At 38.0% G+C, this 72,089-nt stretch overlaps 3 protein-coding genes across 3 annotated transcripts; 2 read left to right on the forward strand and 1 right to left on the reverse strand.

Annotated features, from left to right (window-relative positions):
• The first annotated feature begins 20,000 nt into the window (after positions 1–20,000).
• On the forward strand, positions 20,001–21,647 carry LOC111913889 (thylakoid lumenal protein TL20.3, chloroplastic). Its single transcript, XM_023909602.3, has 6 exons — positions 20,001–20,215; positions 20,345–20,525; positions 20,616–20,645; positions 20,837–20,943; positions 21,026–21,189; positions 21,289–21,647. The coding sequence occupies exons 1-6, from the start codon at positions 20,071–20,073 to the stop codon at positions 21,478–21,480; spliced, it is 819 nt and encodes a 272-aa protein (XP_023765370.1). The 5' UTR covers positions 20,001–20,070; the 3' UTR covers positions 21,481–21,647.
• Positions 21,648–29,569: 7,922 nt separating this feature from the next.
• LOC111913879 (uncharacterized) lies at positions 29,570–30,061 on the forward strand. The gene has a single exon (XM_023909593.1). It carries the CDS (start codon positions 29,570–29,572, stop codon positions 30,059–30,061), a length of 492 nt encoding a protein of 163 aa, XP_023765361.1.
• Positions 30,062–54,654: 24,593 nt separating this feature from the next.
• On the reverse strand, positions 54,655–54,984 carry LOC111913878 (uncharacterized mitochondrial protein AtMg00810-like). Its single transcript, XM_023909591.1, has one exon. The coding sequence runs from the start codon at positions 54,982–54,984 to the stop codon at positions 54,655–54,657; it is 330 nt and encodes a 109-aa protein (XP_023765359.1).
• Between the last annotated feature and the right edge of the window lie 17,105 nt (positions 54,985–72,089).

The following is a 72,089-nucleotide window of genomic DNA, read 5'->3' on the forward strand; positions in this document are numbered from 1 at the left end:
ATGTTCCTAGTCCATTTCTAGCCAAAAAAAACTCGAAAATATGTTGTCTGGGGGTCCAACTCGTCGAGTGCATGAACCAACTCGGCGAGTTGGATCGATTTGATCACTTTTTAGGCATGGACTCGCCGAGTCTCCTGATGGACTCGCCGAGTCTGATGATCAGACAGCAACAAATTCGTTTTTTTAAGCTTCTATTGCAGGTATAACAAGAAAACAAGCCTAGGCTCTGATACCACTATTGGGTTTTGAGCATTCTAACACTTCCTAAGTGTACATGCAACCCTAAATACCTTGGATCTATGTTTTCTCTATTATACATGCAAATAATAACTTCCAAGGTATTATCCTAATCTAGCATACAAATCAATGAATGTAACAAGATAGAATACATACCTTTTGATGTAGCTTGATGTCTTCAAGCTTTAAGAGCTTAGCCCCAATAGTGTGGAAGCCTCAAGTGGAATCACAATCACCAAAACACTTAGAATAGCTTGAGAGAATTCTACAACTCATGAAATCGGCTAGCCCTTTCACTTCACACTCAAGTGGCCGATTTTGGTCAAGAATAAGATGCTTATATAGTTAGGGTTACACCATGTAAGCCCTAATTGACATGGCCTTTCATTTCCATGATCCATGGGTACAAATACACCATGGAGCATCCATGGACCATCCTATGGGTTTTAGCCCAACTTGATTATCCATGGAGCATTAGCCCACTATACAAGTATGGATGATTTACACAATCAACCCATATATTTAATTAGTCTTCTTTTGATCACTTAATTAATCCTAGATTAATTCTTGATCAATACTAATTAAATAATCTTATTATTCTTATTATTAATATACTAGAACTTATAATATATTAATAACCATAAGTATCTTATTTCTCTCATTATAGTCTATCCAAGTGCATGATGGTATGCAACCCAAATGGACCATGCCGGGTCGGGTCAAGTCTTACCAATTATAGTTATGGACTTAGACATTAATCCAACAGTTTTTCATACGATGGCTAACAGGTACAAACTTGCCACTAGCAACTTCGACTAATAGAGCATTATCTAGTCTATCAACAGGCAAAGCTAGTTTTCTACCAAACTCATGCGAAATAAAGGAGTAGTTGGCTCCAGAATCAAACAAAATTTGAGCAGGTAATTCGTTTACGAGAAAGGTACATGAAGCGACATCAGCTTCATCCTTCGCAGCCTCAAGTGTCATCTGAAAGGCTCTCGCCTTCGACTTTGGTGGAATGTTGGGCTTAGCTGCCTCCTTCTTTTTCGGACAGTCTTTCAAAATATGCCCCTCTTCATTACAAACAAAACACATCCTTTTGTTGGACGGACACTCATTGGCAAAATGCCCAATTTTTACACACTTGTAGCAAGTTACATCCTCACTACATTTCCCAAAGTGATTTTTCTTGCACGTCTCACACCATTTCGCTTCGCCTCCTTTTCCTTCAAACTTTTTTGAATCAGACTTCGAAAATTTGCTTTTCTTATTGGAACCTGAAGTTCCTTCAAACTTTCTCTTCTCGCTAACTTCAACCTTGCTGGCGGTTCTTCCCTTGATAATGTCCTCAATAGACTTGGCAGCCCAAATATCTGCCTCTAGAGTAGGTGCCTGACGAACTGGCACTGCATACTCCCATGAGAGTCCCTTTGTGTACCAGTCAACCTTTTTCAGCTCATCTGGAATGATGCGCAAAGCAAACTCCATCTTGTCTGTAAAGTTATTAGTGTATTCATCAACTAACATGCTGCCTTTCGTCAATGTCAAAAACTTATTCTCCAACTCCAACAGATTTTGAGCCGAGCAGAACTTGCGCTTGAACTGCGCCAAGAACTCTGCCCATGACAATTGCAGTGGCTCATTAGGGCTTAAAGTCTTCCATAAAGTGTTCCACCAACGAACAGCTCCACCCCTGAACTGACGTACAACGAACATAGTTTGCAACTTGCCTCTGCAACCACACGTCAAGAAGGCTAGCTCCATTTCTGAGATCCAATCCATAACTCCGATCGGATCCTCCTTTCCAGTGAAGGTCGATGGTTTGCAAGTCAGAAAATCTTTATACTTGCATCCCATTCCATCATTCCTTCCATCCTTATTGTTTTGCCTAACTATTGGTGGGTTGGCTTGACCAACGGTTCCACTAAAGTTCTCTCCTTCAGACTGCCCTCCATTAACTTCGGGCTCTTCCACATGAATTGACAGTTCTTCACGATTATGTTGAAGCAACCGCCTAGTCTCCTCCATTTGATGATCCAACATTGTTTGAATCATCATTTGTACACCAGCCATTGTTATCGGCTCAGGTGCTGCTGTTATGACAGGTATTTGCTCAATCACTGGTGGTTGATTCCTGTTTTCATCAGCATTTCCAACTCCACTCCTCGTTCTCACCATTTTTGATCTACACACCAAATAAGGTGAAATTAGATCCTCATTCACGATAGATATTCAAATCATCCTTATCACTCCGAAACGTTTACATGCTAGTTCTAATATCGTAGACGTACGCTTAGAATCCTACACACATAAGGTTTCCAGATCCGGTCGGCAACAGACCATAGATCCGAACAAAAATATCATATATGGCAACCATATAACATTTAGCACATAAAAGCATTTTAGGCAATTTTCCTAAAATAAACTAGTGCTCGTGTCTAACAGACACATCTCACAATTTCACTTAGCATTCTAAGTTTAAGTCTAGAAATCCTACAAATTCCTAGTTCGCTTAAACTAATGCTCTGATACAACCTGTGACATCCCCAAAATCACGGCCAGAAAAGACCGGTTTCATTTATGCTTTTAGAATAATTTCAGAGTAAATCCTTTTGATTTAAAAGAGTTGCGGAATTTTTTCCCAAAAACAAAACGTGATAAAATAATACATTTACCAAAGCATTCCATAAAGAAATGTATTTTCATTATATAATCAAAACTCGGGATGTCATGTTCCAATGCAGACCATAAAGCATAAACGATAACATTACAAGTCATTCAACAAATATATACGTATACAAACTTGTAAACAAAACAACTTGATGATTCATCCATCTTATGCCTTTGCACCACTTCCTGTAATACAAATAAACTGAGTGGGTCAGGCTTGGGAGCCTGGTGAGCATATAGGGTTTTCAACCCACAATAAATAATTATATTTAATTCCACCAACCAAAAATAACCCAATTACCCATTCCCGTTATTCTCACTTTACGTCCCTAAAACAACTAACACAAGGGACCTAGTCTTAGAATATTTTATCAGGGCGACAACACATGCATTCGGGGGTTTTCCGGAAATATATGTCAAATAAGGCAACCATGAGGGGGATGGAGTACAGCGAATGAACACCCAAGTTCATTAACACCTACAGGTGGCGAACCTGCTAGCGTTCTACAGGACTGTCTAGAAAAGTCTGTGGTCGTCATCTAAACTCTGCTAGATGACTGAATCAAAAAAACAACATCGAGGCCTCTCATCTGTTTATCACACAACTATCTACCCATGTTCTACCCGACATATTAGTAGATAAAAATATATATTTTTATACATAGTTTAAAACCTCTATAGCATTCTCATTCAATACATATTCCAAACAACAGATGAGACACATACACATAACACGTATTTCATAGAGAATAAATCATATCTATGAGATTGAAGAAAGTGAATATACATTCACACATATAACAACAAAATATACACATAACACGTATTTCGTATAAAATATTTCATAATTATGCGTTAGAAGAATGTAACTACACACTCACCTGATCAGAAGATGATCGGACAACACTACGACTTGCAGAAGTACTATTCCTCGGTAGATCTGGAAGATCTTCACAAAAACCGGGCTCCTCGCGGGCAGAGCTTCGGCTCAGGAGTTGCACTTCTCGAGATCTTCGGGGCTTCGGGACTTGCTTCGGGGCTCGGGAATGATACCGGGGCTTCGGGATATGATTGGCACGCAAAACGGGAGAGAGAGAAGAGAACATGAGCAAAAGAATCAGCTGCACTCGACTCCCTTTTATAAGGTCTGGATCCTCGATTTACGCTGGGCGTAAATCTAGGTACGTTGGGCGTAACCTGGATAGGATCGCTGACTCCGCCCCCCCCCCCCCCCCCCCCCCCCGCCCTTTGGATAATATCAGATATTTTTAATTTAAATTAAATACCGAAATTATTAAATAAATTTCGAAATATCATATCTTCCTCATACGAACTCCGTTTTCGACGTTCTTTATATCCCCGCGTAGGTGAGACTACGCTATACAACTTTCGTTTAGACTCCGTCGGCTAATTTTGACTTTATTTTTATTATTTATTTTTAGTAGGCCGGGACAGGAAAACTCCGTTATAAATACATAACTTCTTCATCCGACGTCCGTTTTCGCCTATCTTTTTATCGTTTCACTACTATTAATAAGATCTTCGATTCTCTTTTAGATTGTTTCGGCTAAAAACCGCTCGGTCTCAAATCGAGTATTCGGGCTGCATACTACTAAGTCGAAACTTCGACAAATCATAACTTTCTCATACGAAGTCAGATTTGGGCGTTTCTTTTTATGCACGCTCTCGGTTTAACGAACTCTACGAATTTCGTTTAGATCACTAAGGCTAAATATTACTCTAACATAAATTTCACTTTTTACGTCATTTAACGTTGCTGGTTCTGTCGCAAAACTTCGACAAGTCATAACTTCTTCGTTATAACTCAGATTTCGGCATTCTTTATATCTTCGGAATCCTTGTTTCAACCACTACATCTTTATGCAAAGATATCGGGCTTATCTCACACTTTAAATTTGACGCTTATTTTATTATTAATTCATTAAATCATAATAATTATGAAAATGAACACATAATTCACATAATACTCAAATATCTCATCATGAATACTTCAAAAAATAGTTACAAGGGATAACCTAGACTATTACATCAATGATAATGTCTAGCCTGGAAACGCGGGCATTACACCTTATGGGTTAAGCTAGCCTATAAATATTTGTTTAACATTCTTTGTAGGTTGAGAGAGCTCCTATTGTATAGATGAGTAGTTTAGGAGAGAGAGAGAGAGAGAGAGAGTATTGTAGTCAAGCAATCACATGCTTCTACAAATTTTGTACTACTCTATTATCTATACAACTTGTGCGTAAATGTTAATTCATGTCTTTCGATTATGCATTTCATAATTCCTTAATTTTCATTTCCATGGGATCCTATATGTGGTATCAGAGCTTAATCGTGAAGGTTTAAGCAACTATTTCAAGATCAACGATCCTGGATGACAACATTTTCACGTAATCGACAAAAGATTCGAAATATTTTGTGAGTTTCTCCATTGGATCTATTTTCTTTTCATGCCAAATTTGTTGATCCAATTTAATCCTTTCATTGATCGATCCCAAATATCTTTTAAAATATATATGATCTGATTTCATTCGTCAAAACCCCATTCCAAATGTGTATATGTTTACTGTTCAATCTATGATTAAAAATGAAGCATAAATTGTAATTCTTACTATTCATATTCAAAATTTTAGCCCAAATCCAATATTAGATCAAGTTTTATTTGGTCACTGGATCTTCATTTGACTTTATCGGTCATAATTCATAACTCATCCACTTCAGTTTCTTTCTTCACATCCTATTTCACTAATTAAGAAACTTATTCGAGATCGCAAAAGATCTATTATCATGGATCTGGATCATGTATTAATTCAAAATCAAAAATTGATTCATGATTTCGTAAATTTATTTCTTCATCGTCAATTCTTCTAACATGTGATTCAACTACATCTGATCTTGATTTTTTTATTTCTAAATCTTTTCGATCTTAATAAATTTTTGTTCTCATTTTCGATTGTGATTATATGGGACTTTGGATTTGTCAGTTGATCTCTATATTTGAATCGTTTTGGGGTATCTCATAAAAATTGAGTATGATTTTGGATCTCATATGATTATCGATGTTATGAGTTTGATGAACACAATGAAGAACAATTAAAGATGGTGATGAACTTAGTTTAATCATTGTTTTGATCAAAATGAAGATGATGATTTCGGTGTTTGTCGATGAAAATTGTTATGGTCAAACAAGAAAAGTCACAAATTGAAGTCGAAATTTGAACCGGTGATTGAAATGAAGGAAGTGGTTAAATTGGGCCAATATGAACTTCAAATGATAAAGTTCGATGGGCATTCAATGTTAAAGAAGTGAATCGAAAAAAGTCAAAGATGTTTTTTAAGTCAAAACTGAATTTCGATGATAAAGCTTCAAGAATAGTCGAATGGGATTGCATATCGAAAATTGACTTTCAGGATTGAAATCAACTTTAGAGTCGAATAATTTAAGAATTCTCGAGTTAAAAATTTGTATTGGTATCGAAAATCAGTTTAAAATCGAAGTAGGAAGTAACTTTTATGGCTTAATGGTGATTCGATGATAATTCAAATAATATTTTGATAAGAATTCAAGTCGAAATCAATTTTGAAAAGACTCGTACTTGTTGGGTTTTGTAATCGACTTGAATCTTGGTTCTCGCAACTCGCAAGTGTTCTCATTTTTATATACGTATCGCAATTACAGCTTCTAGCATCGCATACGCGTAACTAACTTGTAATCGGAACGAATAGCAAAGGGTTTAATTATGAATACTTGAATTGCGAGTGGTTGGGTATCGATTTTGGATATCGAATGGATGATAGCGATTTGTCACGGGATGCCTCTTACGACTAGTCTATCTCATGTGCCACTTAGTTTTTCTTCGACTAAGTCAGCCTACTTCGGCGATCTTAGATGTATTAACGAAATTGGAAAGCAAGAGACTAACAGTTCAAGAATACGAAGAGTGTTTGTATTATAAGAACTCAAGAGATCACAACCACTTCTTGATGGTCTCTACAAATGAGACATCCTTCCTATTTATAGGGACATTACACTTCCTCATGGGAAGTTTCTACGTCCTGTATATTCTCGACTATTTTAGAGTGTTCTATCAATATATACATAATCTCTACAAGACTCTATATTAGGCTACACTATTCTATGATGTTCTAGATATCTCTAGGGTGTTATGATATTATACAAGTTATTCTCACATGATCTAGCACGTTGTAGATCGTTCTCGAGTCTTCTGAGTCATTCTAGTTTTGTCTAGTGCCGTCTTGATTATTCTGTATCGTTCCATCTTGTTCCAACGATATCTATAATGTTCTAGCATCTTCCAGGGTTTCTTAGAGTATTCATGATCTATCTAGAGACTCCTCGAGTATTCTTTATCATTCCAACGTTCTGTAGATGGTCAATAATACTTCTAAAAACTTTTTCCGTGACACCATCCCCCACTTAAACCCTTAACGTCCTCATCAAGTCTTCTATACATATGTCTTGATCTTGTCACGAAGCTACTTCGTGTCTTTTCTTTTTCTCTAAAGTATCTCTTCGATTAAGGCATGCTTTTATTTCTCAACGTATCTTGAATCCTACTTCTTTCTCAGCCTCGTAAAATCTTGAGTAAATCTTCAAGTACGATATGGATCTCTATTCCTTTGAATGTGTCTTGTTTACTTGAACTTCCCTTTTTGGCTTCATATTCTTCTTGATCTTATTACTCTGGCCATAACACATGTGCATACTTACTTCTCTCTTGGGGTCTTTATGAAACTTCATAGTTAAAAGGGTTCGAGCTTTTGTCTTGCTTCTTTACAAGGGAATTATATGGATAATTGATCCCTTGGTTATACGTATGGTGTTGCCTCTTTCGAACAACCAAGGATATACCTTATCTAGGAAGTCCATTCCTAGTACCATGCGATAGTCGTCCATCGGAACTACTGTCAATTTGATGGTCCCTTCCCATTTTGCAATCTTCATAGGTATTCCACGATAAACTCCAAGGATCGGATTAGACGGAGAGTTGACAACCGTCAACCGACCTAACTCCTTTGTATAATGAATACCCAACTTCTTGGCTTCTTCCTTTGCGATGAAACTATGTGTTGCTCTGGAATCTACTAGAGCCTTAGTGTTCCTTGCATTCACTTTGGCTTCGACGAACATGAGACTCCCTCCTTTATTTTCTTCCCTTTTAGGCAATTTTATCTCATCCTTCGATATTGAGTTTAGAAAATGCATTGAGCTTATTTGTGCTTCGTCTTCTTCTTGCAACACCAGCGCATAAAAGGTCTTTTTCTTCGGCCAATCTCGGATCAAGTGATACCATCATATAGGTATCACTTGACCTCCTTTCGTTCTCCTTTTTTATTTCTTCCTTCTATTTCTTTTCCCTTCAAATTCAAGGGTTGGAGTGTGTCTTGCTTTGAGTGGGATTCCAGTGTTGATTGATCTCCCCCACTATTTTTCTTAACCGTGGGTTCTCTTCAAAATTCCATTAGATCTTCTACTACGGCGATAGCTTCGTCAATGTCTCTAAAATTTCTCCTCTTCAGCTCATTTTAAGCCCAAGATTGTAGTCCATCCATGAAATAGAAAATTTTGTCTTTCTTCTGCATGTCGGCTAACTCTAGCAACAAGCTCGTGAGCTCAACTATGTAGTCTCGGATGGATCCAGTATGCTTTAGCCCATGAAGTTTCTTCATCGCTATGTCTTCAACATTATGTGGGTAGAATTGTCTCTTAAGTTTCCACTTGAATTATTCCCATGTGTCTATGATGTATGCGCCTTTTTTAAAATCTCCATGCTTCCTTCGCCACCATAAAGCTACACTCTCGCATAGATAAAGGACAGTTCTATCTACCTTCGTCTTGTCATCCTTCACTTGACTAGCATTAAAGTAGCATTCTATCTAATAAAAGAATTAATCAAGTTCTTTCGGTTTGTGTTTACCTCCGTACTTCAATGGTTTGGGTGCTTCTGTGTGCGGTAACGTTTTTAAAATGGCTCCTGCGGCGATTGTTGCCTTGCACAAGTTACTTCAACTTCTAACGCGACTACCTTCTCACATAACTCATTCCGTAAGATGTTGATTAGTCCAAGGACTTCTTCCTTGATGAAATTGATGGACTCCTTCATTCCATCACTCATGTCATTTGTACCTCCCATAAATTGCTCAAGGGTATCCTTCCACTTAAGGATCTCACCGACGTTAATCTCCACCCTTGTAAGCTTGTTTTCTAAGCTCACCAAGGCATCTACCGATTGGTCCCTCTTCTTGGAATTCCTTCCTTTCTTCTTGATGACAGGGGGAATGTTGAATACTTCACTTGCTCTTTCCATTGTAATGGTATCTTTCTTGCTCGAACCTAACTCTGATACCACTTATCACTAGATGACTCTTCCGACTAGTTTATCTCATGTGCTACTTAGTTTTTCTTCGACTAAGTCAGGCTACTTCGACGCTCTTAGATGTATTAATGAAATTGGAAAGCAAGAGACTAACACTTCAAGAATACGAAGAGTGTTTGTATTATAAGAACTGAAGATATTACAACCACTACTCGATGGTCTTTACAAATGAGATCTCCTTCCTATTTATAGGTACATTACACCTCCTCATGGAAAGGTTCTAGGTTCTGTATATTCTCGACTATTCTAGAGTGTTCTATCAGTATCTACATTATCTTTACAAGACCCTTTTCTTGGAAGTGAAATCAAACGGCCTCTTTTGGGTCGGTATTTAACATTATCTCAGAGTTGGCTTTTCTCTTAAGACCTTGATTGGAGGATCCAACCTTGGCCTTACCATTATTGTGTTAAAACTTCTTCTTCTTGTTAGCACTGCCATGCCCAATGGACAAGACATGAGTAGTAGGGTTAGAGCTTTTGGTTTTAACCAAGCTTGCTTCGACAGTTTTCAACATGTCATAAAGCTTTATGAGGGTCTTGTAATTTCTTTTTTTCATATTATAGTTCCTGATGATCTGATGATACGAACAAGGAATTGAGTTCAAGACCATGTCAATGGCCAACTCCTTTGGAAACTCGACACCAAGGTGTTGGAATAGTGTCTAAGGTTGCAACTATATTAGGCAAGTATTTGACCCGGTTGTGCATGGTCCTTTTGGGTTGCCTTCACCATAGCAACTTGACAGGATGATTTATTATGAGAGAAGAAATATTATTAATATATTATGAAAATAATATAAGGAATAATAAAATTATTATTTGATTAATATAAGTCATAAATTAATTAAGAATTAATTTGGTGACTTAAAGAGATTAATTGAATAAAGGGGCATAAACTGTCAATTGTATGATAGTTGTACTTTGGGCTATAATCCCTTATGGATAAGGGGTGGATGGTTTCTAGGGCTTAGGATAGGCTTAGGATTCGTCCAAGAGCTTATCAATTAGGGTATTGGATTGCTTAGGGCCTAAGTTATCCAAAGTTATCCAATTAGGGTTTAAGGGTGAAACCTTAGGAGCCTTACAAGTATAAATAGACCCTAAGGGTTAAGGAAATCAGAGCTATGCTTTAGAAGAAACCCTGGCCGATTTTTATCCCCTCTTCTCTCACTCAAATCATCCTCTTGCTAGTTGGTGTTTGTAAGCCATTAGAGGAGTGACAATTGTGACTCTAAAGATCCAAGGACAAGAAGATCAAGCAAGTGATTCAAGGTAAACTTCTAATTCTGATTTCTTGTTGTTATTATACTCTATTAGCCAATAGAAGTCTTGGATTCAATGTATGTTCAATTACAGAAACCTAGATCCAAGCATTAGGGTTTGCATGTGCACATAGGAATGTTCATATGGCTAAAACCCATCAGTGGTATCAGAGCCTAGATTGGTTTCCATTGAATTGATGCATTGGTTGCTTGTTTGATGCTTGCTAAATTCGAATTTTATGTTTCTGTCTGATGGACTCGGGGAGTCCCATAGTGGACTCGGCGAGTAGGCTCGACTCGACGAGTCCATTGGGGTACTCGGCGAGTCCAAGCGTCAGAAAGAGCAAATATCGGGATTTCTTGTTGTTTATCTTTGAAATACTTGCCTTTATCATATTAGATAATTATAAATCCGATTTTATGATATATATATGAGTATATTCTTGATCTAATTGAAGATATTTATCAATTAATAAAATATTTACTTCCTTATGTGATAATTGATTAATTATTTTGATTAAATTGGTAAATTGTTTTGCAAGAAATTATTAAATAAATCAAATATGGATAATTATGTGATTAAATGTTAATTTGGATTATTTGTTATTTGATCCTCCATGTTTTGAAAAGTTTAAAACTTTCCCTCAAGTCTTGAAATTTATGTTTTGTGATTAAAAGTTTAATTTAGACAATTTAAATTTCAAACTCTAGAATTTTACAAGTTTAAAATTCAACCCTATACTAATATAATATTACAAGATCTATATATATATATATATATATATATATATATATATATATATATATATATAAAATGCTAGTCTTACCATTAGTAGGCCTCATTCACGAAGCCAGTCTATAAGGTGGGTATAAGGTTGCTGCCTATAAAATGGCGCTTAATGGGTGTACACTCACACCCACCGCTTGCTTGATCGGTGGAGGGTCGTTAGCCGAACGGGTAGGATAGGGCAACCTCATCTCTTCATTAAAAGTATAATATGAAATACAAAGTAACTACATGTTTTTCAAAATTCCCAATCCTAGTTACTTTAGGAAAAGTGAATTGATGCAATCCCATGAAATTACACTTTGCACCCTTGATAAGAAGTTAGTCGAGCATGTGTGGTTTACCGGCACACTAATTGGTTCTAAGCAAAGGTGGCAAAAGGTGATTCATTGTTTATCATAGTTTGATGGAGCGTGTGTGGTTTACCGGCACATCGAATAGGTGATTGTTACAATGAAGGCACCATGTGAATTTGCATGGTAATTCACACCCACTTTGTGATCCTCGGTATCCCAGTCACAAACGAGAGGGGCATATCGAGATTTAAACATGCCATTGAAAAGGTTCAATGAATCTCATCCAAACCTAGGAATTCTCAATACATTTAAAACTTAAAGTTATGTTTTCATGGTGGAGAATCAGTGAATCGTCATTCACTTACCTTCAAATTGTTTGCATGTTAGATTACGACATCCCTTTTCTAATATGTAAATATTGTTGTTGGATCCTAGCCCTAATTTTTCTTATTGGGTGATAATTAGGGATTCAAATTCTAATCTATCTTTGTCTTTTCTATTTGTAGATGTCGAACGCGAACAACGCTGCTGCTAGTTCGTTTACATTGATGAGCCTTTGCCAAAAGGTGACTTTCGATGGAACGAACTTTAGCGAATGGATAAGATATATTCGCACAATTGCTCTCTACGAGGACAAGGAGTATGTCCTCGATGAGAAGCTCGAGAAGATCAACCCATAAATCGCTACTCCGGCTGAAATGACTGCTTTTGAGACTCATGAACGTGATGCAACAAAGGTCCATTGCATCATGATAGCCACAATGAACGCCGAATTCCAAAATTCCTATGTGGACATGTATCCGTACGAAATGCACCAAGACTTGTTGGAGAGATACCACCAAAACGCGAGGCAGGAGCGTTACGAGATTTTCACTAACATGATCTCCGCTAAAATGGGTCATGGAGAATCTCTAACTGTGCACCTGCAAAAGATGCAAAGGTATGTCGATCGTCTTCGCAAGTTGAATGTTGACTTTGGGGAAGACTTGGCGATCGACATGGTGCTTCATTCTTTGCCTCCGTGTTACAATCAATTTAGGATGACTTACCACATTAACAAAGAAGAGGTCACCCTAAGTAAGCTCCAAGGTCTCCATAGGGTTGCTGAAAAGAACCTCAAGGACAAGTCTGTTGCACCCACTCCCAATCTACCCGCTGCTCCTGTTTTGGCCATTGGGCAAGGAAGAGGCAAGAAGAGGAAGGCTCCGTCTACGAGCCACCGCAAGGGAAAGTCCCGAGATGGTTCCTCTTATAGTGGGACCAAAGTTGATCCCGCTAAGCCTAACCCTAACCCAAAAGAGGCAGAGTGCCATCATTGCCATAAAATAGGGCATTGGAAGAGAAGCTGCCCAGACTACCCGCAAGCCATAAGGGAAGGAAAGATCAAGCCGTCTTTCGCAGGTATATACACAATTAAATCTAACGATTCATCTCATGCTATTTCTTAGGTCCTTGATACCGGTTGTGGTTACCACATTTGTTCTGAATTGCAGGGACTAAGAAGAAATAGGGATGTGGAGCATGGAAGAATAAGTCTAATCATGGGGAACAGAAGATCATCGCCCGTGACCAAGATTGGAGTGTATTCTTTAGTGCTTAGGAATGGTTTGTGTTTAGATTTGAACAATTGTTTCTATTCGCCATAAATGGCAAGAAACATCATTTCATTTAATGGTTTGTTTAGACAAGGATTTAGATTTTCTTTTAATAATGAGAATGGTTCTATTTGTGCTTATCTAAATGGTGTCTTATATTTTGAAGCAATACCGTGTAATGGAATTTATGAAACCGTTATGATTGTAGATAACTTAGGAAATGATGTTTTATGCATGGATTCTTCCAATAGTATGGATAGAGCATCCTTGTGGCATTGCCGTCTTGGACATGGAAACAAGAAGCGCATAACCCAACTCCAAAAGGATGGAGTGTTGGAGTCATTCGACCTTAGGGAAGATGACACATGCGAGTCTTGTTTGCTTGGAAAGATGACTAAGTTACCCTTCACTAGTACGTGTGAAAGGGGTGAGGGTCTATTGGACCTCATACATACCGATGTATGTGGACCGTTTAAATCAACCACAAAGGATGAGAACCGCTTCTATGTGACTTTTACTGATGACTATAGTAGATATGGGTATATCTACTTAATCAAGCAAAAGTCAGAAACGTTTGAAAAGTTCAAAGAGTTCAAGAATGAAGTGGAGAATCAATTGGGCAGGAAAATCAAGATGCTTCGATCCGATCGAGGAGGAGAGTACCTAAGTCTTGAATTCCACGACTATCTCAAGGAGTGTGGAATAGTTTCACAATTGACGCCGCCTAAGACACAGCAGTTGAATGGTGTGGCAGAAAGGCGTAATCGAACCTTGTTAGACATGGTTCGCTCTATGATGAGTCGTGCTTCACTACCTATTTCATTCTGGGGGTATGCCTTAGAGACTGTCGCCCATATCCTTAATCGAGTCCCTACTAAGAAGGTTGCCAAAACACCTCACGAGATGTGGACAGGGAAAGCTCCCTCGTTAGCACATATCAAGGTTTGGGGTTGCGAGGCTTTCGTAAGACGAGATACTCACGACAAGCTCGAACCTCGTATTGAGCGATGTATTTTCATCGGCTACCCGCAGAAATCCTTTGGATATCTCTTCTATAGACCGAAGGACAATGTTGTCTTTGTTGCAAGGAGAGGAGTTTTCCGAGAGCGAGAACTCATAAGCCAAGGAGACAGTGGGAGGCAAATCGAGCTTGAAGAGATTCAAGAGTCGATAGATGAAGGAACCTCTACCGCTGGCACTCAACTCGAGGAAGAAACTCCGGTTGAACCGATTGACGAGTCATTACCTCTTAGATGTTCCGAAAGAGTTAGAGTTCAACCCCAGTTTTATGGTTTTCATATTACTACCGAAGGGGATACGTATATTAGTGATGGTACACTAAGAAATTTAGATGAACCTAATAGCTATAAGGAAGCCATGGCAGGCCCGGAGTCTGCAAAATGGAAAGAGGCAATGGACAGCGAGACCCAATCCATGTATGATAACCAAGTTTGGAATTTGGTTGATAATGTGCCCGGACGTAAGACCATTAGGTGCAAATGGATCTTCAAGAAGAAGACCGACGTGGATGGAAACATACACACATATAAGGCGTGATTGGTTGCGAAGGGCTTTACTCAAACTCCCGGAGTTGACTATAATGAGACCTTCTCACCAGTTGCGAAGATAAAGTCTGTTAGAGTGATGCTAGCTATTGCCGCATTTCATGATTATGAGATTTGGCAAATGGATGTCAAAACCGCTTTCCTTAATGGGAAGTTGGCTGAGGATGTTTACATGGCTCAGCCAGAGGGTTTTGTCGATCCGAAGCATCCAAATAGAGTGTGTAAGCTTGAGAAGACATTTATGGACTTAAGCAAGCATCTCGCAGATGAAATCTTTGCTTCGATGAGAAAGTCAAAGAGTTTGGATTTATACGAAGCGAAGATGAATCATGTGTATATGTCAAAGCCAGTGGGAGTATAGTAATCTTCCTCGTTCTATATGTCGATGACATACTACTCATAGGAAACGACGTCCCGACTCTGCAGGAGGTTAAGTCCTGGCTCGGGAAGTGCTTCGCTATGAAGGACCACGAAGAGGCTTCCTATATTTTGGGAATAAGGATAGTGAGAGAATGAAGTAAGAGACTAATAGGACTTAGTCAGAACACTTACTTAGATAAAGTACTAAAACGTTTTAGTATGGAAAAATCGAAGAAGGGAGAATTACCGATACAAAGTAATGCCAAGTTGAGTAAGACTCAAAGTCCGAGTACCGAAGCTGAAATAGCATAAATGAGCCGAGTTCCATACGCTTCCGCAGTTGGCTCAATCATGTATGCTATGACTTGTACTCGCCCTGATGTAGCCTTTGCTTTGAGCATGGTTAGTAGATATCAAGGGAACCCTGGCAGAGCCCATTGGATTGCGGTCAAGAATATCCTTAAGTACCTTAGGAGGATGAAGGAATGGTTCTTAGTCCTCGGAGGGAGTGATGACTTGAAGGTGCGAGGGTATAGTGACGCCAGCTTTCAGACCGACAGGGACAACTACCGTTCGCAGTCGGGCTGGGTTTTTACCCTGAATGGAGGAGCAGTAACTTGGAAAAGTTCCAAGCAAGAAACCATAGCTGATTCAACGTGTGAATCCGAGTACATTGCAGCGAGCGAAGCGTCAAAGGAGGCAATATGGTTGAAGAACTTCATCGATGATCTTGGAGTTGTACCTGCCATAAAGGAGCCCATGGAGATTTTCTGTGATAATGAACGAGCGGTTTCCTTGACCAAGGAACTGAGGGATCATGGTAGATCTAGACATATCGACATAAAATATCACTTTATTAGACATCGTGTAGAAGAAGAACAACTCGTGGTAAAGAGGATATAATCAGAAGATAACCCAGCAGATCCGCTTACGAAGGGACTGAGCATGGTTAAGCACTTACAACATGCTAGGAGTATTGGGCTGATGGATGATATTAGTATAGATTAGATAGTATTGGAAACGTGTAATAGATAAATGTAATTAACATTTGATGATTAAATAAAAGAGTATTATTTATGAGTAATGTTACTGTCTTATGTTAATTGTTTAACTATTGTTTCACTTTGCATGTTTTGACTTCCTGAATAATTCAGTTTATTAAGAATAATCGAATTATTCAAATTGTCCACAATCGTTCATATGTTGGAAGTAGGTATGAATGAAGATTGTCATGAATTGGTGTGTAGATTGTCTAAATGGTATTAGACATTGCAAAAGGTTGCTGCAACGTTCATGAGTGCTTATGAACTAGTTTTGAGCATTGGAACAAACCCGCGCTTGCTGGAATCACCTTATGGAATGTGATAAAAAGGGTGATCGCAAGACGATAATATCATATGGTCTTAAAACCAAGATATATGATTTGTTATTTGTTAATTGGTTGTACATTGATAATGCAAAACCACATCAGTAACTTGATGTTATAAAACGCATTGTTGTGTATAGTTGATTAATGAATAAGTAAATGCATATAAGTCGAAGTTTATCTGTTACTTTTATCCTAAGAGGGTAAAAGTGATATCTTGGCCGCTCGATGATTTGATTTAACTTATGTGCCAGGCCCGGTCAGAACTGAATTGATGTGTTAGATTAAGTTCTATGTCAAATAAATATGAGATCGAGAAACCAAATGCTTGACAAATTGGTTCCATAGAATTGTCAGCATGATATCTAAACAGAGGACTATATGATCCCTTATCTAAAGGACAAAATTGATTAGATCAGAGTTTGACAGTGTCTTTGAGAGCTACGATTACTAATCGGATTATACTTGTGTATATAGTTACTAGACTTATCTAAGTGGGAGACTGTTGGAATAGTGTCTAAGGTTGCAACTATATTAGGCAAGTATTTGACCCGGTTGTGCATGGTCCTTTTGGGTTGCCTTCACCATAGCAACTTGACAGGATGATTTATTATGAGAGAAAAAATATTATTAATATATTATGAGAATAATATAAGGAATAATAATATTATTATTTGATTAATATAAGTCATAAATTAATTAAGAATTAATTTGGTGAGTTAAAGAGATTAATTGAATAAAGGGGCATAAACTGTCAATTGTATGATAGTTGTACTTTGGGCTATAATCCCTTATGGATAAGGGGTGGACGATTTCTAGGGCTTAGGACAGGCTTAGAATTCGTCCAAGAGCTTATCAATTAGGGTATTGGATTGCTTAGGGCCTAAGTTATCCAATTAGGGTTTAATGGTGAAACCCTAGGAGCCTTACAAGTATAAATAGACCCTAAGGGTTAAGGAAATCGGAGCTATGCTTTAGAAGAAACCCTGACGGATTTTGATCCCCTCTCCTCTCTCTCAAATCATCCTCTTGCTAGTTGGTGTTTGTAAGTCATTAGAGGAGTGACAATTGTGACTCTAAAGCTCCAAGGACAAGAAGATCAAGCAACTGATTCAAGGTAAACTTCTAATTCTGATTTCTTGTTGTTATTATACTCTATTAGCCATTAGAAGTCTTGGATTCAATGTATGTTTAATTAGAGAAACCTAGATCCAAGCATTAGGGTTTGCATGTGCACATAGGAATGTTCATATGGCTAAAACCCATCACCAAGTACTCTAATATGTCAGTGTACGTCCTCATTTTCTGAACGTACGTACACACAAAATTCTTATCTTGATGTTTACAAGCCATCAAGGATTTAACGATTTTGAACCTTTCTTGTTGAGCCTTCTCTTGAATATTTCATTGAAATGCTCATCAATTTCAAACGCCCTAAGTCTCTCAAAATCTTTTGGCGTTCGGGAGACATGGTCGCCAACATTACGCAAGCAACTTTTATAGATTCATCAGCATGTTTGTTATAAGCAACTATTTCTTCTTCAGAGGATCCGTCATCCACATAAGGTATATTTTCATCGAGGACATGCTCTTTAACCTTGTATGTTAGGGCAATCCTCAAGGTACATATCTAGTCCAAACAGGGGCGGAATACACCCATTATAACTAGATGGCCGGAATTAAAACTTCAAAAGATAACCATATAAAAAATGGTTCAAAATTATGACATACAAAAAAATTTGAAAAAACTAATATGAAATATTGTTACATCTCCAAATAAAAACCATTGTTAATTTGTGTTTTCAAAATCTTAATTTTTTTCTACAGATAATATTTTTATCTAATTCCCTTTATACAAAACAAAGAAAATGTAAAAACAAAAATTCCATCAAAAAACGTTTTCGGTTTTGTTTGGTAACATTTCTTTATCCTATAACTTATGCTAATTAATTTTTGAGTAAATTATATGAATGGTCCCTATGGTTTGGGGTAATTTATGTGTTTGGTCCCTAACTTATTTTTTTTTAATTCGGAAGATCCCTAATGTTTGTTTTTGTTACGCACTTGGTCTCTACTGTTTGTTTTTGTTACGCGTTTAGTCTCTGTCTTACATAAAAAGACTATTATTTAAATAGGGAAGAATGACGTGGTAGGTAAGGTAATGTGAGGGGAGTGGAGTTGATAGTGTGTTTATTTAAATAAATTAAAAAATCAAGGACAAAATAGTCTTTTTAGGAAAGACAGAGACCAAATGCGTAACAAAAACAAACAGTAGGGACCTTCCGAGTTAAAAAATAAGTTAGGGACCAAACACGCAAATTACGCTAAACCATAAGGACCATTCGTGTAAATTACTCTTAATTTTTTTTTTTGGTGTTTCTAGTTTGCAATATATATAAAACAAAACCTAAGTATTAATAAATAAGTATAAATTATTAAAATTAATACATGACATGTCAGCTATTATAGGCCTATTTTTTTTTTTTTATGTTTACCCTTCATATCTCACCTCACATATTACAATATGTTAATATCTCACCTCACATATTACATGTCTTAGTGAGAGAAAATAAAGAAAGAAATAGAAAACCAAAAAAGGATGAGAAATATAGAGATAGTACCGTTTTATCTTTTAGTACTCCTGTGGAGAGGATATCGAAGAGTTGGAGAAGAAGAGGCAGAGATGAGACCGAAGAACCACAGAAGGAGAGGCGGAGGGCGACAGAAGGCAGAGTGCATCTCAGAAATCAGATATGACGAGTTCAGTGAGGCAACGACTGGTGGAGAAGAGCGAGAATGATTGTGGCGCAAAGTTCGACAAGGTGGAGAAGAGAGATAGATGGTGCACGAAGAATGTAAGAAGGCGACAGTCCGACGTCAATGGATACCGATGATAGTGATGCTGTTGGATGGAAGCTTTGTTTTCTAGTGGAAAGAATAAGTTTTTTGGGTTTTCCCCTTAAACTCTAAGTTGAGTTAAGATCTTTGTAAATATGACTAAATTTTCATTATTTTTATAGTGTTTAAGAGATATTAACAAATATGTTGTTATTTGTTTAGCGATTTTCGAATGTTTCTTTGCTTATTTGGTTTTAGTTTCTTTAGCACATAACTAAATTTTATAAAGAAGGAGGGACCTAATTAAACCCATTTGATGACTGCTTAAAACCGAGAAGGCCATGCTTAAAACCGGGAAGGCCATGCCACCTTTCTCCCCACTAATTTCAAATGATATGTCGGTTAATTATACACGTCTTATTATCAAAATATAACGAATATGTACGTTTTCTTGGATAACACATGCATACTCACATTTTTAATATAAAACAAATTTTTTTGTTTTATTAATTGATTAATACTTTTAATTTTATTGAGTAGATATCAAAAAAATTATATAAAAAAAATATACCCAACCAAAGACAATTTACTCCCTCACGTGCTTCTCACGTTCATCTAATCCATTTCTGTTCCACTTCCGCATCCACCTTGCTCCTCCCTCTGATACACACGGATATGGCGCTCACTACGCTTTCATCGCTACCAGTCAAATCCCTAAAAAGCCCACTTTCTCATGGCTCCTTCAATCATCTAAACTCAAATCCTCCCTCAAAATCCATAATATGTCAACTGAATCCACAAAATGCGACTTGTACCAAAGGTATTCTTATCCATAAACTAAACTGAAGTTTCTTTCGTTTTCATTTTCCTTTTCTCAATTTTGATATTTGATAACATGTTTGATCGATCTTGTGGTTTAATTTTGCTTAAAATACATCGGATGTTGCAGATAATATAGATAAAGTACAGCCGAAGAGATGGAAAGCTCTGGTTTCGACTGCATTGGCAGCTGCGGTCATTACGTTTAGCTCTGATTTCTCTGCTTTGGCTGATCTCAACAAGTTTGAAGCAGATGTAAGAGGTGAATTCGGAATCGGATCAGCTGCTCAATTCGGTTCTGCTGACCTCAAGTAAATTTTACAAATTTATTATCAAAGTTTTGTTGTATAGTTGCGGATTCAGCTAAATTTTGATTGATTTTGTTGAATTGTTCTTCACAGGAAGACAGTTCATGTGAACGAGAACTTCAGGTAACTTGTTGATTTCGTTTTCCAAATTAATAAATTTGTTATCTCAGTAAACATTTGAACGATAATGAGCCTTGACTACGAAGAACAGATTACGAAACTTTTATTGAGCAGAAAACAAGTCAATTTACCAAATGATTTGTTGAATTTCAGTTCAATCTTCCTTCATCCTTTAACAAAAACACATTATGCAGGAGAGCAAACTTCACATCTGCTGATATGAGAGAATCAGATTTCAGTGGTTCAACATTCAATGGTGCATATATGGAGAAAGCCGTAGCCTACAAAGCAAATTTCACAGGTAACAAAACCTTTCATCCATTGAACATAAAACAAACCTAATAATTATTTCTAATCAAACCCTTGACCTTATTTCTTAACAGGAGCAGATCTAAGTGACACATTAATGGATCGTATGGTCTTAAATGAAGCTAATCTCACAAATGCCATTCTTGTAAGAACAGTTCTCACACGCAGTGATCTTGGACGTGCTGTTATTGAAGGTGCTGACTTTAGTGATGCTGTTTTGGATCTTCCCCAAAAACTGGTATCTTTCCACTTTCCACTCATTAAATACAGTTTTAACTTATAAAATATGATATTTTTTTTCAGTATATGTTGTAATTAAACTATATTTGTAATGTAGGCTCTTTGCAAGTATGCAAGTGGAACAAATCCTGTAACAGGAGTTAGCACTAGAACAAGCTTAGGATGTGGAAACAGTAGACGAAATGCTTATGGAAGTCCATCTTCTCCATTGTTAAGTGCTCCACCACAGAAGCTTCTAGATCGTGATGGATTCTGTGATGATGGAACTGGACTCTGTGATGTAAAGTAGTTATATGACCCCAACAAAGCAACATGTATTCGAAGTCATTCATATGACATAACATAATACATCTGGTAAATTCTTAAACGTCAAGAAATTATTCGGTATAGCTATATGTAGACGTTTTTGAATGAGAATTTAACTATAATAAATGCAAGAAATATATTATCATTAAATATTCGAGGTATGGGAGGAGAGGTCAAAAAAAAAAAGGATTAAACTGTATGTCGAGAAAATAAAGTCCACTTATAGGGTTTTAGGAAACATTAATGAGCTGACTTGATTTTGTTAAAATCAAAGTTCGACAATTTGGAGTAATAATGTAATGGATTTACATAATGTTTTGGGCTAATCAATTGAATTGGGCTTATTGCGGCGTATCCAAGTGTTGGGCCTATCTGAGTGTGGGACTTTAGACTTTAGAGCCGTTTATATTGTATTTTAAGCCATTTTTATTAAGGAGTTACATGTGAGAAAAATGACATCTTGGTTGAAACTTGATCAAAGCCTAAGTTGAAAGAGAAAAGAGGAGTGATATGGAAACTTGTGATGTATAAAATCCTTAGTGTTTTTGTCACAAACATTTCATTATACGTGCACGGTTATTGAGGACGATAATGAGCAAATAATGACAACCTATCTATATGTTACGTAGTGATAATGGCTATTGCCTATTAAAAATTAATACTAATTTTACTTCACCCAGTTATAATTAATAAATAAACTAAAAACCAATACTATTAGCTCAAATAAGTTCTAAAACAAGGATATGACAAAAAAAAGTGTTATTTAGACTTTGAAATGCGATTTACAAATTGCCCAACTCCTCATATTCAGGTTCGTCATTTACAACTTGTTATGCAACCACTTTTTAAGTCCCAATATCATTTTCCTTTTCATCTTTGTCTATCAAATGTTGTTCTCTAGATCGTAAGCTTGACTTAACACCACTTTCCTCCAAACCATTCTTGTAGAACAAGACTCCTCATCCACTACTATAGCCTCCGCAACTACATCTCATCTCAAGTCATCACCATAAAACACGAGAGTATATTCTTCCTCCTCCAACCACTCATTTGAATCTTGAACGTTCGAGTCGTTTTAGATAATCAGCTCAATCTTATCGTGCATATCATACCTCTTTCTTAAAGTCAGGTTATATTTTATGTAATCTAAATCCTTTAGTTTTATTCATTCAAGTTGGTTTCATTTTTAGAATGGTACTACAAAAATAAAATATACCAATTAGCGAATATTATAAGGATAAAACTGCAAAAATGGTCCTGATGGTTGAACAAGTTAGACGACTGATTGATTCACAAATTCTTGATTTTATTCTAATCCATTTGATTTCATAAATTCTAGATCTGATTTCGTTAATATCATATGTTAATCGATCGTTTTGTATATTCTGGAAAATCATTTGAAGGTAGTCGATCGACGACACTTTTTGATGATTATGCAGATCATCAATTGAAGAATAAAAAAGTCCTCAGTTGATTCTGAGTTTAATCTAAAAGATTATTGGTTGATGTTGGAGTAGCATAACAGAGACGATGGAACGAGGTTATTTCTCCAATTCCTTAAACCATCTCCAACCAATCTCCATTTCCCCCCATAAATGGAATAAAAAATAAAGTAAATAATGTTTCATCTCCAACCATACTCCATTTTCTACCCGATCTTTTACCCCAAAAAGTATATTCGTAGAATATTCTATTTTTATAACTTATATATATTATCAAATACACCCGTCTACTAATTAAACTTTATATTTATGACTAATTAATATAAATTAGTATATAACATAATATTATAAATATTAAATATTGCATTTAAATTATAATTAGTAGATAAAATAAACTAGAAATGTATAAAATAAAAATGAGAAGCACTAAAATTGGCAACCAAACTTCACCTCTATTTTTGGAGATATGAATAGTATTCCCTAATATATGAGGGAATACTATTCATATCTCCACAAATAGAGGTGAAAATGAGGTAAGGTTGGAGAAGAATGGGGGAAGAAATAAAGTTTGGAGGTGGGTTGAAAATGCCCTTAGAAAAGAATTTCATATAAAAAACACACACACACACACACACTTAGTGAGAAACCCCAATAATCGTGTTTATAAGAACATCTGGTTCAATAAGGTCTGTATATTCTTTTGTGTTTTTATGTATAATCTATTAAATCGAAGCATTTGTTTTCCATCTTCTTCGGTTGCTCACAAAAGTTCCACAAGTGCTCCGTTAGCTCTTTTCTTCTCCATTGTCGATTAGATAACACATTATTAATTGTTGGATCATCTCAAACTTCTGATAAAACAAATTAAGAAATATGTTTGAATGAACAAATTATGCCATGAGAATAGATTTTAGAGATGGGTGAAGGTGCAAATGGGAGGAACACAAGGTGGGTTGGGAAGAAGAAGATGAGGGTAGAAAATGGGAGGAACATAAGGTGGGTTGGGGAAGAAGAAGATGAGGGTAGAGTTTTGTTACTTTTCATTACTGATGGGAGAGAGAGAGAGAGAGAGAGAGAGAGAGAGAGAGAGAGAGCCATGAGAATAGATTTTAGAGATGGGCGAAGGTGCAAATGGGAGGAACACAAGGTGGGTTGGGGAAGAAGAAGATGAGGGTAGAAAATGGGAGGAACACAAGGTGATTTAGGGAAGAAGAAGATGAGGGTAGGGTTTTCATTACTGACGAGAGAGAGAGAGAGAGAGAGAGAGAGAGAGGTCATTTTTTGCTTTTTAATTAATAAAATATAAAAAAAGTATTAAAAATATAAAAATAAAATTAAATGACATTTCAGTCTTTTTAGTTTTCCAAGGGACCAAAACCACAAGAAACTAGCTCAAAAGGACCTCAATCCAACAAAATCGAGGTCTAGACCAAACCTAAGAAAAAATGCATACCGAAGGACCAATTTTGCAGTTTTCTCTATTATAAGTTATTATATATTTCCATATTTCTAATTATTTTTCAACTAATGAGCTACTTGTTCAAATATGCTCCACTTTGTTCACATCGTGATAAGCTACATGTAAGACTTAACCCCAAGGGACGACCCTAAGGTTGTGCAGGATATGCAGCCGTACAGGATCCGTGGCGGCTCCGAAAAAACTAGGGCCAAAATTTAACAAAATTATATACTTATAATGTGTGTATTTATATTTCTTTCTTCAAAAATGAATCGTAAATGTCACTTTGCTAGCTAACAAAATCTCATTCCCTACGCGCGCTCATTCATCTTTGATGTGGGTTCGATCCCACCTAATTTCATCTTTTTATTTAAATCAATATTTTTTCTTTTAAATAAATAGAAGTTACATAAATACCCCTCAAATTTAGTAGTTAATTCCATTTAATAAATCAATTTCCATAAGTTACAAGTTTGCCTTCCAAACTTTTATACTTTCACAATTTGAGTAATTAAACAATTTTGTTGTAAATCAATATATAGGGAAGAGTTATTCGGAAAACAAAAAAACTTCAAAAATCATAAAAATACATAAAATAATATTTAGAGATCACAAAACTTCTTTTTTATTTTTTGTATAGGAAAATCGTAGGTTTTTCATAAAATCGTTGAAAAAAATAAAAAATAATAATCAATTTTTATTATTTTTATTTTATTATATTTTTTAAATTGTTTTTTTTTTTTTAATTTTTCAGCGAATTTAAAGTAAAAGTTGCTATTTTTTCATAAAAAAATTCAAAAAAAAGTTTTGTGGTCTCTAAGTATTTTTTATGTATTTTTTTTTATTTTTAGGGTTTTTTTGTTTTCCATAGAAGCTAAACCTATATATATATATATATATATATATATATATATATATATATATATATATCAATTCTCAGGCAATCGTACCAAAAACTCACGTTCCTTTTAGATTTCCTTCTTGATCAATGAAAACTGAAGCATTGTCATCATATCGTATTATCATACCGTTTTCACATTTAAGTTTGTTACAAGTACGAACAATTATAGTTATGATTTGGAATTGCCTCTTTGATCACAACAACAATAAAGTCGCCAATATGAGCATATTATATATATATATATATATATATATATATATATATATATATATATATATATATATATATATATATATATATATATATATATATATATATATCCTCACATAATTTTTTTTATATAAACTTATTTTCATGGGGCCTTTTTTTTGTATTTGCACCGGGCCTAAGATAACTTAGGACCAGCCCTGTTAACACCTTAATGACAAACTTTTTAAGTGTTGATGTGACCATTCATATGAAACCCACCACTTTACTAGTAGTTAAATAAAGAAATAAGTGAGGTAAATTTTCTTTGTATCTTTAAAGCCTACATATGTTATACGGTCATGCCTGGTGAAATCATTAATCTCATTTTTGTAGCCATCGAAACCCCAAAACTCCCTTGTGTACCTTATATTTGGGGAGCTCGATGTGAATCTTTAACTCATCTTCTTTCGAAAATGACAACTTATGTATGCATTCCATCAACCCCTTAATCAGCTCACTATCATCTTCCACTCTCGATTTGTTTTAATATAATCCTTGATTCAAATAGTGGTCGACCGCGCACAAATCTTCGTACAATTGATAATCCCACCTTTTTTTTATATATTTCTTTTTTTTGTTGTTGTTGAAAGACAAGACAATCATCTTGTTTGTCATGTTCACGGATTCATAGATGTACAACATATGATACATTTTTCAATATCTACCTATCAAAGCATTGTTAATAACTATTAGGGGTAGGATCCTTGACTTATATTCAGGTTTCTCAAATACTTCTGAAGCCTGAGGATCGTAAAACAAATCATGGGATCCTGGCTATTACCACGGATGAAACAATAATTACTAGGATTGACAGACTCTATAAGAGACGTGAATTAAATAACAAGATCAATGAAGATCAAAGTATTGTCGAATGCTTTAATATAAAAGGCAGGCAGGTTAGCTGCACTTAATCCCACATCGATTGGGAAAGAGAACTAAGCATTCCTTATAAGGGGTGTGGATACCTTCCCTATCACAACGTGTTAACATCCTAATTCTCAGGTATGAGATTTAGTATTTAAAAGCCAAATTTCCCTTGGAACTCGTTGAGTTGATGGCCTCAACTCGATGTGTTGAACGACTTTGGGCCGCACATCTTTTTGGACAAACTCAACGAGTTGGAGAGGAAAACTCGACGAGTTGGCAGCTTAATGAGAAACCCTAAATTTTAGGGTTTGCACCCTATATAACCCCTTAAGTCCTTGAGACTGATATTTTATCAGCCTCCAAACCCTAACATTGGCCTTGTAACCCTAATCTTCATTTCCACCTTATTGTGTGAGTTAGTGTGTGGCTTTTTGGAGTAAAGAGGGAGAAGATTGAAGGAAGGAGGCAAGGATCTAGCAAGCTAAGCTCACATCTGCAGTTTGTCACTCTTTGGACCATGTAGGTATTCAAGATATGAATTTTTATCTATTTATGTAGCTAGATCTTGAGTTTGGTCCCTTTTTCAGTCTTTTTCTTGGGTGTTGCAATGGAAGGGCTTCATAAAGTTCGCAACTTTATGAATCTATAGGTCAAGGTGACCTTGGAGTGGGTTAGATCTGGTCATTTGCCAAGTTTTGATGCCATGCATGGAGTTTATGTCATATTTCCCCTTTTGGCTCATTTTTGGTTCAAGCCATGCATTGGACATGCATGTCTATAAAGCACCCACCTTTGGGACGTCTTTGAGGCTAGAATCTCTCTTGGATTAAGTTGGGTTCTAGATCTCAAGGATTTTGTGCTTAATGGTTAATCCTTTGAGTTTTCAAGCCTTATGGAACGGTTTTTGAGCATTTGGAGTAGTTCCAAGGGATAAAGTTGGAAACTTTATGCTTTTAGATACATTTGGAGTTTAGATCTGAGCCTTAAAGTCCCTGAAATCGAGGAATCAGTTTTATGTGTTAAGTTGGGGAAAACCCATCGAGTTGTCTAGACAACTCGACGATTTGGCTAGGGGTTTCCCTGACTTTCTGAGTTTTGTAGAACTTGACGAATCCAAGAGGTGCACTAGATGAGTTGGGTCAATATGGACTGTTGACCTTGACCGTTGACTTTGACTTTGACCGTGGTTGACCTAGTTGGACTTTTGAGGGCATTTTGGGTATTTTGAGATTTTGATGGAATTGGTCACTTGATGGTTGTAGGCATTCAAGTCGGGAGCCGGGATTTGAAGTTATATTTTATCAGTTCAGCTACTTGTGAGTTGAGTCTTCCTCACTATACTTTCTGGTCGAAGGCACCAAGGCCAGCCCATTGGTTTAATAACCTGATATTGTTGACATACTGAGCATGATGTAGATTGCATGATAGAATTGATATGCTAGTCTGGTAGATCTGTAGAACTGCCTATGATACTGTTTATTTATCTGTATATGAAGTTATTTCTTATTTGTCGACATATTGTGTGGGTTGGGTTGAGGTTGTACTGCTTCGTGTTGTAGCCAACAAACCCCTATTATGCCAGATATGAGCTGATGGCCAGGAAGGGCATGCCAGATTCATACTGCAGACTCATGAGCATTTTAAATACGAGTTGAAAGTCGGGAAGCTCATGCTAGACTCATACTGAGGGCTTAGCGGTATTCAGTCCAAAGACTGATTAGGTCGGGGAGCAAGCCAGACATAAGCTATGGGCTGAAGGCAAACCAGACTTATGTTGTGGGCTCAGGGGTAATCCAGTCTGTTAAGCTGTGGGCCCATTGCATATTATTATATTTTGTGCTATTTGTTATGTATTGGTATTTTAGGGGAACTCACTAAGCTTTGGGCTTACAATTTTGGATTATATTTCAGGCACCTCAGAGGATCGTATGAAGGCGAAGGCGTGATCGTGCACCTCCTCATATTTTGTTTTTATGATTTTGGGGTTTCTCTGATGTGAAACTTAATTTAAAAACAATTTGTAAACAACAATGGTTTGTGGTTTATTTTAAAAGTTTAAATTTTTCCAGAATTTTTCGAATGTTACAAGTTAGTATCAGAGCCTTGGTTTGAGTGAATTGGAGGAATACTCGTGTGAATCCAGTCTCAAACTAAGGAAAAGGTTTTCAAAATACTTAAGGAGGATGCGATGTGTATGATCAACTAGAGCCAGTAAGTAGACCCCAAAATACCATACTATTATTTGATATCGTGTTATGTTAGAACAACATGCTAGTGATAGACTAGGGATCTTTAGGAATCGCATGATAGAATTGTTTGATTATATGATGACTAATAGCCTAGGTCCTTTATTTTATGGTACCGAGACGGTGACAAAGATCACCAAGATGTTCACAGAGAGGGCTATGTTCTGCCCTGAGTTTGCTGCATCTTAGCAGGATCAGATGACCCGTTACTTGAGCCTGCTCAAGACGAGGATCAGGAAGAATGTTTCTACTCAGCGCTACAGTTCATTGTTGGAGATGCATGGAGCCGTCAGGCGATGTGAGATTGAGATTGATATGCAAACGAGAGAGTAGAGGCCGGCCCCAGCACCGTCGCAACCTGCGCCAAATCGGTTTAAGACCGTTGATGTCATATCTGGGGGCCGAAAGTGCCGCACTTGCGGGAAGTGCGACAAGGCACACGAGGGTGCTTGTTGATCATCGTCGGGGTGCCACAATTGTGGCAGTCAGGGTCACATGGCGAGGGATTGCCACCAGCAGGCTTTAACACTCAGTTCCAGGATTTGTTATCATTACGACCAGGTTGGCAATGTGAAGGCCAACCGTCCATCGCTTTCTGCCAGGCCGGTGTTGGCTCCAACACTGGCTAGTTTGAGGATCACTGACGGGAGTCAGGGCATGGCGGAGCCCCTGAGGCTCGAGGTAGTACTTTCTAGCTCACTGCAGAGGAGGCCAGGAAAGCACTAGATGTTGTGACTAGTATGTTTCTATCCCTTATCTTATTGATTATGTTTGTTTTATGCTCATTTGTTTGTACCTTTGGTAGGTACATTTCTAGTGAACTCATTACCTACTTTAGTGTTGTTTGACTCGGGTGCAAGTCGATACTTTGTTTCTTGGTCTTTCAGTAGGGAGTTTGCTTTGCCCATATGGGGAGTTGGACTGTCCGTTGCGAGTTTCTATATGGGGTTTTTGCTTCGTCCGTTTTTCAGGGTTGCGTTCTGGAGATCTTTGGGGTTTCCTTTTCGATCAATTTAATTCCGATTCCCATGGGAGATGTTTGCGTTATTTATGGAGAGGGTACCAGGTTGGGTTTAGGGTTTTGTTCGGCAACTAGGGATCGACAGTATATTCAGCACTGGTGTGCAGGTTACTTGGCTTATGTGGTGGACACGCAGGTTGGAGATCAGGTGTCGGTTTCTAACGTTCCAGTTGTTAGGGAGTTCCCTCATGTATTCCTGGAGGGGTTACCAGGTTTTCCTCCTGAGAGGAAGGGAGAATTCAGGATCAACATTGTGCCAGGTGCGACCCCTATTGCTAATTCGTCGTACGGATTGGCACCGCCTGGGATGCAGGAGCTGTCATATCAATTGAAAGAGTTGCTAGGCAAGCAGTTCATCCGTCCGAGTAGTTCTCTGTAGGGAGCACCGTTTCTATTTTTCAAGAAGAAGGATGGTTTGCACCGGATGTGCATCGATTATAAGGTGTTGAACAAGTTGTCGGTGAAGAAACGTCATCCCCTTCCACGGATTGATGATCTCTTTGATCAGTTGCAGGGAGCATCTTGGTTCTCCAAGATTGATATGAGGTCTGAGTACCATCAGGTCAGGGTGAGGGAGGAGGACGTGGAGAAAACCACGTTCCGGACTCGTTATGGGCATTACGAGTTCGTGGTGATGCCATTTAGGCTCACCAATGTGCCTGCGATACTTATGGGTTTGATGAATCGGGTATGCAGGTCGATGCTCAATTACTCAGTTATTGTGTTCATTGATGATATCTTGGTGTATTCCAAGACCAGAGAGTAGCATGAGGAGCATCTTCACAAGCTTTTGGGGATTTTGAGGCGATAACAGCTTTATGATAAGTTCTCGAAGTGTGAGTTTTGGTTGCGAGAGGTTCGGTTCCTTGGACACCTCGTTAACCAAGACGGGATTTTGGTTGATCCAGCCAAAATCGAGGTAGTGATGCAGTGGGAGGTTCCAAAATGTCCCTCGGATATCAGGAGCTTTATGGGTTTGGCAGAGTACTATCAGAGATTTATTCAGGATTTCTCTAAGATTGTAGTACCACTCACTCGTCTGATGAGGAAGGGGTGGATTTCTAGTAGGGCATTGAGCAACAGTCCGCATTTGAGACCCTTCGGCAGAGACTTTGCGAGGCCCCAATTTTGACCTTCCCAAAGGGAATTGAGGATTTTGTGGTTTTTTGTGATGCATCCATCATCGGCTTGGGAGCAGTCCTCATGTAAAGAGGATGGGTGATAGCTTATGCTTCGTGGCAGTTGAAGCCACATGAGACGAGATATCCCACGCATGATTTTGAGTTAGAGGCGGTGGTTTTCACCCTTAAGATTTAGAGACATTACCTTTATGGAGTCCTCTGTACTATCTACACGGACCACAAGAGTTTGATGCATATTATGGATTAGCTAACCTGAACATGAGGTAGCACAAGTGGCTGAGCTTAGTCAAGAATTATAACTGTAAGATCCTTTACCATCCGGGTAAAGAAAATGTGGTAGCGGATGCCCTAAGCCACAAGTCGGCTGGATCTTCTATTTCGGTGATATATATATATATATATATATATATATATATATATATATATATATATATATATATATATATATATATATATATATTTGGATTCTCTACTTATAGGTTTGATTAGGGAGGCTCAGACTACGGGTGTTCGAGAGGAGAATTGGAAGATTGAGAGGACCAGGGGTGAGATTACTAGGTTTGTTTCGGATAGTCGTGGGTTGTTGACCTGTTGCAGTCGGATATGGGTTCCTATGTCTGGTGGGTTTAGAAAGATCGTGCTGGAGGAGGCTCATAAGTCTCGCTTCTCTATTCACCCGGGGGCGACCAAGGTGTATCGGGATCTAAGATTGAGTTATTGGTGGCTGTGCATGAAGAAAGAGATAGCTTGATACGTCGAGAGATGCTTGACCTGCAGGATGGTCAAGGCCGAGCATCAGAGGCCGTATGGAACGCTGCAACCTTTGGAGGTTCCCATGTGGAAATGGGAGCAGATATCGATGGACTTTTTCACCAAGTTGCTAAAGACGACAAAGGATTTTGATGGTATTTGGGTCATTGTGGACCGATTAACCAAGAGTGCCCACTTCTTAGCAATTCGGGAGAGCTCGTGGTTCGAGAAATTAGCCGATGTGTATATTCGCGAGATCGTTGCTCACCATGGGGTTCCTGTATCTATTGTTTCAGACCGTGATGTTCGGTTCACCTCCCGATTCTTGCAGAAGTTTCATCAGGAACAAGGCACGAGGTTGCATTTTAGCACAACTTAACATCTGCAGACTGACGGCCAAAGTGAGCGGACCATTCATACCTTCGAGGATATGTTGCAAGCTTGCATTATTGATTTTGGTGGGAGTTGGGACTCCTACCTACCTCTTGCTGATTTCTCCTACAACAACAGTTTTCACTCCAGTATCGGTGCTCTGCCTTTTGAACTTTTGTATAGGCGGAGATTTCGCACCCCAGTCTGTTGGGGCGAGGTTGACCACAGGGTCATCGGTCAGACGAAAGTGGTTCTGCAGACTTCCATGATGATCTAGTAGATCAGATAGAGATTGCAGATTGCACAGAGTCAGCAGAAGAGCTATGCCAATCGACGCCTATTTGAGTTGGAGTTTTAGGTCGGTGACATTGTTTTGCTGAATGTCTCACCTTGGAAAGGTGTGATTCGCTTCAGGAAGAGGGGGAAGTTGGGTCTCTGATTTCTTAGACCATTTTAGTTTATTTCCACGGTTAGCAAGGTTACTTATAGATTGGATTTTCCGGAGGAGCTCAGTCAGATTCATAGCACTTTGCACGTTTCACAGTTGTGGAAGTGCATTTTAGACAATGATGCAGTGGTATCATTGGATGATATTCATGTTGATGAGCGCTTGAAATATGTCAAGAGGCCGGTATCTATTATAGAAAGGAATGTAAAGGTTCTACGTAGCAAGGAGGTACCTTTGGTAAAGGTACAGTGGCAACATCAGAGGGGATCCGAGTGGACTTGGGAGCCAGAGGCTGAGATGCGGGAGCATTGTGCGGATTTGTTCATCGCAACAAGCTTTAAGGACAAAGCCTAGTCCAAGTCAGGGAGAGTTGTACATCCTCATTACCAGGTATGAGATTAAGTATTTAAAAGCCAAGTTTCCCTTGGAACTCATCGAGTTGATGGCCTCAACTCGACGTGTTGAACGACTTTGGGCCGCACATGTTTTTTAACCAACTCGACGAGTTGGAGAGGAAAACTTGACGAGTTGGCAGCTTAATGAGAAACCCTAAATTTTAGGGTTTGCACCTAATATAACCTCCTTAAGTCTTTGAGACTGATATTTTATCAGCCTCCAAACCCTAATATCGGCCTTGTAACCCTAATATTCATTTCCACCTTATTGTGTGAGTTAGTGTATGGCTTTTTGGAGTAAAGAGGGAGAAGATTAAAGGAAGGAGGCAAGGATCTTGCAAGCTAACCTCACATCTGCAGTTCGGCACTCTTTGGACCATTGTAGGTATTCAAGATATGAATTTTAATCTATTTATGTAGCTAGATCTTGAGTTTGGTCCCTTTTATGCCTTTTTATTAGGTGTTGCAATGGATGGGCTGCATAAAGTTTGCAACTTTATGAATCTCCAGGTCAAGGTGACCATGGAGTGGGTTAGATCTTGTCCTTTGCCAAGTTTTGATGCCATGCATGGAGTTTAGGTTATATTTCCCCTTTTTGGCTTATTTTTGGTTCAAGACATGCATTGGACATGCATGTCTATAAAGCACCCACCTTTGGGACGTTCTAAGGCATGAATCTCTCCTCGATTAAGTTGGGTTCTAGATCTCAAGGGTTTATGCTTAATGGTTAAGCCTTTTAGTTTTCAACGCTTGTGGAAGGGTTTTTGAGCATTTAGAGTAGTCCCAAAGGATAAAGATGGAAACTTTATCCATGTAGACACATTTGGAGTTTAGATCTGAGCCTTAAAGTCCCTGAAATCGAGGAATTAGCTGTATATGTTAAGTTGGGGAAAACTCAACGAGTTGTCCTGACAACTCGGCGAGTTGGCTAGGGTTTTCCCTGACTTTCTGAGTTCTGTAGAACTCGACAAGTCCATGAGGTACACTCGACGAGTTGGGTCAACATGGATTATTGACCTTGACCGTTGACTTTGACTTTGACCATGGTTGACCTAGTTGGAATTTTAAGGACATTTTGGGTATTTTGAGATTTTGATGGAATTAGTCACTTGATGGTTGTAGGCATTCATGTTGGTAGTTGAGATTCAGAGTTAGATTTTATCAGTTCAACTACTTGTGAGGTGAGTCTTCTTCACTATACTTTCAGGTCGAATGCACCAAGGCCGGCCCATTGGTTTGATAACATGATATTGCTGGCATACTGAGCATGATGTAGATTGCATGATAGAATTGATATGCTAGTCTGGTAGATCTGTAGGACTGCTTGTGATACTGTTTATTTATCTGTATATCAAGTTATTTGTTATTTGTCGACATATTGTGTGGGTTGGGTTGAGGTTGTACTGCTCCGTGTTGTAGCCAACAAACCCCAGAGTATGCCAGATATGAGCTGAGAGACAGGAAGGGAATGCCTGACTCATACTGAGGACTCATGAGCATTCCAGATACGAGCTGAGGGTGGGGAATGGCATGTTAGACTCGTACTGAGGGCTTAGCGGTATTTTAATCAAGGATTGATTAGGCCGAGGAGCAAGCCATACATAAGTTGTGGGCCGAGGGCAAGCCAGACTTATGTTGTGGGCCGAGGGCAATCCAGACTGGCTGAAGTTTTTTTGTAAGGTGTTGGTGAACCAAGACTGTGAGTAAGGAGTCACGAGTCTCCACAAGCTTGTGCAAGTACTAGTTAATCTGAGAAACAAAGCTTTTGACAACTATTTTCTCAGATTCTAGATCATCAAGGTGCTTGTTTGTGTACTCTAGCTTTACTGAGAGAACCTGGGTTTCATAGTCTTCTCAATCAATTTATCCATAAGGTTGTTCTCTGCTACATGATCAGACTGAAGCTTCTCAATCTTGGAGACAACTGAATAATTCAATTCAGTGTTATTTTGTTTGATCTCATAACGAATGAGAGAAAGAGCTTCCTTTTCAGCCTGCAAGGAAGTCCGGAACCCTGCAATAACCTTGTTCATGGCTTCAGTGTTGGAGTCAGTAGAGGATCTGAACTCATCCATAAAGGATCGAATATCTTGGAGTAGTTTTTCGATTTTTTCGGTCGTTTCTGAAATGGTTTTCTTAGAAACTTGAATTGCCTTGGTTGAGTCTTCAAGCACTTTTGCATTTGCTTTCATGAGTATCTCAATAGTTTCTCAGTGGGACTTCAGCATAAACTCATAATTAGATGCAGATTGAGATGACTCCACAATAGAATCCAACTTTTCATTTAAATGTTTAAAATCCCCTTTAGTCATTGGGGCTTCATCATCATCACTCTTTTGATTGATGGTGAAGGGGATAAAAACAAAATCTTGAAAATTCTCTTGATCATCCCCAAATAGAATATCTGGATCAAACTCAAAAGTGGAAGAAGCTGTAGAAGTGATTAGTTCCTCAGTCACACCAATGTTGGCATCTTCCCCCGTATCAGATACGTTGACATGAATAACTAAAGTGTGTACCTCCTCCAAAACGGACTTGGTAACAATGATTTCTGGTGTTGTAGAAGTGGGACGAACAGTGAAATCAGTAAAGATAGGGGTAGAAAAAGGAATAGAAATATGTGGAAGAGAAACACCCATAGAAATCTTTGGTGGTAGTGGAGCAATGGTGATTGGAGTTTTAGTGGTAATCGGAAAGGATGATGGAGTGTTCATCTGAAAAAAATTAGAGAAGGGAGTAGAAGATGTAAATGAAGTGGATACCTTCAGAATTGGTGTAGTTGTTGGTGGCTCCAAAGTAGCAGTTGTGTCATAAACATCGTTCCGAACTGAATCCTCCTGAATATCAATGTGAGTTCTAGATTCTGAAGCCTCTTGAACAACTAGATACGGGGATCTTGGTTTTCGAGCTTGCTTCTTGATCTTCTTTTTCGGAGTTTTCACAACCTCAGAAGGACCAATGTTTCACTTTCTTTTTTCACCCCTCTTCGGTTTGTTGGCCTCCTCAATCGCCTTTTGCAAGTCATATGTAATAGGGCAAGCACAAGAAGTAGGCTGCTTGCGATACTCATTCACAATTGCATTATCAGAGGGAACCTTTGCTAACATCACTTCTAAAATCGAACCAACAAAACTAAACTTTATGGGGTTAAACATCATGAATGTCGACGTACGAAGGATCGAAATTGCAGAAACCACAAATCATCCGAGATAGGAACCTTGAAATGAACTAAGGCTCGTTTAACAACTATCGACCAAAAACGAGTGCAAGAGATCCTGGAGTTGCTAGAGGAAGAGGCAGTACTCTGAATTGGTTGAGTCCATAGGATAGAGCCATAATCCATATTTGTACCATGGTAAAGGCCATAGATAATTGTACAGAAGAGCTTACTTGCATTGTCTAGTCCTGCAACGCGTTTTGAAAAGCTCTTGAACAGCAATGTGAACAGTTCGTTCCACATTGGAGGAAGATTGGGTTTCCTAAACTTGGACAATAAGGAGATATATACAATATAAACCATATGGTAAAACATGTTGACGAGATCAGTGGAGGAAATCGAGTTTCAATCTACAAGGCCTTCAAATGAATCAAGCCCTAACATTGTGCAAAATTGGCCTTTGTTGATTGAGGTCCTGTTAGTGGAAACCTCGAAGGTTATGATTTCATCAGCCTGAATGTATGTTACAGAAGAGTATGCCTTGGAAGGATTAAATAGAGGAATCAATTCTGCCATTGTCAAAGCTTGAACAAGTAGAGAATACCTCAACATTCAATCATCGGCCTTAGGGTTTCATTGTATCGAGAGGAGTCAAGATCAAGAATGATATTTTGACCCGACTTCAATTCAGCATGATTACAGATGTTGATTGATCAGCAAAAGATGTTGTTTTAGATGATCCAACCATGTTAGCAATGAAGAAGATGATGAATAATAATTTAAAAGAGAAAGGTGTTTTAGCCTTGAGAGTTTTTGTGAGTTGTGAGAGAAAATTGATCGTCGAAGACCCTTTTATACGTCATGAGTGGTGAGAGAAAGTTGAAGTTTGACATTCCCATATCCCATAAAAGTAGCCTGGGATAGCGTGTCAACTAATCATGTGTCAGAACTATTGTAACTGACACGCATGATGTCAGGGATTTGAAATATACGCGCCTGATTTGAATCCTTATCCCGAAGAAACCGCCGTTTCAGTTTTGACTCATTCGGAATAAGATGTCACTCCACTATACCCTGTTCTTTGAATAACAGCAATCAATCAGAATTAAGAGCCAAACTTGGAAAAACCATAAAGATTTTTATGCGAGAGTGTGCCAAAGAAAAAGAAATAAAGCAAATTAAATTGATGGGTTTCTGTGATGAAATCAGATGGATCCCGGGCAACGATCTCTACCTTCTGAGTCAAGAGAGACTCGGACGTGCTTGTGTGGCATCCCGTTGAATTACAATCATCTATTTGTTAAGAAATAGTGAAAGGCTTCTTTTAATTAGGCTGCAAGGGTGGCTTAAGCTTCAACCAAATTCCAAAACTCAACAGAAGTTCGAAGATTTGAAAGAAGTAGTTGTTTGACCAGTGTAGCCATAACAACAAGTATGGTTTGGATATTATGTAAGTGGCTGGATATTAAGGAAATCTCAGGTAAAATAAAAGAACTGGATGTTATAGGAAGAAGCATCTTAGGTCGAGAACATTTCATTAAGATCATTTAAAAATAAAAATGAGATTTTATACAATAATGGTACAAATCAAAAAAGGTTTTAATTATCAATTCATTGGTGAAAATTCTAGAACACTTAATTGTTCACTGCCAATTCAAAAATGGTTTCGAATAGGTTTCACTCAAATCGTGGTAATAACGATTTTAAAATCATCAACACAGATGTTGTGTAACCATAGTGGTAATTGCTGAGAGTCTCAAGGGTTATGATTATGAATGTGAAATTGATGGAGAAATAGAAGGTTGGTTTAGAAGGAGAAAGTGTACCTCTGCTATAAATTAGTTACAAAACAGTCAACTCTTAACTTAGTGTGAGAAGATTCAGGTAGCTCAGTGACTTATGTAAATTGTCAGACTGACTGGGAAGAAACGATCGGAACGAAAGTTTCATTAAGGCTTCAAACGTAGAGTCTCAGAGGTTGTGGACAACATGCAATAGCATGCTTCTATGGACACGTACTGGTACATAGATTCAGAATTATACCTGCCCCATCGTTCTGAATCGTGGCAACAAGAAGTTGTACCTAAATCAAGAACGTATTCTAAAAATAACACTCAAATAAATAAAGAAAAATATTTTTTTTAATTTTTGGTTTTTTTGAAAAAGATAAATCATAAATAAAGAAAATATTTTTTTGATTTTTAAACTTTCTGAAAAATATTAAACAGACATAAAGAAAAATAATAAAGAAAATAAATTCAGAAGCATAAATAAACAGTAACTTCCGAAGAATTTTTAAGCTTGGAATCAATCGGAAGAACATTAATATACAAAGTATACAGAAGCATTGTGAAACCCGGATGAACAGTAGAATCCGAACCATTCTGAAGCTCGGAATGTGAACAGTGAATTCCGACTACGAAGGGGATTTCAGAACCGAGTAAGCTTCTATCATTCCAAGCCCTTGTATGATATGATTGAACGTAGCTTCCGGTAAGGCCTTTGTGAAGATATCAGCCAACTGTTATAGGATCTAACAAAATATACTTCAACGTTTCCATCCTCAACATGAACCTTTATAAAATCAAATCACAGTGCTATTGGATTAGTGTTTAAGTGCATAAATATTTTGGTATGTAATTGACCCGATGGTGAATGGTCCTTTTGGGTTGCCTTCACCAAAGCAACTTGATAGGATGAATTATGGAGAGAGAGGATTAATTATGATTTATTAATATATTATGAGAATAATATATTAAAGGAGAAATCATATTGGTTAATTAATATTAGTCTATAATTAATTTTGTGGCTAAAAGAGATTAATTAAACTTAGGGGACTAGAACTATCAATTGTGTGATAGTTGAATATTGGGCTAATGGACTCCTTATTAGAGGAGTTGATTAATTCTATGGGGAAACCCATTAGAAATCGTCCAAGGCTTCTAAGGAGGGAGTCCATGGGCTGCTTAGGGCCAAAGCAGTCAAATTAGGGTTTCCTTGTTAGATAACCCTAATAGCCTCACATATTTAAGGATCCCTAGGGAACCATAAACGTGGCTAACTGATTCCTTAGGGTTTCTAGACGGTTTTTTGGGTGCCTCTCCTTTTCTCCTTCTTCATCCTCTTGCTCTTGGTGTTTGTGAGCCATTAGAGGTGTGACATTTGTGACACTAAGCTTTCTAAAGCCAATTACAAGAAGGAATAGATTATTATTACTACATAACAATCAAAGGTAATTTCTAAACCCTTAATTCGGTTCATATTATGATAGATCTAGGGTTTATGGCTTTGGATGATTATTGCATGTTCATTAGACAAACTAGATCCAAAGCTTTAGGGTTTGCATGTACACCATAGGAATGATGTACTGCTCATAACCCATCAGTGGTATCAGAGCCTAGGGTTGTTTGTTGATGAAATTGATGCATATTTGATCGTTTATTGCATGAAGAACCAAATTTTTTGCTCTCTGCCTGACTGACTCGGCGAGTCAGTGGATGAACTCGGCGAGTCCAATCCCTGACTCGGCGAGTCCCGGGGTCAGACAGAGGTAAAATCGGGATTTTATGCTCTTTTTGCTGTAGGATGATTACCAAAACGATTTTTATTGATAAGATTCGGGTTTTTATGATATTGGGTGATTACCCTTGCCAAAATAGTAGATAATTGCCAATTAATCAAATATTTGTTGCCTTATAAGATAATGTTTAATTATTGAAGTTATTTGGTGAGTTATCTTACAAGTAATTGGATCAGGTCAAATTAGATAACCATAATTAATTGTTAATTGCCTTATTTGAATTGTTGATATAGAATATTCTTGATAATGTTTTGAAAAGTTTCAAAACTTGCCTTCAAGTTTTGGAATTTAAAATTTTGATTAAAAGTTTAATTTTGAAACATTTAAATTCTAAACCCTAATGTTTTTGAAATGTTTCAGGACTTTCCCTCAAGTTTTGGAATTTAAAATTGTTTGATTAAAAGTTTAATTTTTGAAATTTTAAATTCTAAAACCCTAATTTTTTTGAAAAATTTCAAATTGCACCCTTGTGGTTTTATTAAATTAATTAAGTGTATAATTAAAAGAGAGTTAATAAATCCATAGTGATATGATTTACATTTAATTAAATTAAAAGTGTAATTTATTAAATTAGACCACCTAGTATTTTAAAAGTGTAAAATACACCCTTATACTGTATATAAAATTAAAAGTCTAGTATTATATAAGTATAACTTAAACTGCTAGTCTTACCGTTAGTAGGCCTCATTCACGAAGCTGATCTATAAGGGGGGGTATAAGGTTATGGCCTATAAAATGGTCGTTTAATGGGTGTCCACTCTCACCCACTGCTTCCTTGATTGGTGGAGGGTCGTTAGCCGAACGAGTAGGATAGGACAAACCTTTTCCATTAAAAGTATAATGAAGTATAAAGTGTCTAAATGTTTTTTACAAAATTCCTAATCTTAGTTACTTTAGGCAAAAGTGATTCTGATGCAATTCCATGAAATTACACTTTGTACCCTTGCGAAGAAGTTAGTGGAGTGTGTGTGGTTAACCGACACACTAAATGGTTCTAAGAAAAAGTAGCGAAGGGTGACTCAATGTTTGTCATAGTTCAGTGGAGCTTGTATGGTTAACCGGCACATCGAATAGGTGACTGTAAGATTGGGGGCACCATGTAAATTTGCATGGTTATTCACACCCTGTTTTGTAATCCTCAGCATCCCAGTCACAAATCAAGGGGCATATCGAGATTTAAACATGCCATTAAAAAGTTCAATGAATCTCAAAGGATCTAGGAGTTTTTCAATACATTTAAAACCTAATCTCTTTTTCGTTTTTCATGGTAGAAAACTAGTGAATCGTCATTCACTTACCTTCAAATGTTCTGCATTTTGGGTTATGACATCCCTCTCCTAAGTTTTAGAGTATTGTGTTGGGTCCTAGCCTTAATATCTCATCTAGGTGATTTATTAAGGACTCAGTCAATCAACTAACTTGATTTTTCTCCCGTTTTGTAGATGTCTGAATCTAACCGTGGTCTTCCCAAATCCTATGGAAAAGGTTTTCCTGCTCAAAGTGAAAGTCTGTTACACAATGAAGGTGAAAGATTGATCCCTGCATTGTGGACTAGCTTGGTTTCACTTCCTCCACCTCCTCCTATTGTTCTCCCAAACCCACAAGATCAAAGAATTGAAAAGTTCAAAATCACTCAAGCCCTGTTGGCAATGAAACATGAAGATGGAAAATCCGTGTGTACTCACGTCCTAGGGATGAAATCACACATTGATAAGTTGACAATGTTGGGTGTATCTTTTCCAAAGAAGTTGGCTGTAGACTGGGTTCTTCAGTCACTCCCTAAATCATATGATAAGTTCGTAAGAGAGTATTATATGATGGATCTTGACACGACCCTCATTGACCTAACTTACATGCTTATTGCTGCTGAATTAGAAATGATTTGGAAAAGTAATGGAGCATATTTGTCTGGTAATTCAACCAACCATGCTTTCGTGGTCGCTCCAGGAGAAGCCATCTGTTTCTGCTGCCAAGAGAAGGGGCGTTGGATACGAAGCTGCCCAGAGGACCTAAAGAATCTAAGAGATGGGAGAGTAAAAAAAAATGGCTCTACTTCAGGTAATATCCACTATCTAACTCCATTAAGTTCCTATTCATTGATTCTTAATACATAATGTGACAAGATTACATTTGAATGTTTTGCAGGATCAAAGAAAAGAGAGGAAGCTTGATGGAAGAGCAAGATGAATCTAATCACGAAGAAATGGATCACGATCGCATGGATTCGAAGATCAAATTTTGAGCTTAGGAAGTTATGATAGATTTGTTAGGAATATTTGATTACATAATTTTTCAGTTAATTTTGCATTGTAAGGACGTGTTTTCCGCTGCTTTATGAATAAAATAAATTTTTTGATTTGTCTTATTTATATATATCGTTGCAATGAAATCGCTGTGAAAGATTGATGTTTGTGTATTTCTATAAGTGGATGTGATTCTTAGTTATGTTATTTATGGAAGTGTCAACTTTCTTTAAGTAAAGAAAGATTCCCATCACCCAAGTTTTAGTTGGACAGAAGCTTGGAATCATATCATGTGATGTATGGAAATCTTGGTACTTAGGAAATAAGACTAATTCCTTGATCACATAAGTATGTGAGTTAAGTGAAGGACTAAAGGACTAGAACACAATGTTGTGCACTAGTCAAGTCCACCACAAATAACAACAAGACTATTCGTCATAATTTACCAAAAGTCTAGTAAATGTGGTTATACTTACAAGATTAAGTGTAATTTTGAATCATTGAAAAGTTTCAATTAATAGCAGAACAAATAAGAATAATCATTTAGGCAGAAAGATAAAAGTTTCTCCAATCTAAGAAGAAAGGAGAGTACTTTTGTATCTGTTTTATGATCGTCTTAATGATTAAGAGCCATATCACAATTGATCCTCTAAGGACATCTTAGTGCACTAGTATGGCTAAAAAGAGGAATCAGAAATTGTTGAAATGGTGAAATCAAAAGGATGAGTCATACGTCATTCCAAAATCAAGTCTTAGAATCGTATTCCAAGATTGTGAATTGATTAACACACACTTATCAAATGTGAAGTAGAAAGTTTTTCTTACTCTTGCACGTTTGAAATTGGTAAGTTGTGATGTCTTGGAGAAGACAAGGACCAACTAAGACCAAATGTGTGTAATGTTTTGTCATGATATAGACACACACTAACTCTTGGATATATATTTATCAAGAAATGTTTCTTGATAAGAGAATCTAATATGTCAAGAGGTCAGTGGGAGTCTGAAGATCTTGAAAAGATTCAAGAACTACTCAAGAGTAAACTTATTAAACACTAGCACACGACTTGAGGTTTGTAACCTATCGTGTTGACGAAATTCTATTTATGTGCCAATCCTGTTGAGTGATTATGCATATGAGTTCTACGAGTTCTAAATAGACTGCATAAGGCAAGCACCTTATTCAATGAAAGTACATTGACTGGCATATGTGAGCTGCTAGATAACTTGTAAGCAATGGTGGGACCCTTGATGGCAAGAATTAAGAATGAACAAGTTTTGTCCATAAGAGCTTGAATTTGTCACAAACATTATATTTCAATTATCATTATGGAAAATTCACATGGATAGGAACACATACACCATAAAATCTAAGTGTCATAAGGTTTCTCTCCTTCATGAAAAATGATTGTGAGGAAACGCTTTCACTAAGAGAGATTTTAAGGAGATAGCAATTATGTAAATTGCATTCTCAAATTCGATTATGATTACATCATCCCTCTTCATAGTTCGAATTGTGAGATTTGACAATTGGTCTGAAAATTTGGGACTTAGTAATATAAGTTCTAAATTAGTTTAGACACACATGTGAGCTGTCTAAGGAAAGGTGTGTGATTTTGAGAAGCTTAATAAAGGCTTATCAAAGCATATCGTATTGGAAACACTGAACTTTGGAAGTCAATAAGTATTTTTTCTAGAAGTTTAGCTAGTTTCTAAATACGTGTCAAAGCTAGTGGGAGTATAAGTGTTATGCTTGAATAGATATAATCATCATGTTAGTGGGAGCATGATTATCATTTAAGTATTGCAAGTTGGCAATATTAACTATAGAAAAACAAAAGTTTCACTTTGCAAAGTTGCAGGGGTAGAAAAGTTTTTTTTCTACAATTAAAAGCGAGAATGTTATACTTCGTTTCCAATCTAAAAGCTTAGATCAAGCAATTTTAATTGTATTTAGTCAAGGGTATATTTATTATTTGCATTCTCAAAATACGATTATGATTACGACATCCGTCTTCATAGTTCGAATTTTGAGAACACGGCGAATAGAAATATTATGATGATATTATAGTAAGAAACTGGTAAAGTATCACCTTTTTTTTATTTTATTATGAATTGTATCTCATACGCTTCAGGTATAGGATCGATTGCATACGGTGTAATATTCGACCGTTCTAAAATTTTCCAAATGCCTAGGGCATTTAGAGAGAAATAGGAAATAGAACCAGTTTTGACTAAAATAATTAAACAACTCTCAAGGACAATCTAAGGTTCGCCAAAGATTGGTCGCTTGTGAACAGTTGAAAGTATAGTCATGAATGGACCATATTGACATTATTATGAATAGATAAGATTCTATTTAGAATGAGTTGTCATATGGAAAATATGGAAATGTTTCCATATTGGGAGTTGGATATCGAGAATAAATGTCTAGATTAGAAACTTTTATGCAAGAAGGATGTTCAAAGGAATGTACTTTGAATATAAGACTTCATGACTATGGAATTGTCTTGTAACAATCTCCAATATAGTATTTTGTAATTTCATTGGCCGAGTCTTGGTGACTTTTGTGCCGTGACATTACAAAAGGATTGTTGCATAAAATGTTAGAATCTAACATATTATAATAGTGGCAAGAATTTTGTATTCTTACGCTAATGGATTAGGAATTGTGAAATGAGTGTGATTGAAAATGTTATTCAACTATACTATTTCACAAACTAAGGAACATATGTAAAAATTGTTTGCATGCTAAGAGCATGGGACAATTGTAGTTATAATTCAAGTAAGAAGTTGATTACCCGAAACAACAAATGATGAGTAATCAATATGGTGATTAAATAAAATGTTTTATTTATACTCAAAGGTTTGAGGCCATATAGGATTAGTATTATTCTTGTGTTTCACTTTGCATGTTTTGACTTCCCGAATAATAAGATTATTCAAACCCTCCACAGTCGCTCATTCTTTGGAAGTAGGAATGAAAGAAGACTGCCATGAATCTGACTGTAGATTGTCTAAAGTGTTTTAGACATAACAATAGTTTGCTGCAAGGTTCATGAGTGCTGATATAAGATTAGAGTATTGGAATAAACCCACACTCACTTAGATCGCTTCATGGATTTTATCACGAGTGATTGGTGAGACGATAATATCTTATATTCTTGAAACCGAGATGTGTAAATTTTATCTTGTGAGTCGGTTACAGATTGATAATATGTAAACACACCAGTAACTTGGTGTTATAAAAGGTATTATTGTGTGTGATTCGGTGAGTGAGTGCAAGCAAGCATTGAGTCGAAGTTTATCTGTTCCTTTTAACCAAAGTGGGATAAAAGCGATATATGTGGGCCCCTCGATGATTATGTGATGACACCCTAAGCACTTGGCCAAGCTGGGACTAAGTTGATGTGTTCAATTATAGTCTGTTGTCAATCGTCATAAATCGGAAGTCGGGAAACAATATATAGACAGGGAGAATGATATAAATCCATGTCTCAGTCTATACAATATCAAGAATGGAGGAATATATGATCCCTTATCTGAAGGACACACTTATGATAAGATTGTTGGATAAGGTGTCTAAGTCCATAACTTATTTGGTATATACTTGACCCGACCGGCATGGTCCATTTGGGTTGCATCTCATCCAAACTATTATGGATAATTTTATGAGAGTTATACACATATGTTTATTAATATATTATGAGTTATAATATATTAATATGAAGTTACGTTATTTAATTAGTTTTAGTCTTAAATTAATTATGGATTAATTTAGAGATTAAAAGGAATACTAATTAAATTATGGGCTATTTGTTTTATATAGTGTGGGCTAATACTCATTTGTTAATGGGCTAGGCTTATGTGGAAGTCCATGGATGATCCATGGAGCTTTTAACCCATGGATCCTTGGAATAGGAAAAGACATGGGTTATTAGGGTTTCACCCTAACCATGCATACTATATAAGCATGCTTATGGAGCATGAAAGAGAGCCTAAGATAGCCTAAGAGAAAGCTAGTGTTCTAGTGTGTGTGTGCATGTGTGTGGCCGAAAATACAAGAGTGTGTATACTCTCTCAAAGTTTTCCAAGAGTTTGTGGTGTTTGTGATTCCATTTGAGGCATTCACACTATTGGTGCTTGGCCCTCAAACTCCTAAGAACCCAACACAACAAAGGTATGTAATCTCTTCTAACTCTTTTATGTTGAAATGTTCCCCATGCCATGTTAGATAGGTTATAAACCTTGGAAAATTATTATTTTGCATGTATTTAGACAAACATAGATCCAAGGTTTATTAGGGTTGCATGCACACTTAGGAAGTGTTAGATTGCTCAAAACCCAACAGTGGTATCAGAGCCTAGGCTTGCTTGTTTGATACTTGATGCAAAATAGTGAAAAAAATCGAAATCGTTGCTGTCTGCATGCTAGACTCGCCGAGTCCATTGGGGGGACTCGCCGAGTCCAAGGCAAACTTCAACCTACTCGACGAGTCCGTTCGTGCACTCGGCGAGTAGGATCGAAAGAATGCAGAATCTCGACTTTTGCTGCTGGAAATGGACTGGAAACATTACCCTAAATTGTTTTGGTGTTGTAAAACTTATTTTAGTTGGTGTAATGGTTGTTCTAATCCATTTACAATAGCATATATCAAAAATCCATGATTTTATGTGTTCATATAATTCTTGAATTTTTGATGATCATGTTCATGTTCTTATGAATTTAGAAAATGATAGGAATTATTTGCTGAATTGTTTAGAATTAATTCTTAATCATTTATGTGTTTTAATGGAGTCCATAATTTGTCCTCAAGTTATGGATTACCAAAGGTCACTTTCATTTAACACACACTTAAAACACATAAGTTACATGAAAATGAAGAGTCTTCAATTTTATGAACCTTTAATTCATAAGTTATGAAATGAAGAGTTTTGCAAAGTTACAAAACTTGTCCTCAAGTTTTGGAATTTGTAAAGTTTCACACACTTTAATAAACTTTAATTCCAAACCTTAGAGTTTTAATAGTTAAAATTCAACCCTTATACTATTTATAACATTAATGGTTAATTATTATATATATGTATAAGAATAAGTCGTTTTACCGTTAGTAGGCCTCATTCACGAAGCCGGTCTATAAGGTGGGTATAAGGTTGTTGCCTATAAAATGGCGACTTAATGGGTGTATACTCTCACCCACCGCTTGCTTGATCGGTGGAGGGTCGTTAGCCGAACGGGTAGAACAACGACTTTAAATCCTCATTAAAAGTATAATGAATATTATAAAATAACTAAACTCTTTTAATTCCCAATCTTAGTTATTTTAGGAAAATGTGAACATGGTGCTAATCCATGGAATTCACACTTTGTACCTTACCAAGTCGTTAGTGGAGCGTGTGTGGTTAACCGGCACACTAATTAGACTAGTAAGGATCACGAAGGGTAACTTAATGTTGTCATAGATCAATGGAGCGTGTGTGGTTAACCGGCACATTGATTAGGTGATAATATTAGGAGTACCAAGTGAGTTAGCATGGTTATTCACACCTTGTTTTGTGATCCTCGGCATCCCAGTCACAAAACTTGAAGGGCACAATCGAGATTGAAACATGCCATTGAAAAGTTCAATGAATCTCAAAAGAATCTAGGAATTTCAAATCCAATTAAACCTAATTAATCATTTCGTTTTCATGGTGGAAATTGGTGAATCGTCATTCGCCTACCTTTCAAATATATTATTACTTAGATTACGGCATCCCTCTTCTAAGTGTAATATATTGTGATTGGATCCTAGCCTTAATATTACATTTGGGTGTCTTATTAAGGATCCTAAATATCTAATCTAAACTTACTTTCTTCTTTCAGATGTCTTCCAACACTAATGCTTCAGGCTCTAACCCAACTGGTTCTTTCTCTCTCATGAATCTTTGTGGGAGGGTCATCTTTGATGGTTCCAACTTCATGGATTGGATTAGGAACATCAGGATGGTTACTCGTTACGAGGACAAGGAATATGTCCTCGATAAGGAGTTAAAAGAACTTGATGAGTCTACTGCTACTCCTGAGGAGATCGCTGAATTCAGGACTCATGAGAGAGATGCTACTAAGGTGGCATGTATCATGATGGCCACGATGACAGCCGAGCTCCAAAAGTCATATGAAGATTTCTACCCTTTTGAGATGCACCAAGACTTGATGGAAAGGTACCATCAGAGTGCTCGTCAGGAGCGGTATGAAATAATCTCCTCCATAATAACTACCCGCATGAAGGACGGTGAATCCGTCACGGGCCACATGCAAAAGATGCAAAGGTATGTGGACCGTTTGCTGAAGCTGAATGTTAACATCCCCGAGGAGTTAGCAATTGACATCATTTTGCACTCCTTGCCTTCTTGTTATGATCATTTTCGAATGACATATCGTATGAACAAGGAGGAAGTTACCCTCAGCAAGCTTCAAGGACTCTTGAAGACCGCTGAAACCGGTCTTAAGGGTAAAGCGGTTGTTACCTCTACTACTCCTACTCCAACTTCTACCCCTGTTTTAGCTATTGGGCAAGGCAAAGGGAAAAAGAGGAAGCACCCTTCGAAGGGTACCAAGGGAAAGTCTCTTGAAGGCTCCTCATCCAAGACTAAGAACGGTTCTGTCACTCCTTCTGCCATTCCAAAGGATGCTGAATGCTTTTATTGCCATGAAAAGGCACACTGGAAGCGAAACTGCCCTAAGTACTTGCAGGATCTAAAGGATGGGAAAGTGAAACCCACCTATGCAGGTATTTACACTATATTGTCTAATTACTCAACATATTCTAACTCTTGGGTGCTTGATACAGGATGTGGTATTCACATATGTTCTGATTTGCAGGGCCTAAGAAGAAGTGAGGATGTGGAGCACGGGAAGATAAACTTAATCATGGGGAATAGGAAGGCTTCACCTGTTTCCAAGATTGGAGTTTATACTTTGTTGCTTAATAATGGGTTAAAATTAGATTTGAATAAATGTGTATACTCGTCTGAAATGGCGAGGAATATTATTTCTTTTCATGCTTTGTACAAACAAGGTTTTACCTTTTCGTTTGATAATGAATGTGGTGGTATTAATGCTTTCTTTAATAATGTGTTTTATTTTAAAGCATTACCTTGTGATGGCGTGTATGAAACTGTGTCGATTGTAGACAACTTAGGAAATAATGTGTTGTATATTGATTCTTCTACTAGCCTAGATAAAGCATCATTGTGGCATTGTCGTCTTGGACATGTAAACAAGAAACGCATAGACCAACTCCAAAAGAGTGGAGTCTTGGAATCATTTGACCTCAAATCAGATGATAGTTGTGAATCTTGTCTACTTGGAAAAATGACAAAATCACCCTTCACTGGAACTTGTGAGAGGGGTGAAGGTTTGTTGGACCTAATACATACTGATGTATGTGGGCCATTCAAAACCGCCACAAGGGACGCTAATCGGTATTATGTGACTTTTATTGATGATTATAGTAGATATGGGTATGTCTACTTGATCAAACACAAGTCCGAAACCTTTGAAAGGTTTAAGGAATTCAAACAGGAAGTAGAAAATCAATTGGGCAGGAACATTAAGATGCTTCGATCCGATCGAGGTGGTGAGTATCTTAGTACCGAGTTCCTTGACTATCTTAAGGAGTGTGGGATTGTCTCACAATTGACTCCTCCCAGGACACCACAGCTGAATGGTGTAGCTGAGAGGCGTAATCGTACCTTGTTGGACATGGTTCGCTCTATGATGAGTCGAGTTTCGTTACCAATCTCTTTTTGGGGGTATGCCTTAGAGACTGCCGCCCATATCCTTAATCTAGTCCCTACAAAGAAGGTTACCAAAACACCTCATGAAATGTGGACTGGGAAGGTTCCCAATTTGGACCACATCAAAATTTGGGGTTGCGAAGCCTTCGTGAGGCGTGAAACTCATGATAAGCTTGAACCCCGAAGTGAAAGGTGTATTTTCATCGGCTACCCACAGAAATCCTTCGGTTACCTTTTCTACAGACCCAGTGAGAATGTGGTCTTTGTAGCACGAAGAGGGATCTTTCGCGAGAAAGAATTTATAAGCCAAGGAGACAGTGGGAGGCAGATTGATCTTGAAGAAATTCAAGAATCAATTGGTGAAGGAACCTCAGACACTAGCAATCAACCTGAGGTAGAAACTCCTGTTGATCCAGCTGACGAGTCTGTACCTCCGAGACGTTCCACACGGGTTAGGAACACACCTTCGTTTTATTATGGTTTTCATATTACTACGGAAGGTGATACGTTTATTAGTGATAGTACACTAGTAAATTTGGATGAACCTAGCAGTGTTAAGGAAGCCATGGCAGGCCCGGAGTCTGCTAAATGGAAGGAGGCTATGGACAGCGAGATACAGTCCATGTATGACAATCAAGTTTGGAACTTGGTTGACAATGTACCAGGCCGTAAAACAGTCGGGTGCAAATGGATCTTCAAAAAGAAGACCGACATGGAAGGAAAAGTGCATACTTATAAGGCTCGACTGGTTGCGAAGGGTTTTACTCAAACTCAAGGTATTGATTATGATGAAACCTTCTCGCCGGTGGCCAAGATTAAGTCTATTAGGGTTATGTTAGCCATTGCAGCATTTCATGATTATGAAATATGGCAAATGGATGTCAAAACCGCTTTCCTTAATGGAAAGTTGGCTGAGGATGTGTACATGAATCAGCCAGAGGGTTTTGTCAATGCAGAGCACCCTAATAGAGTATGCAAGCTTAAGAAATCCATTTATGGATTAAAACAAGCATCTCGTAGCTGGAATCTTTGTTTTGATGAGAAGGTAAAAGAGTTTGGCTTCTTGAGAAGCGAAGATGAGTCTTGCGTGTATGTCAGAGCTAGTGGGAGTATAGTTAGCTTCTTGGTACTGTATGTGGATGACATACTACTCATAGGAAATGACATCCCAACCTTGCAGGAGGTTAAGTCCTGGCTTGGGAAGTGCTTTGCTATGAAGGACCTAGGGGAGGCTACCTATATCCTAGGGATAAGGATATTAAGAGAAAGGAGTAGAAGACTAATTGGACTTAGTCAGAGTATCTACTTGGATAAGGTGTTGAAAAGGTTCAACATGGAGAATTCCAAGAAAGGAGATTTATCGATCCAAAGCAATACCAAACTGAGTAAGACTCAGAGTCCGAGTACAGAGGCTGAGATAGCTGAGATGAGCCAATTACCATATGCTTCCGCAGTTGGCTCGATCATGTATGCTATGACTTGTACCCGTCCTGATGTGGCATTTGCTTTGAGCATGGTCAGAAGGTATCAGGGGAACCCTGGCAAGGCTCATTGGACCGCGGTAAAGAACATTCTCAAGTACCTGCGGAGGACTAAGGATTGGGTCCTTACCCTTGGTGGCAGTGATGACTTGAGAATATTAGGGTATAGTGATGCTGGTTTTCAGACTGATAGGGATAATTTCCGCTCTCAGTCGGGCTGGATCTTTACCTTAAATGGAGGGGCAATTTCTTGGAAGAGTTCCAAGCAGGAGACGGTGGCTGATTCGACTTGTGAATCAGAGTATATAGCAGCGAGTGAAGCAGTGAAGGAGGCGATATGGCTAAAGAACTTCATCGGAGACCTTGGAGTTGTACCAGCTATTAAGGAACCTATAGAGATTTTCTGTGACAACAATAGTGCGGTTACCTTAGCCAAGGAACCAAGAGATCATGGCAGATCCCGACACATTGACAGAAAATATCACTTCATAAGACACAAGATTGAAGAAGGATGACAAGGAGGATATCGTCAGATGAGAATCCTGCAGATCCCCTTACGAAGGGACTGACGAGGGTTAAGCATTTTCAGCATGCGAGACGCATTGGGCTGAGGGACGATATTAGTTTTACAGATTAGATAGTTTTCCTGAAACTTGTAAAATATAATCGACGTTTGATGATGAATAAAATTTGTGATTTATTTATGAGTAAAGTGTTACTATCATTGTCAATTATTTACTATTGTTTCAGTTTTGCATGTTTTGACTTCCAGAATAATTAATTTGTTCAAACCTCCACAATCGATCATACGTCGGAAGTAGGTATGAATCAAGATTGTCATGAATTGGGTTTGTAGATGCCTTAAAGGTGTTTAGGCATGGCAATGGTTGCTGCAACATTCATGAGTACTCATAAGTTATGAGTATTGGTATAAACCCACGCTCACTTGTATCACTTCATGGAATTTATCTCGAGTGATCGTGAGACGATAACATCATATAAATCTTTAAACCTAGAGATATGAGTTGTTACCTATGAGTTGGTTGTGCATTGATTGCACGTAAACGCATCAGTAACTTGATGTTATAAAACGTGCCTTTGTGTACAATTCAATAAGTAGTAGAACAAGCATATCAGTCGAAGTTTATCTGTTCCTTCTAGAAATAGAAGCGATATCCGGGCCCCTCGATGATTTTGTGTTGACCCATATACCAGGCCTGGTCAGAACTAAACCGATGTGTTCAGTGAAGTTCTTCGTCAAACAAATCGGATAATCGAGAAACAACTGCTAGACAATAAGCAAGACATAGTTCCATGTGTTTGTCCGGCTGATATCATGAGAACAGAGGATTATGTGATCACTTATCTAAAATGGCGCTTCATAGTTCGACAGAGTCTTCATTGTTCGAGGGAGTTTTCGAGAGCTACGATTGTTGGTTGGTTCCTGAAATTATAGGCAAATATAGTTATTAGACTTATCCAAGTGGGAGTCTGTTGGATAAGGTGTCTAAGTCCATAACTTATTTGGTATATACTTGACCCGACCGGCATGGTCCATTTGGGTTGCATCTCATCCAAACTATTATGGATAATTTTATGAGAGTTATACACATATGTTTATTAATATATTATGAGTTATAATATATTAATATGAAGTTACGTTATTTAATTAGTTTTAGTCTTAAATTAATTATGGATTAATTTAGAGATTAAAAGGAATACTAATTAAATTATGGGCTATTTGTTTTATATAGTGTGGGCTAATACTCATTTGTTAATGGGCTAGGCTTATGTGGAAGTCCATGGATGATCCATGGAGCTTTTAACCCATGGATCCTTGGAATAGGAAAAGACATGGGTTATTAGGGTTTCACCCTAACCATGCATACTATATAAGCATGCTTATGGAGCATGAAAGAGAGCCTAAGATAGCCTAAGAGAAAGCTAGTGTTCTAGTGTGTGTGTGCATGTGTGTGGCCGAAAATACAAGAGTGTGTATACTCTCTCAAAGTTTTCCAAGAGTTTGTGGTGTTTGTGATTCCATTTGAGGCATTCACACTATTGGTGCTTGGCCCTCAAACTCCTAAGAACCCAACACAACAAAGGTATGTAATCTCTTCTAACTCTTTTATGTTGAAATGTTCCCCATGCCATGTTAGATAGGTTATAAACCTTGGAAAATTATTATTTTGCATGTATTTAGACAAACATAGATCCAAGGTTTATTAGGGTTGCATGCACACTTAGGAAGTGTTAGATTGCTCAAAACCCAACAAAGATCAGAGTTGACAGCGACTTTTGAAAGCTACGATTGCGGATCAGGATCTGAAGTCATATGCAGAATAGTTATTAGACTTATCCAAGTGGGAGACTGTTGGATTAGTGTCTAAGTCCATAACTATTTTGGTATGTACTTGACCCGATGGTGCATGGTTCTTTTGGGTTGCCTTCACCAAAGCAACTTGATAGGATGAATTATGGAGAGAGATGATTAATTATGATTTATTAATATATTATGAGAATAATATATTAAAGGAGAAATCATATTGTTTAATTAATATTAGTCAATAATTAATTAAGAATTAATTTTGTGCCTAAAAGAGATTAATTAAACTTAGGGGACTAGAACTATCAATTGTGTGATAGTTGAATATTGGGCTAACAGACTCCAAATTAGAGGAGTGGACAAATTCTATGGGGAAACCCATTAGAAATCGTCCAAGGCTTCTAAGAAGGGAGTCCGTGGGCTACTTAGGGCCTAAGTAGTCAAATTAGGGTTTCCTTGTTAGATAACCGTAATAGCCTCACATATTTAAGGACCCCTAGGGAACCATAAACATGGCTAACTGATTCCTTAGGGTTTCTAGATGGTTTTTTGGGTGCCTCGCCTCTTCTCCTTCTTCATCCTCTTGCTCTTGGTGTTTGTGAGCCATTTGAGGTGTGACATTTGTGACACTAAGCTTTCTAAAGCCAATTACAAGAAGGAATAGATTGTTATTACTACGTAACAATCAAAGGTAATTTCTAAACCCTTAATTCGGTTCATATTATGATAGATCTAGGGTTTATGGCTTTGGATGATTATTGCATGTCCATTAGACACACTAGATCCAAAGCTTTAGGGTTTGCATGTACACCATAAGAATGATGTAGTGCTTATAACCCATCAAGTGTTATATGCTTTGTGTTTGAGTGTTGCATTGCATTATGGCTGATTCTAAATGCACTTTATGAATCACAATATAGTGGAATCCTCTTCATGTTGATCCCATAGTCCCTTAGCTGATTCTGAATCCATCCAACTTGGGAGGTGCACGATGCAACTGCGATGTATTCGGCTTCTGTAGTAGATAAGGAGACACATGTCTGCTTCTTTGATTGCTTACTAACAAGTTTTCCATCCAGAAACTGACATTCCCCCAGAAGTGCTTTTGTGATCGAGACCACATCCACTAAGATCAACATCAGAATATGCTTGCACAAAGAATCCGAAGTTAGAAGGATACCAAATTCTGAGAGAAGTTGTCCTTTTGAGGTATCGGAGAATATTATTCACAACAATCATATGAGGTTTGTGTGGGTTCTCCTGAAACCTAGAATCCGAAGTTAGAATGACACGATGTTAGTTACATTAAAGACCCAATCATCTGTCGATATGGAGTTATATCTGCTGCCGGCTTGTCGAAGGATGGTGTAAGCTTCATTCTCAACGCCATTGGAACCTTGACCTTTGAATCACCCACCATACCGAATTTCACTAGCAAGGTCTTCGTGTAAGCTTCTTGGTTGATGAATATCCCCTCTAAACTGTGTCTAATGTTTAAACCAAGGAAAAAGTTAATAGGATCCATTGAGCCCATTTCAAATTTAGTTTCCATCAGTTTTTGGAATTCAACAGTTAATTTAGGATTAGTAGATCCGAAAATGATGTCATCAACATAAATCTGAACGATCATTAAATGGTCACCATCTTTCTTACAAAGGAAGGTTGGGTCAACCGAACATTGTTTAAATTTTGATTGTTTTAGAAAAGTAGTAAGGGTTTCATACCATGTATGAGGTGTTTGTTTTAGACCATAAACAACCTTATCCAATATATAACAATGATTTGGATACTTTTCATTAATGAAACCTAGCGTTTGTTCCACATAGATAGTTTCCTCGAGTTCACCATTCAGAAATGCACATTTCACATCAATATGAAAAACTTCAAAATTCTTGTGAGCGGAATATGCAAGAAAGATCTAAACAAATTCAAGTCTTGCAACCAGTGCGAATGTCCCCTCGTATTCTATACCTTCCTCTTGGCAGTATCCTTTCATAACCAGTCGTGCCTTGTTGAGAATCACACTACCTTCCTTATCCATTTTGTTGCGAAACTCCCATTTCATTCCGACAACTGAAGCATCCTTCGGAGTGTGAACTAGTCTCCAAACTTTGTTTCTCTCAAATTCATTTAGTTCTTCCTGCATAGCTTGCATCCAATCATCATGATCAAGAGCAATCTTTACATGTTTAGGCTCGATTTTAGAGATAAATGAATTAAACATGCAAAATTCCATTTTTGAAAATAATGCAGTTTGATTCGCCTTTTGTTGTTCCCTTGTAAGAACTCCTGATGATGCTTCTCTGATCACTTGAGATTTTGGATGATCATTAGTCCATTTTGTCATAGGTGGATAACGTGGATCATAGGCTGGATCGACTTCAGCAAAAACTTCCTCATGTTCCGATTGCACACCAGAGTCATTATTTTTATTCTCCCACTGGAAGTTTGCATGTGTGTCTTCATTTGGAATCAGATTCTCCCCCTGGATTGGAACATCGGGATTTGAGTGTAAAGCCGGTGTTTCTAGACTAGGCATTAATGTTGATGTAATAGTCTAGGTTAACCTTTGAAACTCATTTTGAAAAAATAAGAATGTATTATTTGAGTATTATGTGTTTTATGCTTAATTGTGTGGCTTAAATGAATCAAGAATAAAAATAAGCATAATAATAAAATATTAAATAAGCCCAATATCTATGAAGTAAGTTGTAGTGGTTGTGACAAGGGTTCCAGATATATAAAGAATGCCGAAATTCAAGTTATAACGAAGAAGTTATGACTTATCGAAGTTTCGCGACAGAACCGGTATGACACTACGCGATGTAGATAGTGACATTGCGATAGATCGATATATAGCCTTGGTGATCTAAACGAAAGTCGTAGAATACATTAAACCGTGAGCGTGCATAAAAAGAACGTCTAAATCTGACTTCGTATGAGGAAGTTATGATTTTTCTAAATTTCGACTTAGCAGTATGCAACCCAAAGTTTGAATATGAGATCGAGTGATTTCTAGCCAAAACAATCTAATCGAGAATCGAGGATCTCGTCGATAGTAGTCCACCGGTGAAAACAGAGACGAAAACGGATGTCGGATGAAGAAGTTATGAATTTCTAACGGAGTTTTCCTGTCCCGGCCTACTAAAAATAATATAATAAAAACAAAGTCAAACATAGCCAACGGAGTCTAAACGAACGTTGTAGAGAATAGTCTCACCTACACATGCATATAAAGAACGTCGAAAACGGATCTCGTATGCGAAAGTTATGAATTTCTGAAGTTCGAGGCACGCTAACCGAGGCATGTCAGAAGAGAACGCCCAGCTTTCGGAAGGGGAACGCCCCACATTTGTTGCTAGGCCTTGGATTGGCCACGTCTCTGCTGACTCGGAGCTCTCATTGGATAAGACTTTAACCCCCGCTCCTACGTGCAACGTTCGGAGGAACGCCCAACGTTCAGGGAACGCATCGCGTTCTTCGCTGGAATGCGCAGCGTACCAAAGGCCAGCCTCACCCTATAAATAAGATGCGAGGCCAGCCGTTTGTGGTTGCCAAATTTCTCTCTTTCATCCCCTAAACATTCTTCTAGTTGGCAAGAATTACCCTCGAAGCCCCGATATCATTCCCAACACCTGAAGCAAGTCCCGAAGCCCCAAAGATCTCGAGAAATAGAGTTGTCGAGCCGAAACTTTGCCCGCGAGAAGCCCGATTTTTGGAAGATATCCCGTTTTCATCGAAGATCATTATATTAAGAACCGTAGTGCTATCCGAGCATCATCTTATCAAGTGAGTGTGTAGTTGCTTTCTTCCGACACATAGATATGAATTATTTCGCTATAAAATACATTTTATGTGTTTATATATTATCTGTTATTTGGGATGGGTATTGAATGAATATATTATACAGGTTTTAAGTTGTGTGTATATATATATATATATATATATATATATATATATATATACACACACAAAAAAAAAATGTTGGGTAAAGCATGGGTAGATAGTTGATGTGTGATGAAATAAAAATGATGAGAGGCCTCGATGTTGTTGATCTAGTCATCTAGCGGAGTATGGATGACGACCATAGACTCTTTCTAGACAGTCCAGTGGAACGCTGACAGGTTCATAACCTGTAGATGTTGTGAATGATGTGTTCACCGGTGTACTCTATCCCCCTCGTGGTTGACTTTAGGACATCTATTGTTGAGGAAACCCCTTTGCAGTAATGTTCGTCCCGATGAAAATCGTAGATTAGGTTCCTTGTAATAGTTGTTGTCATAAGGACGTAAAGTGAGGATAACGGGAATGGGTAATCAGGTTATTGTTGGTTGGTGAAATTAAATATAATTATTTATTGTGGGTTGAAAACCCTATATGCTCACCAGGCTCCCAAGCCTGACCCACTCAGTTTTATTTGTATTACAGGTAGTGGCGTGAGAGCATAAGTTGGACAACTTGTGAATATATTTTGTTTATAGGCCAGTAGTTGTGTATAATTGTTGTACGGCTTATAATATGTCGTTTATGCTTTTGTGTCTGTATCGGAACATGACCTCCTGAGTTTTGATATATATTGAAAATACATTTCTTTAAGGAACGCTTTGATAAATTTTATTTATCATATTTTGTTTTGGGAACAAATTCCGCAACTCTTTTAAATCAAAGGATTACTTTGAAAATTATTTTAAAAGCATAAATTAAATCGGTCTTTTCTGGCCGTGATTTTTGGGATGTCACAGTTGGTATCAGAAGACCGCTCTTGCGATCCCTCTATTAAAATCTGGTGTGTTGAGTTGGTGGAAGTTATTAGCTGGCTCTATGCCCAAGGGAGAAGCGAGCAAAATGTCTTGGGAAGACTTTGTGGTGCAACTCAAATTGCAATTCTGCTCCGAGCAGGACCTTTTGGAAATCAATAATGAGTTTCAGAATTTGAAGAAGGAAAAAATGATCTTTACTGAATACATTGCTAGTTTCACAAAAAAGATGAAGCTTATCCCATATTTAGTTCCAACTAAACTCTCTAAGGTCAACAAGTTTTCCCTCAGACTACCAGAGGACTATGGTCAAATAGTTAAGCAAGCAACCACATTGAAAGCCGCCATCTAGGCTGCTAGAAATGTTGAGACCCAGATCAGGAAGAAAGGTCTGGAGAGGTCAGAGGTTGGAGAGAAGAGGAAGTTCGATGGACCCTCGGGGTCCAACAAAAGGGTAAATTCTCAATGTCTAGATCGAGAGGAGGTGGAGGAGGCGAAGCGAAATGGTGCGACAAATGCAAGAAGAAGCGTCTTGGGAAATGTGGCGGGGAAGCCACATGCTTCAAATGTGGAAAGCCAGGGCACTATGCCAACGAATGCACCCTTACCAATAAATTCTGCTATGAGTGTGGTGAGGAGGGGCACATCTCCAGGGATTGTCCGAAAAAGAAGGAGGAAGAAAAACCCAATATTCCGCCAAAGCAGAAGGCGACAGCCTTTCAGATGACACTTGAGGCTACTAAAGATGAAGCTGATGTCTCTTCAGGTACCTTTCTCGTAAAGAAATTACCTGCCCAAATTTTATTTGATTCTAGAGCCAACTACTCCTTTATTTTGCATTAATTTGGCAGAAAACTAGCTTTGCCTGTCAATAGACTAGATAATGCTTTATTAGTCGAAGTTGCTAGTGACAAGTTTGTACCTATGAGCCATCATATGAAAAACATCTTAATTGACTTGAATAGGAATACGTTCCACGAGGAATTATTGCCTATTGAACTAAATGGTTTCGACAACCTATTGGGAATGGATTGGCTTAGCGCCAATGATGTCGAGATATTATGCAAGAAGAAGATAGTAAAAGTAAACCCGCCAGGGAAAGAGTCATTTATGGTGTATGGGGACAAACGCAGAGTAAATTCTGGAATCATTTCTCTAATGAAAGCCAGAAAGTTTTTTGCCAAAGGATGTACATCATATTTGGCATTCGTGATCGATGCTAAGAAGGAGAAAAAGGAGATGCAGAGCATTCTTGTGGTGTGTGATTATCCGGAAGTATTTCTCGAAGATCTTCCCGGATTACCGCCTTATCGACAAGTAGAATTCTGTATCGACTTGTTACCAGGGACGATGCCAATAGCAAAAGGACCTTACCGATTAGCACCAGTGAAGATGAAGGAGCTAATGATGTAACTTCAGGAGTTATTGGACAAAGGTTTCATAAGACCTAGTTCATCACCTTAGGGAGCTCCAATGTTATTAGTGAAAAAGAAAGACGGGAGTATGAGGATGTGCATCGATTACAGAGAGCTGAACAGGGCAACAATAAAGAATAGATATCTGTTGCCGAGGATTGATGACCTATTCGGTCAACTACAAGTTTCAAGTTATTTTTCAAAGATCGACCTAAGGTCAGGATATCATCAGATGTAAGTAACAGAGTAGGATATCGAGAAGACTGCATTCAGAACACGATATGGACACTACGAGTTTTTGGTTATGTTGTTTGGACTAACCAATGCTCCAGCAGCATTCGTGGATTTAATGAACAGAGTTTGTAATCCGTTCCTTAATAAATCTGTGATAGTGTTCATAGATGACATTCTGATTTACTCGAAATGCCAAGAGGAGCATGGCAGACACTTGCGAGAAGTGTTGGAAGTCTTGAAGAAGGAGAAGCTATATGAAAAGTTCTCCAAATGTAATTTTTGGATTCGAGAAGTCCAATTCTTGGGTTACGTGGTTAACCAAGAAGGGATAATGGTTGATCCAGCAAAGATTGAAGCTTTGATGAACTGGAAACAACCAAAAAGTCCCACGGAGATCCGAAGCTTTTTAGGATTAGTCGGATATTACCGAAGGTTTATCCAAGGCTTTTCTTTAATCACTACTCCATTAACAGCTTTGACTCAGAAAGGAGCTACTTATGCTGGGAGTGATAAACACAAAGAAGCATTCGAGTTGCTAGAGAAGAAGCTATGTGAAGCACCGATTCTTTCTCTACCCGATGGAGTTGAAGACTTCGCTGTCTATAACGATGCGTATGGTGTTGGGTTGGGTTGTGTTTTGACCCAAAGAGAAAAGGTGATAGCATATGCTTCTCGACAGCTGAAGGAGCATTAAAATAACTACCCCACACATGATCTGGAGTTGGCAGCGGTAGTTTTCGCTCTAAAGATATGGAGACATTACCTTTATGGCTCGAAGTGCAAACTTTTCACTGATCATAAGAGTCTCCAATATCTCTTTAATCAGAAATAATTGAATATAAGGCAGCGACGCTGGCTAGAGTTATTTAAGGACTACGACTGTGAGATACTTTACTACCCCGGTAAAGCAAATGTTGTCGTTGATGCTCTCAGTCGGAAAGTCAATCTTGAGAGAAAAAGGCCAAGAGTGTTGAGAATAGAAGTTGTCTCAAACATTATGGAGAGTATAAAGAAAGCTCAAGCGGAAGCTTCTGAGAAGAATGACCGACAGGGAGAACCTTTGGGCAAAACGTTAGTGTTCGGTATAAACAGTCACAGACTGAAGGTATTCCAAGATCGAATTTGGGTGCCTAAGACAAGAGGAGTAAGAGATCTTCTAATGGAAGGAGCTCACAAAACCATGTACTCGATTCATCTCGGTAGCACTAAAATGTATAGGGACCTAAAACCCTACTACTAGTGGCCGACGATGAAGCTTGATATCGCAAAGTACATGTCGGAGTGTGTGACATGTGCGCGGATAAAGGCACAACATCAGAAACCATACGAGAGTTTAGAACCCTTACCTATGCCTATGGGTAAATGGGAAGACATTGCTATGGATTTTGTCACTAAACTGCCTAGAACAAAGAACAGTCACGACATGATTTGGATGGTTGTTGATTGCTTCACCAAGAGTGCGCATTTCATAGCAGCCAACGAGAAATGGTCTATGGATAAGCTTGTGAATTCTTTCATGAAAGAAATTATGAGGCTTCACGGTGTTCCGGTAACGATTGTGTCAGATCGTGATAGTCGTTTCACCTCGCGATTTTGGAAAATACAAGAGGAATTGGGTACCAAGTTGTGTTTGAGTACAACTTATCATCCACAGACTGATGGTCAGAGCGAACGAACGATACAAACGCTTGAAGATATGTTGAGAGCATGTACCATGGAATTCCAAGGTAACTGGGATGAACATTTGCCTTTGGTAGAATTTTCCTACAATTATAGTTTCCACTCGAGCATAAAGATGGTACCTTATCAAGCTATGTACGGACAAAAAGGTCGTATGCCTTCTTGTTGGCTTGAGGCTGGGGAAAAGCAGTTTATGGGACCAGAGATAGTCCATCAAACTGCTTAAAAGTTGAAAATAATTAGGGAGAGAATGTTAGCAGCTTAGGATCGTCAAAAGAGTTATGCTGATAACAAGCGAAGACCAATGACTTTTGAAGTTGGATATTCGGTTTTGCTTAAGTCCAAGGTTTATTGGACCGTTTAAAGTTCTTCAGAGGATTTGGAACCAAACTTACAAGCTAGAATTACCTGAAGAACTGAATGGAATTCATAACACTTTCCATGTGTGTTATTTGAGGAAGTTCACGGGAGAAGTTCCCGATATAATTCAAATTTCTGAATTAAGAGTTGATGAGAACAAAAGCTTGATTGTAGAACCAGAGGCAATCGTTGACCGAAAGACCAAGAAGTTGCAACGTAAGATGGTCGAATTAGTGCTTGTCCGATGGAAACATGCGAATGGGCCAAATCTCACTTGGGAAACGGAGAGTGACATGATGAGTGGCTAACCGCATTTGTTTGTTGATGTGTGATTTCGGGGACTGAATAACTCTAAGGTGGAGAGAATTGTAACGCCCGTATTTCTAGGCTAGGCATTAATGTTGATGTAATAGTCTTGGGTAAGCTTTGTAACTCATTTTGAAATAATAAGAGTGTATTCTTTGAGTATTATGTGTTATATGTTTAATTATGTGGCTTAAATGAATTAAGAATAAAAATAAGCATAATAATAAAATATTAGATAAGCCCAATATCTATGAAGGAAGTTGTAGTGGTCGTGACAAGGGTTCCGGATATATAAAGAATGCCGAAATCAGAGTTATAACGATGAAGTTATGACTTGTCGAAGTTTCACGACAGAACTAGTACGACACCGCGCGACGTAAATAGTGAAATTGCGATAGAGCGATATTTAGCCTTAATGATCTAAACGAAACTTGTGGAATACGTTATACCGTGAGCGTGCATAAAAAGAACGTCTAAATCTGACTTTGTATGAGGAAGTTATGATTTTTCTAAATTTCGACTTAGCAGTATGCAACCCAAAGTTCGAATATGAGATCGAGTGATTTCTAGCCAAAACAATCTAAACGAGAATCAAAGATCTTGTCGATAGTAGTCCAACAGTGAAAAGACAGACAAAAACGGACGTCGGATGAAGAAGTTATGAATTTCTAACGGAGTTTTCCTGTCCCGGCCTACTAAAAATAATATAATAAAAACAATGTCTAAATTAGCCAACGGAGTCTAAGCAAATGTTGTAGAGCATGGTCTCACCTATGCATGGATATAAAGAACGTCGAAAACGGAGCTCGTATGCGAAGGTTATGAATTTATGAAGTTCGTGGCACGCAAACCGAGGCATGTCAAAAAGGAACGCCGAGCGTTCGAAAGAGGAACGCCCCACGTTTATGGTGTTGGAATAGTGTCTAAGGCTACAACTATATTAGGCAAGTATTTGACCCGATTGTGCATGGTCCTTTTGGGTTGCCTTCACCATAGCAACTTGACAGGATGATTTATTATGAGAGAGTAAATATTATTAAATTATATTATGAGAATAATATGAGGAATAATAATATTGTTATTTGATTAATATAAGTCATAAATTAATTAGAATTAATTTGGTGACTTAAAGAGATTAATTAAATAAGAGGGTATAAACTGTCAATTGTTTGATAGTTACACTTTGGGCTGTAAATCATTCATGGATAGGGTTGGACGATTTCTAGGGCTTAGGATAACCCACAAATCGTCCAAGGGCTTATCTTGGAAAGGATTTGGATTGCTTTGAGTAAAAGTTATCCAATTAGGGTTTAAGGGTGAAACCCTAGGAGCCTTACAAGTATAAATAGACCCTTGGAGCAAGGGAAATCGGCACCTGTGCAAAAGCAAAGAAACCCTGGCCGATTTCTTCCCTCTCCTCTCTCCTAAATCATCCTCTTGTTAGTTGGTGTTTGTAAGCCATTAGAGGAGTGACATTTGTGACTCTAAAGCTCCAAGAACAAGAAGATCAAACAAGTGTTTCAAGGTAAGCTTCTGACTCTGATTTTGTATTATTCTTATACTCTATTAGCTATTAGAAGTCATGGATTCAATGCATGTTTAATTAGAGAAACTTAGATCAAAGCATTAGGGTTTGTATGTGCACATAGGAATGTTCATATGGCCAAAACCCATCAGTGGTATCAGAGCCTAGATTGGTTTCTATTAAATTGATGCATGATTGTTTGTTTCTTGCTTGCAAAATTCGAATTTTTTGATTCTGAGTCATGGATTTGGCGAGTCCCATGGTGGACTCGGCGAGTTGGCCTGACTCGGCGAGTCCAGTTGGGCACTCGGCGAGTCCGAGCGTCAGGAAGAGCCAAAATCGGGATTTTTTGATATTTATCTTATGGAAACTTGCCTTTACCATATTAGATCAACCCCAATCCAAGTTTTTGATATATATGACTATAATCTTGATCTAATTAAAGATATTTATCAATTAATAAAATATTTAATTTCCTTATGTGATAATTAATTAATTATTTTGATTAAATTGGTAAATTATTTTGCAAGAAATCATTAAATAAATCAAATATTGATAATTATGGAATTAATTGTTAATTAAGATTATTTGTTATTTGATCCTCTATGTTTTAAATGTTTAAAACTTGCCCTCAAGTTTTGAAATTTATGTTTTGTGATTAAAACTGTAATTTAGACAATTTACATTTCAAACCTTAGAATTTTACAAGTTTAAAATCCAACCCTATACTAATATAATATTACAAGATTAATATATATATATATATATATATATATATATATATATATATATATATATATATATATATATATATATAACTAAAATGCTAGTCTTATCGTTAGTAGGCCTCATTCACGAAGCCGGTCTATAAGGTGGGTATAAGGTTGTTGCCTATAAAATGGAGCTTAATGGGTGTACACTCACACCTACCGCTTGCTTGATCGGTGGAGGGTTGTTAGCCGAACGGGTAGGATAGGCCAACCTTATCCTCTCATTAAAAGTATAATATGAAATACAAAGTAACTACATGTTTTTTAAAAAATTTCCCAATCTTAGTTACTTTAGGAAAAGTGAATTGATGCAATCCCATGAAATTTCACTTTGCACCCTTGCTAAGAAGTTAGTGGAGCGTGTGTGGTTTACCAGCACACTAATTGGTTCTAAGCAAAGGTGGCAAAGGGTGATTCATTGTTTATCATAGTTCGATGGAGCGTGTGTGGTTTACCGGCACATCGAATAGGTAATCGTTACAATGAAGGCACCATGTGAATTTGCGTGGTAATTCACACCCGCTTTGTGATCCTCGGTATCGCAGTCACAAACAAGAGGGGCATATCGAGATTTAAACATGCCATTGAAAAGTTTCAATGAATCTCATCTAAACCTAGGAATTCTCAATACATTTAGAACTTAAAGTTATGTTTTGTGGTGGAGAATTAGTGAATCGTCATTCACTTTCCTTCAAATTGTTTGCATGTTAGATTACGGCATCCCTTTTCTAATATGTAAATATTGTTGTTGGATCCTAGCCCTAATTTTCTTATTGGGTGATAATTAGGGATTCATATTATAATCTATCTTTGTCCTTTCTATTTGTAGATGTCAAATGCAAACAACGCTGCTGCTAGTTCATTCACATTGATGAGCCTTTGTCAAAAGGTCACTTTCGATGGGACGAACTTTAGCGAATGGATAAGATACATTCACACTATTGCTCGCTATGAGGACAAGGAGTATGTCCTCAATGAGAAGCTTGAGAAAATCAACTCTGAAATCGCTACTCCGGCTAAAATGACCGCTTTTGAAACTCACGAGCGTGATGCAACAAAGGTACATTGCATCATGATAGCCACTATGAACTCCGAATTCCAAAAATCCTATGAGGACATGTACCCATACGAGATGCACCAAGACTTGTTGGAGAGATACCACCAAAACGCGAGACAAGAGCGTTATGAGATTTTCACTAACATGATTTCCGCTATGATGGATCATGGAGAGTCTCTTACCGTGCACCTGCAAAAGATGGAAAGGTATGTCGACCGTCTTCGCAAGCTGAATGTTGACTTTGGGGAAGAATTGGCGATCGACATGGTGCTTCACTCTTTGCCTCCAAGTTACAATCAATTTAGGATGACCTACCACATGAACAAAGAAGAGGTCACCCTAAGCAAGCTCCAAGGTCTCTTGAAGGTCGCTGAGAGCAACTTTAAGGACAAGTCTGTTGCACCAACTCCCAATCCACCTGCTGCTCCTGTGTTGGCTATGGGACAAGGAAGGGGAAAGAAGAGGAAGGCTTCGTCTAAGAACCATCGTAAGGTTAAGCCCCAAGATGGTGCCTCTTCTAGTGGGACCAAAGTTGATCCTGCTAAACCCTGCCCTAACCCAAAGGAGGCAGAGTGCCACCACTGCCACAAGATAGGACATTGGAAGAGAAGCTGCCCAGAGTACCTGCAAGCCATCAAGGAAGGAAAGATCAAGCCGTCTTTCGCAAGTATTTATACAATTAAATCTAATGATTCATCTCATGCTATTTCTTGGGTTCTTGATACCGGTTGTGGTTACCACATTTGTTCTAATGTGCAGGGACTAAGAAGAAATAGGGATGTGGAGCATGGAAGGATAAATCTAATCATGGGGAACAGAAGATCGTCACCTGTGACCAAGATTGGAGTGTATTCTTTAGTGCTTAGGAATGGTTTATCTTTAGATTTGAACAATTGTTGCTATTCGCCAGAAATGGCTAGAAACATCATTTCATCTCATGGTTTGTTTAGACAAGTTTTTAGATTTTCTTTTAATAATGAGAATGGTTCTATTTTGGCTTATCTAAGTGGTGTCTTTTATTTTAAAGCAATACCGTGTAATGGAATTTATGAAACTGTTATGATTGTAGATAACTTAGGAAATGATGTTTTATGCATGGATTCTTCCAATAGTATGGGTAGAGCATCACTGTGGCATTGTCGTCTTGGACATGTCAACAAGAAGCGCATAGCCCAACTCCAAAAGGATGGAGTGTTGGAGTCATTCGACCTTAGGGAAGATGACACATGCGAATCTTGTTTACTCGGAAAGATGACTAAGTCACCCTTCACAAGTACGTGTGAAAGGGGTGAGGGTCTATTGGACCTAATACATACTGATGTATGTGGACCGTTTAGATCAACCACGAAGGATGGGAACCACTTCTATGTGAATTTTACCGATGACTATAGTAGATATGGGTATATCTACTTAATCAAGCAAAAGTCAGAAACTTTTGAAAAGTTCAAAGAGTTCAAGAATGAAGTGGAGAATCAATTGGGTAGGAAAATCAAGATGCTTCGATCCGATCGAGGAGGAGAGTACCTAAGTCTTGAATTCCACGATTATCTCAAGGAGTGTGGAATAGTTTCACAATTGACGCCACCTAGGACACCACAATTGAATGGTGTGGCAGAAAGGCGTAATCGAACCTTTTTGGACATGGTTCGCTCTATGATGAGTCGTGCTTCACTACCTATCTCTTTTTGGGGGTATGCCTTAGAGACTGCCGCCCATATCCTTAACCGATTCCCTACTAAGAAGGTTGCCAAAACACCTCATGAGATGTGGACAGGGAAAGCTCCCTCGTTGGCACATATCAAGGTTTGGGGTTGTGAGGTTTTCGTAAGACGAGATACTCACAACAAGCTCGAACCTCGTAGTGAGCGATGTATTTTCATCGGCTACCCACAGAAATCCTTTGGATATCTCTTCTATAGACCGAAGGACAATGTTGTCTTTGTTGCGAGGAGAGGAGTTTTTCGAGAGCAAGAACTCATAATCCAAGGAGACAGTGGGAGGAAAATCGAGCTTGAAGAAATTCAAGAATCGATAGATGAAGGAACCTCTACCGCTGGCACTCAACCCGAGGAGGAAACTCCGGTTGAACCGATTGACGAATCCTTACCTCTTAGACGTTCCGAAAGAGTTAGAGTTCAACCCCAGTTTTATGGTTTTCATATTACTACCGAAGGGGACACGTATATTAGTGATGATACACTAATAAATCTTGATGAACCTAATAGCTGCAAGGAAGCCATGGCAGGCTCGGAGTCTGTGAAATGGAAAGATGCAATGGATAGTGAGATCCAATCCATGTATGATAACCAAGTTTGGATTTTGGTTGATAATGTGCCCAGACGTAAGACCATTGGGTGCAAATGGATCTTCAAGAAGAAGACCGACGTGGATGGAAACGTACACACATATAAGGCGCGATTGGTTGCGAAGGGCTTTACTCAAACTCCCGGAGTTGACTATGATGAGACCTTCTCACCAGGTGCGAAGATAAAATCTATTAGAGTGATGCTAGCGATTGCTGCATTTCATGATTATGAGATTTGGCAAATGGATGTCAAGACCGCTTTCCTTAATAGGAAGTTAGCTGAGGATGTTTACATGGCTCAGCCAGAGGGGTTTGTAGATCCAAAGCATCCGAATAGGGTGTGTAAGCTTGAGAAGTCCATTTATTGACTTAAACAAGCATCTCACAGATGGAATCTTTGCTTCGATGAGAAAGTCAAAGTGTTTGGATTTGTCGAAGCGAAGATGAATCGTGTGTATATGTCAAAGCCAGTGGGAGCATAGTTAGCTTTCTCGTTTTGTATGTCGATGACATACTACTCATAGGAAACGACATCCCGACTCTACAAGAGGTTAAGTCCTGGCTCGGGAAGTGCTTTGCTATGAAGGACCTCGGAGAGGCTTCCTATATTTTGGGAATAAGGATAGTAAGAGAGAGAAGTAAAAGACTAATAGGACTTAGTCAGAACACTTACTTAGATAAAGTATTAAAACGTTTTAGTATGGAAAACTCGAAGAAGGGAGAATTATCGATAAAAAGTAATGCCAAGTTGAGTAAGACTCAAAGTCCGAGTACCGAAGCTGAAATAGCAGAAATAAGCCGAGTACCATACGCTTCCGCAGTTGGCTCAATCTAGTATGCTATGACTTGTACTCGCCTTGATGTAGCCTTTGCTTTGAGCATGGTTAGCAGATATCAGGGGAATCCTGGCAGAGCCCATTGGATTGCGGTGAAGAATATCCTTAAGTACCTTCGGAGGATGAAGGAATGGTTCTTAGTCCTCGGAGGGAGTGATGACTTGAAGGTGCGAGGGTATAGTGATGTAACGCCCGTAGATCAGGGCTAGTCAATTTAGAAACAATAAGCGTCAAAAATGACTTTTTGATGGAAGATTATCTAGAAGGATTAATCTTAACCAAGTTGTAGTATATGTCACAAGGTTTCCGTGCATATAAAGAACGCCAAAATCCGAGTTATAACGAAGAAGTTATGGCCCGTCGAAGTTTCGCGACAGAACCGGCACGACGCAATGCAACGTAAAAAGTGAATTTACGTTAGAGCGGTATTTAGCCGAAGCAATCTAAATGAGAATCGAAGATCTCATTGTTGGTATCGAAGCGATAAAAAGTTAGGCGAGAACGGACGTCAAACGAAGAAGTTATGAATTTATAACGAAAGTTTATGTCGCGGCCTATTAAAAATAATTAATAAAAATAAAGTCAAAATTAGCCGACGGAGTCTAAACGAAAGTTGTAGAGCGTGGTCTCACCTTCGCGTGGATATAAAGAACGTCGAAAACGGAGTTCGTATGAAGAAGTTATGAATTTCCGAAGTTTATTAATCATTTTATATTTATTTTTAATTCAAAATCGGAAGCATTATCCGAAGCCGAGTCACCGGTGTGATCCGGAGTACGCCCCGCGTACGAGGTTACGCTACCGCGTACTCAGCATAGTGTCGACACTTCGGATGACGCATGCAATGACGATTTCGGACGCGTACGCGCTGCGTACGCCTGTACGCCCCGCGTACTCCGAGGCTCCAGCCTCTATATAAAGGATCCGAAGACAGCCTTCTTTGTTGTTCATTTTCTTCTCCTCTCTCTATTCTTTTGCATCGTTTTTCGTGCCGAAGCTATCCCGAAGCCCCGGTATTATACTCTAGCCCCGAGGCAAGTCCCGAGATCCCGAAGATCCCGAAAAGTGCGGTTCCCGAGTCGAAGCTCTGCCCGCGAGAAGTTCGATTTTCGAGAAGATCTTCCAGATCTGCTGTGGATTACTACTTCTGCAAGTCGTAGTGCTGTCCGATCATCTTCTGATCAAGTGAGTGTATACTACCTTTCATAAACACAATAATAATACGAGTTTGGTTTGAGTGTATTAAGAGTATTGTTGTTTATAAGTGTGAATGTGTAGTTATTTTCTTCTAACGCATAATTATTAAGTATTTTCGTTGAAATACGTGCTACGTGGATAATATAAAGTTGTTTATATGGATGGATGTATAGTCCCTTTCATAAACACGGGTATAATACAAGTATTGTTTGAATGTATTGAGTGTACGTTTGGCAGAGTGTATGGTTACTTTCTTCTAACACATAAATATGAAGTATTTGGTATAAAATACGTGCTATGTGTTTATATATTGTTGTTTATTTGAGATGAGTATGGCATGAATGTTTTATATAGTTTTAAAATGAGATAAACTGTATGTGTATTCTAGATCTACAAATATGTTGGGTAGAACATGGGTAGATGAGATAGTTGGTATGTGATGAAATGATGAGGTATGAAAGATGATTAAGAATGATATTGGTAGATGCACCAATTAAAGAATGTCATAAGACTAGCAGATGTGCTGTAGAATAATATCGGTAGATGCACCAAGTAGTGAATGTCGTAATCCTAGCAGATGCGCTTATTGGATAATGTCGGCAGATGCGCCAAATAGAGATTGTCATAATAAAAGCAGATGCGCTTATAGAGTGATCCTAGCAGATGCGCTTATAGGATATTGTTGGCAGATGCGCCAAATAAAGATTGTCATAATAATAGCGGATGCGTTTATAGGGTAATCTTGGCAGATGCGCTTATAAGATAATGTCGGCGGATGCGCCTAAAAGAGAATGTCATAAACCTGGCAATCGCGCCTCATAGTGTATGACGTAATCCTGGCAGAGGCGCTTAAAGGATAATGTTGGCAGATGCGCCTTATGTAGCAATGGAAGTTTGTGTAAATCCCTTAGGTCAATCCTTAGGAATGAAGGAATGACGAGTAGTTGAATTCCTAGGGTAAAATCCTAAGAAACATAATAGGGATGAATAATTGAGTTGATTGTTTGATGGTTGAATATAATAATTGTATTATTGTGGGTTGAAAACCCTATATGCTCACCAGGCTCCCAAGCCTGACCCACTCAGTTTTCTTTGCATTACAGGTAATGGCACAAGAGTATAAGTTGGTGGACTTGACGAGAGATTTTGGATTATAGGCCAGTAGTTATGAATAACTGTTGTAAGGTCTATTTATTATTGTTTATGCTTTTGGTCTGTATCGGAACATGACATCCCGAGGTTTTATTATTTAATGAAAATACATTCTCTTTGAGAAACGTTTTGATAAATGGTTATCATATTTTATTTTGGGAACAAATTCCGCAACCGTTTTCTTTAAACGATCACTCTGATTTATAAAACAAAGCATAAACAAATCGGTCTTTTCTGGCCGTGAAAATGGGGATGTCACAGTTGGTATCAGAGCATTAGTTTAAGCGAACTAGGAATTTGTAGGAAATTTCTAGACTTAAACTTAGAATGCTAAGTAATGATTGTGAGGAGTGTGTCTAAAATATGTTAGGTAGTACACCTAAATTGACACAAGCACTAGTTCATTTTAGGAATGATGCCTAAAATGCTTTTATGTGCTAAATGTTTTGTGTGATAGCTAAATTGATGCTATTATTTGTTCGGATCTATGGTCTGTTGCCGACCGGATCTGGAAACCTTATGTGTTTAGGATTCTAAGCGTACGTCTACGATATTAGAACTAGCATGTAAACGTTTCGGAGTGATAAGGATGATTTGAATATCTATCATGATTGAGGATCTAATTTCACCTTATTCGGTGTAGATCAAAATGGTGAGAACAAGAAGTGGAGTTGGAAATGCTGACGAAAACAGGAATCAACCACCAGTGATTGAGCAAATACCTGTCGTAGCAGCAGCACCTGAGCCAATAACCATGGCTGGTGTGCAAATGATGATTCAGACGATGTTGGATCATCAGATGGATGAGACTAGACGGTTGCTTCAGTAGAATCGTGAAGAACTGTCAATTCGAGTGGAAGAGCCTGAATTAAATGAAGGGCACTCGGAAGGTGGAAACTTCAGTGGGTCTGTTGGTCAAGCCAACCCACCGATAGTTAGGCAAAACAACCAGAATGGAAGGAACGATGGAATGGGATGCAAGTATAAGGATTTTCTGACTTGCAAACCATCGACCTTCACTGGAAAGGAAGATCCGATCGGAGTTATGGATTGGATATCGGAAATGGAGCTAGCCTTCATGACTTGTGGCTGCAGAGGCAAGTTGCAGACTACCTATGCAGTGCGTCAGTTCAGGGGTGGG

The sequence above is a fragment of the Lactuca sativa genome, chromosome 6, assembly GCF_002870075.4.
Source record: "Lactuca sativa cultivar Salinas chromosome 6, Lsat_Salinas_v11, whole genome shotgun sequence".
NCBI lineage: Eukaryota > Viridiplantae > Streptophyta > Magnoliopsida > Asterales > Asteraceae > Lactuca > Lactuca sativa.

Excerpts from the sequence above, each read along its gene's own strand:
- LOC111913889 (XM_023909602.3), top strand. The coding sequence starts at position 20,071 with ATGGCGCTCACTACGCTTTCATCGCTACCAGTCAAATCCCTAAAAAGC. Across the intron at positions 20,216-20,344 it reads AAATGCGACTTGTACCAAAG|ATAATATAGATAAAGTACAG; the intron begins GTATTCTTATCC and ends CGGATGTTGCAG. Across the intron at positions 20,646-20,836 it reads CATGTGAACGAGAACTTCAG|GAGAGCAAACTTCACATCTG; the intron begins GTAACTTGTTGA and ends CACATTATGCAG.
- LOC111913879 (XM_023909593.1), top strand. The coding sequence starts at position 29,570 with ATGGGGAGTTGGACTGTCCGTTGCGAGTTTCTATATGGGGTTTTTGCT.
- LOC111913878 (XM_023909591.1), bottom strand. The coding sequence starts at position 54,984 with ATGATCGTTCAGATTTATGTTGATGACATCATTTTCGGATCTACTAAT.